A 72,089-nucleotide genomic window follows, 5' to 3' on the forward strand; every position below is an offset into this window, starting at 1 on the left:
TTATATTTAAAGATTATTAGACCCGGCCAGCTGCTAGCAAGAATATGACTGCCCCTTTTTATTCTGTTTATTTCCTTTGCCCCTTGCCCCCACCTCCCTTCTCCCCGTCTGCTACATTCCAACCTAACACAACGAGTGTTTATTTCCCTCCCCCCCACTTCCCTTATCCCTTCTCCCCGTCTGCAATATTCAAAACATACATAACGAGTAGCGGCATTCTTTGCGCAAGTCCCCAAACTCAGTCAGAAACTGCTAAATTCTTGCACATTCCCTTTAGGCCAGTCCCCAAAGTCTGAGACTCCTAAAAATTGAATATTCGATCCATTGTCCCCTCCCTTACTCCCTGGAGGGAGGGGATATTGGGCTGTTTATTACACTAGTCCCCAAAGTTTTTTTAAAAATGTTTTCTTGTTCGTTACCTTAACGACTCTGGGGACTTTTTTGGAATTTTGAGTGGTTAGTTGAATAAGTTTAGTGTCCAACCGTTTTTTAATTTACAGAAGGGGTAATAACTTAAATCATCATTGGTGATGTACATCAATTTATCGTCCATTGTCTTATCCCTTCAGATATCTGATAGCTAACCATCCTTAACAATCAGTACTTTTAAAACTGCATCTGGTTTTCTTTGACCAGATCATGCAATTTAAACATACAATTTCATCAGATTCAAGCTTTTTTTGAAGAGGATAAATTTTAAAATAGTGGTAAAACAAACAAAAAATAACTATACTTAAGAGATTAAAGTTATTATAATATTTTTAAAAATCCTTATTGATTTTTTTATTTCTTTTTAGACGAAAGAATTCAACAACCAGGGAGACATAATGATAAGTCTGAAGAAGAAAAAGATACACCCACACACACACTCACTCAGACTAAAAATGCTTATACAATTCAATTCCAGTATTTTTTTTTCAACAAGCGTTCACCAAATATAATTTGGAAAAAACCAAACTCATTCATTCTGAAAACTGAAAGACCTTTTTCTTGGCTGTTTTGTGCAGTGGAAATTTTTAGACTAAAAAAACTTGATAGTTATTTCTCGCATCGTATTATAAACAGCTTTCCGCGGATATAGAATGTACCGAGGTGCCGATAAAAGCTTACAAAAATACAACTTTTTAGTCTAAATATTTGCATTGTATATTATTTTTTTTCTTTAGTAATTTTTTAGTTGTAATAATTGTAAGATATCAAAATGTTCACTTATAAAAGACATCTTCCATGACATTTCCATTAGGGTTGGGCCGGATATCCGGCCATTTTCGATATCCGGCTTGATACTGGATATCCGGTAATTTGCTGGATATTAGGCCATTTTCAATATCTGGCTGGATTCCGGATTTCCGGCATAAAAAATCAGCCGGATTATCGGTATCTGGCCCAACCCTATTTACAATACTTCTTTTTAAACTGAGTACAATAAATTGATAATAATATAAGTTTATTCTGTAATGAAAATATTATTTATGCAGATATATTGATTCTAATTATAACTTATAGTATTAAAATATTATCTTATTGTAAAAATTCACATTTCATTTTAAAAATCAAAAAAATTAAATCTCAAAATCAATAATTTGTTACCATTAACCTTTCATTATAATGTTATTTTATAAGGGTAACAGTTATCTAACCTTTAAGCTAAATTTATACAAAAAAAATGTGAAAAATCCAGTAAAAAAAAGACCTCAACAAACTGTTTGCTACAAAAAATTATCCTTAAGTCACTATTCATAATCATCTCTGTATATTTTATGTATGTATATGCTGTAAAGTTCTTAATTATGTTGTTAAAATATTATTTACTGTGTATGTAGCTATTGTTCCTTGAAATAAATCATATAAATAACTTGTTTTTAAATTTAAAATAAAGAAAAAGAAAAAATGAAACATATCTGTATAGCCATAAATCAATAATGCATAATTATCTCGCAGTGCAGAGAAATGCGCGAAAAAGCCCGTTATTACGTGTTTTTTCTTCTGTGAAGCTTTCCCTGTGCATCATTGGATCTTGGCTATTCCTGATTATTTGTAGGCGGGTGTGGTGTGCGGGTATGATCTGTACGTTCAGCCGTTTGGCAGCTAGCAGCCTTTAAAATTCATAGATTTTTGGAAATATTCGTTACCAGGAATATTTTACCGTGAATTGCAGTTGATCCGATTTTTTTAGATTTAAATTACTGATAAATACCAAAAACTTCCAATTTTTAAAAAAAGTAGATTCTAATATCAAAAGCAATAACTAATAACTAAATGAAGCCTGGACTTTAAACACCCATTTACCTGGTACCTATAAACGGCAATAAAATCTACATTTTTGAATGAAAATTATTAAAATATGTTCTGGAAATATTCCTGTCGACATACCCACTACATATTTTTCCATATATTTGCCGCCGTAGACGTTGAAAAACCGATTTTTTTTATGTTGCAACTGAAAAGTAAGTTAATAATGGCTATAAAGCTGGTTAATGTCTTGATATCTCTTTTAGTTTCCGAGAGGAGGCATTTTACTCTCATCCCCATTTTATGGATCATTTTACATCTACTACTTACTAAAAGCACCGACTAGCTATTTTTTTTTAAATCTCAAAAGTTAGGACATGCTCTTTCTATTAAGACAACTATTAGTTATTTCTCGCATCGTATTATAAACAGCTTTCCGCGGATAAAGAATGTACACCTCGGGGCTAAAAAAAACTGGTTTTAATCTTATGATCGTACATTTTTTATTCGTAGAAATCTGGATATAATACGATGCTAGACATAGTTTTTTCGTATGGATGAGAACCAGTTCCTATCCACCGGATTCGAATGAATACGAGAGAAAATTTTCATCATAAAATCAGGGTAGGTAATAATTGGCTCAGAAATTACTAGAGTAGAAATTTATCAACCTCCGAACTCCTTTATGTAATGTGTATGAGTCCCGTAATTGAAGAAGAAAATACCCATCCTAATGGAAAATTCCAACCAACACTAGATTTTGGAACGCATGGCCCCTTAATTGTTAAACAGGTCGTCACATTGCATGGGTGTAGTGAAATGTAAAGTATTTTTTTATATTTAGGGGCTTTTTAGAAAACTAGCAGCTACACTTCTAGCATCCAGGGGCCCTGTTTTCGAAATGGTATTTTGTCTCTTGTAAAAAATGTACAATGTAGCTTCTCAAAGGTGATGGGAAGGTTTATAACTAATTTTGGGAGGGTACTTCAAACCCAGAAAAAAATTTACCCTCTCCCCCCAAAAAAATTTTTTACTTTTTATTTTAAAAACTAAAATAAAAATGGGGAGTGGGATCGAATTCAACCCTCACCACATCAAATTACCCTGGCGACATCTAGGGGCGATCCTATAAATATTAATAAATTGATTACTTATCCTATTATGCTTGTGTGCATATCAACACAAAAACAATAATAAGATTCTTGTTTTATATTTAAAATAACAAGTAAAATGTTTAGACTGTGGTAGCGTTGCATTGCTAAGTATGACGTATGGTTAAGTTACACACCATGTTGTGCTTTTAGACAAATAAACTTTGAGGTTCTTTTGTTCACAAAACTAAAACCAAAGTCTTGCAGATTTTCCGCATCGTATTATAAACAGCTTTCCGCGGATATAGAAGATTAAAACTAGTTTTTTAGCCCCAAAGTGCCGAAGGCACCGGCTAAAAAAACTGGTTTTAATCTCATATTTGTACATTTTTATATTCGTAGAAAGCTGGATATAATACGATGCTAGACATAGTTTTTTCGTATGGATGAGAACCGGTTCCTATCCACCGGATTCGAATGAATACGAGAAAAGATATTCTGCTCCTTTTTATCTAGTAACTTGAATGTATTTTTTTCATTTCATCAAGAAAGTATTTTCAGTAGTTTTTTTTCTAAGCAACTTTGCTTTTATCAAGCATTGTTAAAAGAGTTCAAACTATGAATTTAATTTTAGTTTTATTCATTTAAATACTTTGCTAATGGTTTTAGCGTTATAATTTATTAGAAATATGAGAAAAAAGATAAAAATTAAAGTAGAATAAACACAGCCGAGTCTCTACAAAAGGGCAGAAATCAATTTGCTAGCAGAAGATAAGAGTCTTCAACACTTGGGCCGGGTTGTTGTCTGGATTATACATCTAGTCTTATACATTTATTAAACAATAAATGTTTCCCAAAAATATTATGTAATATGCAAAGCTTAAAAGTGTCAACCAACTAAGATTTCATAAGAAGTAATCTTATGTAGGGTTTTTAGGGTGTACAAAAGTTCTTGAAAGTCAATATATGCTAACTTCGGCTTTGTTCATTGCTACGCAAAAATGTACGAATGGTATAAGAAGGCCTAGACAGAAAAAATTGCGCATTCGGCAATTAAAGATATTGAGCTTAGATAAGTATACTTACTTAACCAAACTCTTTAAAAAGGCAGCTAGGTACATAGACCATACTAAACAAATGAGGCATCCCAAATTAACAAAGTTAACTCTTATTTAAAAGTAGCAAGATGTCTGTCTTTTTTTAAAAGCTTTTCCATAATTAGGGTCGATAGCTTTTTTCGTTAATTTCGGCACGTTAGAGTTGTCCTATAGATTTTAAATTTTGCATAGTGATCCCTGTAGTAGTTGGGTACAATTTAGAATGCGTAACAACTCTATAGCGTTACCAGAATGTTTGTAAGTCTATTTTCAACAAGTTGATTTTTTCACTTTTTAACAACAAATTTTTATATGATCTAATTATCCGATTGATCTGATTTTTGGTATACTGAATCCTGGGACAACAAAATTTGATATTATAAGCTAAACAACTCTATAATCTAGTCCTAAAATGTAAGTATGTCCTTAATAATTATTCTGCATCAAGCAATTTTTCAACAAATTTACTTACAATTTTGCTTCGACCCTTATACATTTATATTCTGATTATTCAGTTCTGACACTATTCAAGTGTTAATGTCCGTTTGTCCTACAGTTTCAGAACTTCGCTTTTATGGATGTTGTCATCCTTGTTGTGTAGCGAACTATATTGCAGAATTATTTAGTTATATGCTTAAAGCTATGTAACTTGTTCAAGCTAGAATTAACAAAAGAGGATGTCCTGAATCTGATGCTAGCTTGAACAAAATTTGGTATTCCAACAACATCTCCATAACGACCAGGTAAATACTTTTTGAAGTCAAACGTTCTTTCTGTTATGCTGTATGGGGCCAAAACATGATTTCTAATCACAGCAGTGGTCTCCAAGCCAAAGACATATGTCAATAAATTTCCCAGAAGATCATTTTGCCAAACAAGATCACAAATGCTGAGCTTTTAAAGAGATGTCAGACATTAAACTGACAATACAACACAGTAAATGGAGATTGTTTGGGGCTTACAAAAAGGAATTGACATGATGATTTAAACAATCAAGCCTGACATGGAATTCCTAAGGAAATAGAAAACCAGGTAGACCAAAAACAAATTTGAGGAGAGAACTCCCATATATATAGACTACAAGATAAAGAAATCTTATCTCATCTTAGCGATGCATAAAGTCGTGCTAAATCTAAAGAAGATTGAAGAACCATTGTGCATGGCCTATCCTAATATATAAAGTAGTAAGCTTTTTTGTCTCGCTTAACGCTAAACCGATATAGTCCTCCTTTGCAGTGAAACTACTTATAGGTCTTGGGTTGGTTTTAGGCTATTTTATTTTTATAAAAAGTCCGGATAAGTATGGTTTTAGGCTATTTTTCTGCCCTTCCATATTCCTTCGATATAGAACCCCTAGATGCTAGGGGCGCAGCCGCTAGTGTTCTACAAAGAAGAAATAATTGGCTTTTATTTTGTCAATTAAGAAAAAGGTTAAATATTTTTTTCAAACGTTTTAACCAATAACTATGAAATAAAGATTAATTGAGATGATTAGAAATGTGGATATAGATTAGTCATCGCCTATTGTCTTATCACTTAAGATCCCTTTCGTTCATTTTAATTTAATTAGTATTAAGTAAAGTATCATATTCATGTAATTAAGCCTAATGTAAAAAATGGACAAATAATTAAATATTTATCAATTTTCAGCGTATATTTTATATTAATATTAACATAACATCATTAAGTTTGTCTGTCTAATCGGTCGGAGAGGGGGCATTAAACACTACCCCCTATTATATCAGCACTTAGGGATTAAATACAAAACTTTTTCAACAGGCGCAAATTAAATTAAATGGACGAAAATTTATTTCATAATAGCATTTTTTTAGTTTAACTGTATAATAATCCAAGATGTTGAAGAAAACAATTAGTTAATGCTTTTTAGTAGCGTAGCAACTCTATAAATCACTTTGTATGTTCGTCCGTCAGTGAGTTCGTAACGCTATAGGGGGGAAATATAGGGATTTACTCAGCTCCTATAAAAGATAGAATGCTGAAACTTTTTGACAACATTCCAATCATTAATTAGCACAATTAACTATAAAACATCAATGGCGGTCGGACTGCCTTTTTGCACGTTTTTGGCTGTTTTTATATTTTTCACATTTTCCCCCATATCTTTGGTGTTTATGGTCCGATTTAAAAAAAAAATTTCAGTTAAAGATATCAAAATTAAATTTCCTGTCGTTTGAAGAAAACAACAGTGACGGTCAGACTGCCTATTAGCAGGTTTTTGGCTATTTTTATATTTTTCTCATTTTTCCCCATATCTTTGGCTTTCGATTTTTAAATTTTTTTGCAATGACAGTATCAAAATATTTATTCCCATTTTTATGCGCATCTAGTATGTGTTTTTTGTGCTTCGCTACTTATGGATGTTGTCATCCTTGTTTTTAAATTTCTTATTAGATCATAGTTATTAATTAATTTTTATTTACCTTAATGTTAAATTAAACCAGAATAAAATTTTTCCTTGTCTTATGATATAGTTATATTTTCTTGTTTATACCGTATCATTACATGAATCTTTACACATGGTTTAGAGTCTGTAAAGTGGGAAATTTTTTATTATAGTGCCGACAATACTTATAATAAAGTAACAGGATGTCTGTTTGTCTGTATGTTTGTGTGTACCGAAGGATCTCGGTAACCGCTGAACCGATCGGGCTCTCCTTAACAGGGTAGCTTCTTATAGGTCCCGGGAAGGCTAATAACTATTTTGGGGGAGGGTATCACCACCCTCCCAAGAGAAATCAACCCTAGAAAAAAAATTACCCCCCCCCAAAACAATTTTTTTAATTTTTTAACTATAATTTAGAAAATCCCCCCCAAAAAACTTTTTCTTTTAAAATCTAAAATAAGAAATTGGGTTATCAAAGTACTCTCTCTCCTCAAGTGCCCCTCTAGAGGCCTCTAGGGGCGTAGCCGCTAGTAACATATTTAGTAATGATGAAATATTTCTTTAAAATACTAATAAATACTTTTAAATGAATGGCGTGCACAGCAATTCACCAGGGGTTTGTGAAAACATTATGGGTTGAAATAGGGGGAAGGAAGGCCTTCCCAATTTCAATTTTAAGGTGGGTGTTGACAGACACTGCCCCCCCCCCCTTCATTTTCTAATTTTATTTTTAAGAGCTTCTCGCTTATGGATCTTTGTATAGAAAACATTTACATAAAATAAATTGTAATTTTTCCTTCTCTATATATTTCTGCAGTGAGTTTAGTTATATAAGGAGCAACTTATTTTAAACCTAATATGACATAATAACTATACAAATATTGGTTTTAAGCTTAAAGGTATGGAATTATTATTACTTGAATGTTGCACCAGATTTGAATGTACTCTAATAAAGTGATATTCGCAACTGGCTAAAATAACGATATCCCCCGTTTACCCCCTTTACCCCATCGTCCCCTCCCTACTGTATGATCGAACTGACCAATAACTGAGATCAATATTAGCAACGTAAATTTACGACTTATTTTCCACTGTCAGCATATTCTATATCCATTGGATAAATCAATTATTTAAAATCACCAAACTCCGTCAGATCTAATCTTATTAGGTTAAAAATATATTTTTCTTAATTTAAGATATTATACAATGACAACATCCATAAAAGTGAAGCACTGAAACGGTATGACAGACGAACATTAACTCTTGTAGAGTGTCAGAACTGAATATACAAAATATAAATATGTAAGTTTTGACAAAATTATAACGTAAATTTAAAATGGACGTACGGACATTTTGGTAATGATTATAGAGTTGCTACGCTTTCTAAATCGTACCTAACTACTACAGGAATCACCATGCAAAGTTTGAAATCGCTAGGACAATTCTAACATGCCTAAATTAACGAAAAAAAAGCTATCCGTCACGGACGGCTGGACCGACCCTAATTATAGAAAAGCTTCGCTTTTAAAAATATAAAATCTAGAGTAGAATCACTTTTTTATATTTATAATTCTAGTTTGATTATGTAACTTAAACAGAGGAAATAATGAGGAAAATTGTAATAAGATTAATGGATTTTTGTAAAAACAAGACTAGTTAATAGAATGAAAAGATTTATTTACGAAAGATGCCAAAAAAAACACAATCATTAAAAATATATACGGACAATCTGGTGATGATTATAGAGTTGGTACGCTTCATAAATTTCACATCTTACAGGAATCATCATGCGAAGAATTCTTTTTCGTTAGTTGACGATATTGACAAAACCAAAATTGTGTTAAAATTAAGTCAAAAATAATCCATGTGACGTAATAGAAATGAGGGATTATCCATCTCTTTTTAAGGGGTGTTCTTTCCCACTTCTCCTCTCATCTCCCTCATTTTATTACGTCACATGGATCATTTTTAACACAATTTTAACACAATTTGGGCTTTGTCATGATGTTTGCATAATGAAATGATAACACATAAACGTTACACACAGACAAAAGGACTGATAAGGCAAATTGTAAAGTATCTTTGCAAATAAAAATTTGACATACTTTTATATTTTGTATGTGGAAAGTAAATCGTAACGTCCTATATTATTAAAATTTTGGCCCCAAGCCAAGATATGGTTGATTTATAATTAAAATTACTCATTCAAAATATTTTCAATTATAACGGCCCCGATTATTTTTGGTAAATTTCAGATTTATATCGACACACTAGAAATGAAATTTTGTAAAAATCTTTAAAATTGATATCACACAAAAGCTTTAAAAACAGGTCTTTTGCAGATTTTAAAAACTTTTCAGTGCTAGTGTGGTCGCAATTTTTTAATTACAGAAAAAAAATATTTTGCATAAATCAACCATTTTTTGGCTGGGGGCTAAAATTGTAACAAAATTTTACCAGGACGGGACGCTTTAGTGGAAAGTACTGATAACAACTATGATGCATGGTCTTTAGTAAGTTCTACGCTGTAAAAAAAAGATTGTTGGCCTTTCAAAACTTTTTTCCGGGGATCTAATGGGATAAGAAAATGGACCATAAATTGATGTACATTGTACATTCCCAATCATGATACACAAAACTTTCCTTTTTTTGTAGATTACAACAATTAGTTGAAACGTTTGGTCACTCAACTCAATGATAAACCAATCAAAATTCGATAAAAGACTTAAAAGTTCCTATGCCAACGAATAAGAAAACGTTTTTAAAAAACTGTTGGGACTAGTATATTAAACAGCCCAATGTCCCCTCCCTCACTGCATTTGATTAAGAGGAAAAACAAAAATAAATAAGTCTAACCAACTCACCAAGGGGTTCGTCAAGAGAAAAGACTTAGGCAAATGATTAAAATCTTATTTTTTACAGTGTATGTATATGCTTGGACTAATGGTTATAGGAAAAAGGTGGATATTATGACAGGGGGGAAATTATAGTCAATTTAGCTAGCTAATATGGACCTCATTTATTGGTCAGTTCGTTGATAAAGTAGGAGAGGAGGGGATGGAGGAAAGGGAGTGGATGGGTGGTATCGTGATTTTAGCTAGCCTCGAGCATCACTTTACATGAAAATCTGGTGTAACATCCAAGTAATAAAATATCCATTACATGCTAGGACTAGAGAAATGATATATTGCGTTAATCTAGTGGAAACTTTTAGATATCATTTCATAAAGTCACTGCAAATAGAATATTTACATCAGTGCGTCAGCCGCGACTTAGCCTCTATTTAAAACCCGCTATGCCTCCTAGAGGCCTTTAGGGGTCGTTGAGAAGGTGGGGAGGGAGGAGTCGATCCTCCACTTTTTTCTAGGGTAGATTTCTCTTGTGAGAGTGGTGCACAGAGCACAGACAGACAGTAAATGTTTTTTGAGGTTTAGCGAATATTATTTAAGGAAAAAATATATGTTTTGATTATTTGTTTTATTTATTTAGTTTCATAATAATATTAATATTATTTTTTTATTGTCTAAAGATTACATAAATTAACAATGTCTAATAATATACAAAAAGTTGGAGGCTAAGTAAATGTTTTTTTTTACATATAAAAGGTACTTATTGATATGATTATGTACATAGGTTAAAAGTGGTTTGTCCCACGAGGAGGTGGGGGGTTAACCACCCCCCCCCCCCCTTAAATATATTCATTCAAAAACATCTTCACTTAATGAATTGTTAAATTCCTATAAGCGTGGTTTTCACAAACAAACAAAGAAAATAGCCTAAAACCTTGGTATGGCCCAAATAGATATAGATCTTGAAAAGTAGATCCCGATCGGTCCAGTAGATTGTGAGACAGTCAGACATCGTTCTACTCATATCATATATACATGTAAAAATAAAATAATAATTATAAAATTTGACTATAATATTTTTTTTGCTGTATGTATTCTTTTTTTCATTTTCTTCATCTTTTTCAGTTTGCATTTATCTAAAATATAAATATAAATTGTAAATTCATAGATTATGACAAAATTGTATCTTTTTATATCTAACTATCGGCTGCGCTCCTAGCCTCTGGGGGCTTTGTATTTGAAAGGGTAGAGAAGAGCAGAAAAATAGTCTAAAACCATCCCAAAACATAAATCGAAAAAAAAATTGACTAAAACTAACCCGGACCTATGAGAAGCTTCTCTAAAACAGAGAAACCAACCGGTTTTGTGATTATTGAGATCCTAAACTTCAGACAAGAAACTCTTACTACTTTACATAGTAAGTTAAAGAACTAAAAGTTAAATATATCCTTTGCAAAAATTGTCTGGAAAAGATGTTTTTTACTTAACTAAGAATGATGAAAAAAAATAAATAATAGTTATTTCTCGCATCGTATTATAAACGGCTTTCCGCAGATATAGAATGTACAATTATAAGATTAAAACCAGTTTTTTAGACCCGAGGTGCCGAAGGCTTGGTCTAAAAAAACTGGTTTTAATCTTATGATTGTACATTTTTATATTCGTAGAAAGCTGGATGTAATACGATACTAGACATAGTCTTTTCGCATGGATGAGAACCGGTTCCTATCCACCGGATTCAAAGCAATACGATAAATTACAATACCTGCAATTCCTTTTCATATTCCGCCTTCATGACAAACTTTTGAATTTTTCCTTAGAAAAAAAAGATTAAAAATTCCAAATTCAAAGAAGTTTCACTTTTTACCATATCATCTCTTTAACTAAAAACTCTTACTCTTCAGTCGCGCAAAAAAATTCTGACGTCATATAAATGAGGGATGAGGAGAGGAGAAGTGAGAAAGAAAACCCCTAAAAAGAGATGGATAATCCAGGAATAGGTATTTATAACCAACAATATATATATACCCAGCTGGCTAAAGTAATGATACCAAGCATCCAACCCCTTTACCCAATCTCCTCAATAACCTGACCAATAAATGAGGTCCATATTAGGAATATTACCTGTCACAGTGGTGGGGAATTCATTAACAACCTTGACGTATCTGGGAATCTTGAAGTGGGATAACTAAAATATAATATGGACTATTATTTGTTCTAGAAGCTTTCCTATAACTTTATTGTGGGATAACTAAATATAATATGGACTATTATTTGTTCTAGGAGCTATGCTATAACTTTATTGTGGGATAACTAAAATATAATATGGACTATTATTTGTTCTAGAACCTTTACTATAACTTTGTTGTGGAATAACTAAATATAATATGGACTATTATTTGTTCTAGAAGCTTTACTATAACTTTATTGTGGGATTACTAAATATAATATGGACTATTATTTGTTCAAGAAGTTTTACTATAACTTTATTGTGGGATTACTAAAATATATTATGAACTATTATTTGTTCTAGAAGCTTTACTATAACTTTATTGTGGGATAACTAAAATATAATATAGACTATTATTTGTTTTAGAATCTTTACTATAACATTATTGTGAATTAACTAAAATATAATATGGACTATTATTTGTTTTAGAAGCTTTACTATAACTTTATTGTGGGATAACTAAAATATAATATGGACTATTATTTGTTCTAGAAGCTTTACTATAACTTTATTGTGAGATAACTAAAATATAATATGGGCTATTATTTGTTCAAGAAGCTTTACTTTAACTTTATTGTGGGATAACTAAAATATAATATGGACTATTATTTGTTCAATAGGCTTTACTATAACTTTATTGTGGGATAACTAAAATATAATATGGACTATTATTTGTTCAAGAAGCTTTCCTATAACTTTATTGTGGGATAACTAAAATATAATATGGACTATTATTTGTTCAAGAAGCTTTACTATAACTTTATTGTGGGATAACTAAAATATAATATGGACTATTATTTGTTCAATAGGCTTTACTATAACTTTATTGTGGGATAACTAAAATATAATATGGACTATTATTTGTTCAAGAAGCTTTACTATAACTTTATTGTGTGATAACTAAAATATAATATTGACTATTATTTGTTCTAGAAGCTTTACTATAACTTTATTGTGGGATAACTAAAATATAATATGGACTATTATTTGTTCCAGAAGCTTTACTATAACTTTATTGTGGGATAACTAAAATATAATATGGACTATTATTTGTTCAATAGGCTTTACTATAACTTTATTGTGGAATAACTAAAATATAATATGGACTATTATTTGTTCTAGAAGTTTTACTATAACTTTATTGTGGTATAACTAAAATATAATATGGACTATTATTTGTTCAAGAAGTTTTACTATAACTTTATTGTGGGATAACTAAAATTTAATATGGACTATTATTTGTTCAATAGGCTTTACTATAACTTTATTGTGGGATAACTAAAATATAATATGGACTATTATTTGTTCAAGAAGCTTTACTTTAACTTTATTGTGGGATAACTAAAATATAATATGGACTATTATTTGTTCAATAGGCTTTACTATAACTTTATTGTGGGATAACTAAAATATAATATGGACTATTATTTGTTCAAGAAGCTTTACTATAACTTTATTGTGTGATAACTAAAATATAATATTGACTATTATTTGTTCTAGAAGCTTTACTATAACTTTATTGTGGGATAACTAAAATATAATATGGACTATTATTTGTTCCAGAAGCTTTACTATAACTTTATTGTGGGATAACTAAAATATAATATGGACTATTATTTGTTCAATAGGCTTTACTATAACTTTATTGTGGAATAACTAAAATATAATATGGACTATTATTTGTTCTAGAAGTTTTACTATAACTTTATTGTGGTATAACTAAAATATAATATGGACTATTATTTGTTCAAGAAGTTTTACTATAACTTTATTGTGGGATAACTAAAATTTAATATGGACTATTATTTGTTCAATAGGCTTTACTATAACTTTATTGTGGGATAACTAAAATATAATATGGACTATTATTTGTTCAATAGGCTTTACTTTAACTTTATTGTGGGATAACTAAAATATAATATGGACTATTATTTGTTCAATAGGCTTTACTATAACTTTATTGTGGGATAACTAAAATATAATATGGACTATTATTTGTTCAAGAAGCTTTACTTTAACTTTATTGTGGGATAACTAAAATATAATATGGACTATTATTTGTTCAATAGGCTTTACTATAACTTTATTGTGGGATAACTAAAATATAATATGGACTATTATTTGTTCAATAGGCTTTACTATAACTTTATTGTGGGATAACTAAAATATAATATGGACTATTATTTGTTCAAGAAGTTTTACTATAACTATATTGTGGGATAACTAAAATATAATATGGACTATTATTTGTTCAAGAAGCTTTACTATAACTTTATTGTGGGATAACTAAAATATAATATGGACAATTACTTATGGTAATTACTTAAGACATTTTAAATTTCAAACCTTGATTATGATTTCTGTAACATTGATGTCCAATTTCGCCATAGGATGGCATCTTTAAGATTAACTTAGGAAAGGCCAGATGTTTAATTTAATCATATTAGATGATACTACCTACTTTACTTTGTAAAAGGCGATTCCTTCCTAACAAAAATCAGGTATAGTCCCTTTCGTGGCAACGCTCCTTAGGGGGCGATTCTTCGTTTTTTCACAGTAGCTTTTCTCCTATTTCTAGCCCCTGCGCGGGATTCTAACCCTGCGGGGCTAAATGCCTAACCCTGTAAGGCAATCACCTAATCCAATATAACCTAACCTAACCTAAAAGAACCTATCAACGGTCATTTTAAAAATACGACGAATTGCTCTATAAGGGGCGTTACCACGAAAGGGACTACTCCCCAAAAATCAAGTTATTTAGCCAAACTTTGTAGGCCAGTGTTTTAAACAGCCCAATGTCCACTCCCTCAATGATTTACAAAAGACTCAAAATAATAACCTGTCTCTTTGATACAACCCTAAGCTTGTTTGTTTTGATATGTTGATACTTCTTTTTATGAAAATTGTCATCCTTGTTTTGCTTTGACTATATTAAGGTTTACCTTTCCTTTGCAGAATAATTTGATACAATTATCTGTGAGACTAGAACCCTGGGTTAATTTAATCCAGGCAGCTAACTCTTCTCCCATTCGCTCATCAGATACTCCAAACGCCTAAAATAACTCCTGTTTTTGTTTAAAGGTGACTAATAAGAGAAGTCAACTGTTGATGGAGGTTAATGAAAAAAATCAACAACATAGCGCATTTAACCCCCTCCTTTAAATTTTAGCCTTTATGTAAAAAAAATCATTCCAACCCCCCACCCTCTTCCAGAGTTTTACTGCACTATTTTACTCCTCCTTAAAAAATTAAAAAGTTTCAAATTATTTCAAAATCTTTTTCAGATTTGACATTCTAATTTTTAGGTGTTTCGTTTGACCCTTAACGGTGGGGAATAGGGGCGTTTTATAATGTCATGAAAATCCGCCGCCGTTTTCCCACCGAACGCCTAATTTGGCAGCTGACAGCTGCCAAGCACAACTACCACCGCCGAAATTAATATTATGATAAATCTAATATAAAATTTAGATAAAATAAACCAAGTAATGAAAGGAAATTGTTTCTCGCTTCTGGCTAAAATAACGATACCCTCCATCCATCCTCTTTACTCCATCCCCTCCCCTCCTACTGGATGAACGAATTGACCATTAAATGAGGTCCAAATGAGGTCAATATATGTTCGTATATCCTATATCAAATACTAAACATAGGGGCATAATAGTTATTTCTCGCATCGTATTATAAACTGCTTTCCGCGGATATAGAATGTACAATTATAAGATTAAAACCAGTTTTTTTAGCCCCGAGGTGCCGAGGTGTAGAATGTTGGATATAATACGATGCTAGACATAGTTTTTTCGTATGGATGAGAACCGGTTCCTATCCACCGGATTCGAATGAATACGAGAAATGTTTCTACCTGGGCTTCTTGTATTTCAGGATGGGTGTGTAAAAATTCTTCTACTTCTCTAAAAAAAAGAACAATTAATCAAAATTTTAGAATTGTATAGAAAATTAGAGATAAACACAAGAGGGGGAAAGGGTTAAATAACTGTATTTCCCTATCGCAATGACACTCAATTGGGTCTTTGGAAAATCAACCAATGGTAACGGGAATATTGACAGAGCCAAGTAGAAGAAAACAATTTGCTAGCAGACGAAAAAGGTCATTGAAAAAAAGGGGGAAGTAGTTATTTGTATATACAATATACTATAGATCTGTTATAGAGACTTGGTGACTGTTGGACATGATGTCGACGTAGATCAGATGAAAGTTAAATAGCTGTCACTATAGCATGTCGAAAATGTTACTTATTGCCATGCGTCAGTACAGCTGTTCACGTCCAATTGGAAGCTTCTCTATAACTAAGATAAGCTTGATCGTAGGGATAGCATCTAAAGTTGATTTCATCATGTCAGACTTGTTCTATTGATTTAAAACTTTTAAATTCTAATAACTGTAATAGTCAGTATCAATATTTTTGTTAGCCCCGAGGATCCAAAGGCCCGGTCTAAAAAAACTGGTACTAATTTTATAATTTTTATTTTAATCTTCGTGGAAAATTATCTTAATATGATTTTTCAGTATGGCTGAGAAACTGTTCTAAACCAGCGGATATTGATCGGTTTCGAAGCCATTCTTCGATATTACTTATGAAAGCCCTTCTCAAGATATCAAAGAGTCAAATTTTGTTATTTAAGGTACCTACTGCATTGTTTATTGTAACATAAAATTATTAAAAGTACATGAAATTTATGTTATATTGACTCTTAAAGTCAGAGAGGGAGGAAACAATGTAGTTTAAATTATACTTATACCCAAAAAACTTGCTTTCATTCATCTTTATATACCTAATATTGATTGGCTAGTTCATCTTTTAACCAAATATTTAAATCTACAGAAGGGGTAATTTGGTTAACCATCATTGGGTATGTAGATAAATCTTTCGTGATTTTATCTTATCCCTTGAGATCCCTGTTTAAAGTGGACATAACATATTGAAGCAGCAAAATTTGTAAATTTTGTAAATCAAAGTTTTGAGTGGCTACTCCTCTATTCAAATAGATTCATAATAGACTTAACAGAATAGATAAAAGGCATTTAGTGCATTGTATTATAGACAGTGAAAAATTATTAAATTAAACTAGTTTGAGTGGCCCCATGGGAATGAAGCCACGGTCTAACAAAACTGCAACTTGAATTAATTTTTCTACTTTTATTTTAATGTTCGTGGAAAATTGTATGTACAACGATTTCTAAATGATTTTCAGTATGTTTGATAACTGGTTCTAATCCAGCGGATATTAATCTGTTTCGTAGCTATACTTGGATAGATAATATATCACTTCTAGAATACAGATATGTAACAATAGTTCTTATTTCTTGTGTAGGACAAAAGTATTGCTTAATATAACCAACTTGCCATTGACAGAAATTAATAATCTATATCTTAATTTCTTTATTCGGTTGGGGCAATTTGTATAAGAAATTTTTTTTGCGATTTTCAACAAATTATGCCTTAAAAACCGGTTTTTCTAAAGTTCCTATTTTTGGAAGATTTTTGTATCATGACAAATTTGAAGAGTGTGCAAAAAAAAACACACTGTAATATGTTTAGCGTGTTTATAGGTAAAGACATATTTTAAGTCTTTTAAAATGTAAATAAGTTCATATCAACCATCTTGTATTTAAGTAATTTTGGGGTCTCATAATTTTATTTAGATTTTTTACTAAGCAAATGTATCGATGACAGTCAATTCATAATGCACTTATACTTCCATGCTTTCAATTTTGAAAGTAATGTGTAGTAGATGTTCAAAATGGTCCTAAAAATAAAAAAATCTCTAATCCAAATCATCCATTACACATGAGTAAAGTCCATAACTTTGAAGTATACATTTATGTTTAGTTTAGTTTACATATATATATATTGTATTTCTATATCTCTAATAGAGATAAGTTTCCTAGAAGCTTGTATCTAACAAATATCAATAGTCTGCTATTGTTCATATTGATTGTATTAGTTATGGTTCGTCTGCTTGGAGCAAAACCTTTTCTCGGCATACCATGCACTAGTTTTTTTTTAATTTACCAAGAAAGTAAAGTTACATTGATTCTTTTTTCCAAAGTCCGAGACAACCAAAAGAATAAAATTTATTGTACAATCCCTATATTACTAGCTTTTTTTACAAAGGGGGGGGGGGGATAATGCAACCATCTCGTAATCAGTGAGCAAATGTCACTTAGAATTCGAATCTTGATCTGAAATTTTGCATGAGTAGTCCTTGGTAGGCCTATTTTCCCTAAATTTAACAAAAAGTTGGAAAAGTAACGGCAAACGGCTGGCGGCTCAGCCGTTTAGCCATTTTTAAAAACTATTTTTAAGGCAAATAATCACGAAACCTATCTCCACATAATACTCTTTGCTGTTCAAAAACGTTTTCAAACGGTTCTAGCCGCTAGTTGCTGGTACTAGAAATCTAAAAATGTTTTTTTTGTTTCATTTCACATGATTTAAAGCAAAAATATGTTTCAAAAAGTTGATTCCTACATAATTTATAGCATATTTGCCCTAAAAATAGCCAAAAAAAAACGGATAAACGGCTGAGCCGTTAGCTGTTACTTTTTCAACTTTTTGTTCAATTTAGGAAAAAATAGACCTACCAAGGATTACTCATGCAAAATTTCAGATCGAAATTCGAATTCTAAGTGCCATTTGCTCACTGATTACGAGATGGTTGCATTAAAACCCCTTATAATTTTTTTTCATATAGACCTATATGTTGGTCAACCGACCATCAACACCCCCCCCCCCCCCCCCCAATGTAAATTTAAATTTTTTAATCTTCCTTCCATATGTTATCAATATAGTTTGATTGATTAAACTATATTTGTATTTGATATCAAATAGTTTATAAATTGAAAGTGTCCTCCAATATTTGTATTCAATTTTATCATATGTTTCTTAAATCTAAATAGTTTTATGTATAAATAAATAGAATTATACTAGATTTTTGTCTTTCAATTTCCAGTTTCGAAGCCACTCTGTAATTACAATTATCTCGGACTCTATTTAGTGTAGGTTGTTGACTATGTCCATTTTTTGTGCTTTTCTACTTGGCTTGTGGCTGTATTTATTCTTGTTTTGATACTTTTCTTGAATTTTCCCCCATTTTATACTTCTTTTTTTTTTGCTGTGTGTATGTTGTGATGGCATTCTCCCCCAAAATTGTTATAAACCTTGCAAGAACCTAAACTACACTGTAAAGAAGAACCATATCGGTTTAGCGGTTATAGACACCCTTCGGTACAGACAGACACAAACAAATACAGATCCTGTTACTTTTATATAAGGTTTGTCACATATGCTAAAACACTTGCTTCAAAAAATTGGTTGTTTTGTATGAAGAAATTATATTTAATGCTTTAGATATTTTGTGGTATCCGCCTAGGATAAGTGGCAGACACCAGAGTTCGAAAAGACTACGGCAGTGTGACAGACGTGGACACCTTACTATAGAGAAGCTACGCTTCTCTAACAATCACTAAATAACAAACAGCATCTATTCAGTTGTTCCTTTATTGAAGGTCTAAGAGTTACTAAAGTTATATACAACAAACAATAGCTACACAGATAGGAATAAATAATCATAACATAAAAGCATTATAATACACATACAATAGTCAGTTTGGGCAATAATGATCCCCCATCCCTGGAAAGGGTGGGGGGAATTAACAATGCAGCTTAACCATAATAAAGCTTGTCAGATTCAATCATTAATTTTAGGCATAGGGAGGGGGTCGGCAGACCCCTTCCCCAGGACTCGGGGGAGGGCCTGTGGCCCTTCCCCGAACCCCGGTCAGGGGTGCCATAGGCATGGCTCACGGTTGCCGAATACCACAATTTGACCAAATTTTGTGAAAATAATATGAATGTTAATCTTATTTAGTATTTTAATTAAATAGTACTCTTTTCCTTAAGTGAAATATATTCAATTTTATTCGTAATTTTTTTAAGAAGCATAGTTTCTCTACAAGTAGTTATAAAACCTCTCATAGAACATACCTACCTCTTTACACCTTACATAATGTAATTATTAAATGTTTATAATTTTTTGTCAGAATGGCTTTGAAACCGCTTAATATCCGCTGGATTAGAACCGGTTCTAAGCCATACTGAAAATTATGTCCAGCATTATATTACAGACAATTTTTGGCGAGTATTAAAATATAACATTAATTCCAGCTTTGTTAGCCCGAGACGGCCTTCGGCATTTTGTCACTAACAAGACAGGCTTTAATCTTATATTTTTTATTTTAATATCCGCGGAAAGCTCCAGAACCTTATTAAAACTTTTTATAATTTTCCTCATACTCAGAAAATGCACAGCTATTAATCATAATTGTATATGTCTAACAAGGACAAATATGTCCGCAGCGGAAAATTATGCAGGAAAGAAACAATCCTTTTATAAAAGTAACAGGATGGCAGACTGTCTTTCTGTCTTTGTGTGTGTCTTTTAAACACAATTAATAGCGGGTATGGAATGACAGACGGAAGGACGGAGTAATAGATACACCTTAATCATAGAGTAACTACGTTACTTAGTTTATGCAAAATAATATCTCACAAATTAAGGCAAAATATATATAATTGTATATCTTTATAGCCAATTATCTTTAAATCAAGGACGACATCACCAATAAGAAATAAATAATATAATAATATAGCGAAGCTGTTTGAGCATATATGAAAGATATAGAGAAAAGGGGGACATAAAAAGAATTATAACATTACCCCTCTAAGCATTACTTCCTTTGCAATGCTCAGTTCTAACTTTACAGTGAGTTCATATACAGATAGATAGATAGATAAATACCTTGGGTATATATTTTCTCCACCTTTAATAATCATATCTTTCATTCTACCAACTATCTATCTATTGACAGACAGATAGATATATGGATAGATAGATAGATAGACAAATATATGGATAGATAGACAAACAGATAGACAGACAGATTGGTAGATAGCTAGAGAGACAGACAGATAGATAGATAGATAAATACCTTGGGTAAATATTTTCTCCACCTCTAATAATCATATCTTTCATTCTACCAACTATCTATCTATAGACAGACAGATAGATAGATAGATAAATACCTTGGGTAAATATTTTTTCCACATCTAACAATCATATTTTTCATTCTACAAACTATCTATCTATAGACAGACAGATAGATAGGTAGATAGATAGATAGACAAACAGATATTTAGTTAGATAAATACCTTGGGTAAATATTTTCTCCTCCTCTAATAATCATATCTTTCATTCTTGCAACTATCTATCTATAGACAGACAGATAGATAGATAGATAGATAGATAGACAGATATATGGATAGATAGACAAACAGATTGACAAACAGATAGACAGACAGATTGGTAGATAGCTAGAGAGACAGACAGATAGATAGATAGATAAATACCTTGGGTAAATATTTTCTCCACCTCTAATAATCATATCTTTCATTCTACCAACTATCTATCTATAGACAGACAGATAGATAGATAGATAAATACCTTGGGTAAATATTTTTTCCACATCTAACAATCATATTTTTCATTCTACAAACTATCTATCTATAGACAGACAGATAGATAGGTAGATAGATAGATAGACAAACAGATATTTAGTTAGATAAATACCTTGGGTAAATATTTTCTCCTCCTCTAATAATCATATCTTTCATTCTTGCAACTATCTATCTATAGACAGACAGATAGATAGATAGATAGATAGATAGACAGATATATGGATAGATAGACAAACAGATAGACAAACAGATAGACAGACAGATTGGTAGATAGCTAGAGAGACAGACAGATAGATAGATAGATAAATACCTTGGGTAAATATTTTCTCCACCTCTAATAATCATATCTTTCATTCTACCAACTATCTATCTATAGACAGACAGATAGATAGATAGATAAATACCTTGGGTAAATATTTTTTCCACATCTAACAATCATATTTTTCATTCTACAAACTATCTATCTATAGACAGACAGATAGATAGGTAGATAGATAGATAGATAGATAGACAAACAGATATTTAGTTAGATAAATACCTTGGGTAAATATTTTCTCCTCCTCTAATAATCATATCTTTCATTCTTGCAACTATCTATCTATAGGCAGACAGATAGATAGATAGATAGATAGATAGACAGATATATGGATAGATAGACAAACAGATAGACAAACAGATAGACAGACAGATAGATAGATAGATAGACAGACAGATAGATAGATAGACAAGTACCTTGGGTAAATATTTTCTCCACCTCTAATAATAATATCTTTCATTCTACCAACTATCTATCTATAGAAAGACAGATAGATATATAGATAGACAGACAGACAGAAAGGTAGATAGATAGACAAACAGACTGATAGATAGATAGATAAATACCTTGGGTAAATGTTTTTCCACCTCTAATAATCATATCTTTCATTCTACCAACTATCTATCTATAAACAGACAGATAGATAGATGGATAGATAGACAAACAGATAGATAGATTGATAAATACCTTGGGTAAATATTTTCTCCGCCTCTAATTATCATATCTTTCATTCTACCAACTATCTTACTATAAACAGACAGATAGGTAGATAGATAGACAAACTGACAGATAGATAGATATACAAACAGATAGATAGATAGACAAACAGATAGATAGATAGATAGATAGACAAACTGATAGATAGATAGATAGATAGATAGATAAATACCTTGGGTAAATGTTTTCTCCGCCTCTAATTATCATATCTTTCATTCTACTAACTATCTATCTATAGACAGACAGATGGGTAGATAGATAGACAAACAGATATTTAGATAGATGAATACGAGGAAATACAAACTGTCCCAATTTTGTATAACTTTTGCGGAACAAGTCCCAGTTACGTCATATTTTTCTTTCCCGAAAAAGAGAAGGGGGGAAGAAAATCTCTTCAAAAGAGATGGGGAAAACCCCCTTTTCTCCCATCTCTTTTTTATTCCCCCCTTCCCTTTTTTTTCTTTCCCCCTTCCCTTTTTCGGGAATGAAAAATATGACGTAATGGGAACATGTTCCGCAAAAGTTATACAAAATTGGGACAGTTTGTATTTCCTGGATAAATACCTGGGGTAAATATTTTCTCCACCTCTATTTATCATATCTTTCATTCTTCCAACTATCTATCTATAGACAGACAGATAGATAGACAAACAGATAGATAGACAAATAGATAGATAAATAGATAAATACCTTGGATAAATATTTTTTCCACCTCTAACAATCATATTTTTCATTCTACCAACTATCTATCTATCGACAGATAGATAGATAGATAGATAAACAGATAGATATACAGACAGACAAACGACAGACTGATAGATAGATAAATACCTGGGGTATATATTTTCTCCACCTCTGATAATCATATCTTTCATTCTTCCAACTATCTATCTATGGAAGACAGACAGATAGATAGAGATAGATAGACATACAAACAGATAGATAGATAGATAAATACCTTGGGTAATTAGTTTCTCCACCTCTAATTATCATATCTTTCATTCTACCAACTATCTATCTATAGACAGACAGATAGATAGATAGATAGACAGACAGGTAGATAGATAGATATATAAACATACAGATAGATAGATAGATAAATACCTTGGGTAAATATTTTCTCCACCCCTAATAATCATATCTTTCATTCTACCAACTATATATCTATAGACAGACAGATAGATAGATAGACATATAGATAACAGATAGATAGATAGATAGATAGACATACAGATAGATAGATAGATAAATACCTTGGGTAAATATTTTCTCCACCTCTGATAATCATATCCTTCATTCTACCGACTATTTGTCCGTACCCCTGTCTGTCGATGACTGCTACATCACTGAAATAAAACAAGGATGATTCTATCCAATAGAAATAGTAATTTTTTTTTGTAAAAAGTCAAGTTAAACAGAAAAAAATGTATAAAAGGCAAATTTGTTCAAATTTTTTCGGGAAGAAGGGGGATGTATTTGTTTCTTATTAAATTTTTGTGAAAGGTTTTATTATTTAAACTTAAAAGTAGAATAAAAGGTACTAAAATTTTTAAATTTCAAGAATTATCATATCATACACCAATTTTATTTTTCAGGTTTTTTTTGCTGATGTCGCCGTTTATAACGGTAAATGGCGTTGCTACAGCGGTATGGTTAATTTTAATATTCATGAATTTTTAATAAATAGCACGTACCGTGCTTTATACTACTAGTACCAACCCTTTGATTGTATGACCATTGTCTTAAAGTCATAACTGTACATGGTAATGAATGGCTTCTGTTTTGGGCCAAGGCTTTTCCTCTTAATCTAATTTGGGTCGCATGCTTGACATATCAGAAACAGAAACAACTTTGGTTATGACGCGGTGTGGGCCGAGATTCAAACCTATCGACAACGAGCGGATGCGCTGTATGTTGTACACAGTCGCGGGTTACCTATGATACTCAGGTAATGTCCAGGCTCAAACCCAACACCTCCCCGACCGACAACACTTACCCAGTATGGAACCACCTGGTTCCTTTGATAACCTCGTCTGTCTTCTCTGCATCTCCCCAGTAACCCAACATAGTGGAATAGCCTAGACAAATTATAGGTCAACTGAATTTGAATTGCCGATTGTCTACATAATTTCCACATGCTATCTCAATATTCACCACTTTAGCTAAAAAAGCTTCAAACTTTCAAAAAAATCAAATTTGAAAAATATTTTTTTTTTTTGGGAGGGGAAGTTTGCTAGTAGTAAATATTGAGATAGCACGAGGAAACTATGTACACAATCGGCAACTCAAATTCAGTTGACCAAATTATATCCATATACAAAAGAGATTATAAATTAGATATACAAGTATAATTGTATGAACCTGACAACTACCTGGCCCAAGTGGTTGAGACCCTTTTTGTTTATAGCAAATTGCTTTCTGTTCCTTTGAAGGGACTTCGCTGTGTTTTATATTTCCTCCTTTATGAGCTGATTCCAAAGGCCCAATAAATATAGGTATAGTGTTCCCGCCCTTTGGGCAGAGTTATATAAAACACATGCCACACGCCCCCTCTATTATTTATATGACTAGCAGCTACGCCCCCAGAGGCCTCTAGTGGTACTTTAAATGTTTTTTTAAATTAGTACGATACCTATCTATGTTGCTTTTAAGTCTCTACGATACCTTGCTTTGTTGCGTTCAAGTCTGTTTAGGTAAAAAAAAAAATGATTTTTTTTGTAATTTCTATTGGGAGGGTGGTAGAGCCCAATCGGTTCAGTAGTTATTGAGATCTTTATCCTCAGACAAAAACCTTTACTACTATAGGATAATATATTCATCTATCTATCCTCCAAACCTCTGGTGCATAATTCTCCAGGAACCCCTGCGGGAACTATTTCTCCATTCTCATTCATAACTGCAACCTAAAATATTAAGCACATTATTTTTATTTAATTTCTGCTTTCTTTGGAATAATCAAAATAAAATTACTATTTTTATAAGTCAAAATGGGTTATGGAAAGAAAACGAAGTTGCGTGTTTTATCATATATTCACAGCTTTTGAATTGTCATTTTAGATTAAATGATGTCAATGGTCAATGTCAATGGTTGACCCGCTGGGTTAGAAAGTATACCCCGCAGGGGCTAGAAACAGGAGAAAAGCTATTGTGAATATACGACGAAATCCGCAACATCGTTTTCTTTCCATGATCCGTCATAAGTATTGATAGAAAAGTTTGGACAATATTAATTTGGAACCAACCAATAATTTCAATGAAAGCTTGTGAGCCAAAGAATAAGATGACTTGGTTTATACAATTTTGGGTACAAGTGTAATTTACAATCCCCACCCGCAATCCCTGAATCTACAACAGTTTATTCAACATTTAAAAAGCTATTTATTTTTTGATTCAGCTTAGGTTTTTAGGTTTATTACCTCCGAGGGAGAAAGGGGACATTGTGCTGTTTATTACACTAGTCCCACAATTTTTATACTAAGTTGTTTAATTAAGTTGAGAGTCCAGACATTTCAACCACTAATTGTAATCTACAGAAGGGATAATTTTAAATGTCATCTTTTGGGATGTACATCAATTTATCGTCCTTTGTCTTATCCCTTTAAATCCTTGATTACCTCAACGTGATTTGCCGGATAGCCAATAGTTCCAGTTTTCAAGTCCATGTCATCCGCACAAAACCCCTGAATTTAAAATTAGGGTTGGGCCGGATGTCCGGCCATTTTAATATCCGGCTTGATACCGGATATTGAAACTATCCGGATATCGGATAACCGGCTGATTTCTTATACCGGATATCTGGTTATCCGGCCCAACCCTATCTAAAATATTATTCGGAATAAATTGGAAAAATATTTGATAATATCTACTTATCCACCGCGTAAGATATCTATCAAACTGCCAAGTGGTGGGAAACTCTTCTGTCTGCAAGCAAATCGTTTCTGTTCTTTTATAGGAACTCTCCTGTGTTTATATTGTCGTAGCAAGTAGCTGATTTCAAATACCCATTACAAAATCAAGACAGGTGCTCCGCCCCATGGACAGAGTTATATATAGCTCATAATCCCTCTATTCTTTCTAACTATTTAACTATCTAACTACTCACCTGAAAAGTAACAGGACTAGTTTCAGTCATTCCATAGCAAACAGAAAAATCCTTCATGTTCATCTCAGCAACCACATTCTAAGAATAGAGTTAATTCAGTTTATATTTGCTTTATTTGATTTTTGTAGACAACTAAGTTCCTTTTACTGGGATTAATTCTTTTGCCAAACAATCTACATAAGGTTAATCGTAAATTTGGATCAGTCGGTCAACTGGTTTGAGATATAATTTCTCAAACGAATACACAGGGTGACACGTTAAACCAGTGTTTCGGAGCTGGAGCCGGGAGCCGTGGAGCCGCCATATTTTGCTGGAGCCAGAGCCGGAGCAGTAATTTTTGTTTAAAAATGGCTCCGGCTCCGGACTAGATAAATAGAGAGATTTTTTTTATAAATTTTGATTTGGTAACTCTGTTTTGTCATGTGCAAATGACCTTTTTAAGTTTTTCAAGTCCATTTTATCAAAAAATTAACTTTTAAAACCTTCAAAAGTCAAAAATAAAAAGTGTTTTTTTTTATGGGGAAAAAAATATGTCGAGTTTTTCTTGACTTTAGGTCAGAGCCGGAGACGCCATCAAAATCAAACGGCTCCGAAACGCTGCGTTAAACAATCATAATAAGACTTGAGTTGAAGCTGGAGGAAAAATTGTTTTTCTTGAGATAAAAAGTTCCATTGCATATGTATTGGTACAATGCATGGTAATATAAACCTTAAATTTTTAGATACACTGCATACCATTTTACCTTGCCTGATCTAAAGATCTTTACCCCTTTTACATATTTTTTGCATAGTTTCTCAACAGTCATTACCTCTGTTGCATATTTTTTTTCATAATTCAATACACTTTACCTTGCATAGTGCTTTAGGGCAAGGGGCACCAGCCATAAGACCTGTCTCTACACAACTAGGAAAGGATAAATTTCAATAAGAAAAAAATAAAGATTATTTACCTTACAAAGTTCCTTGGGGCATGGGGCACCCGCCATTATTCCAGTTTCTACATGACTAAAACAATAATGCTTATTTATTGTCGTATTATATCCAGCTTTCCGCGGCTACTAAAATATTATTAAGATTTTTTATTCCCGAGTGGCCGAAGGCATGGTCTAACAAAACTAGTGGAATTTTAGGATTTTTATTTTATTTTTGTGAAGTAATTGTTTGCAATAAGATGCTATACTTTTTTTAAGTAAGGCTGAGAAATGCTTCTAATCCAGCAGACATTAATCGGTTTGGAAGCCATGCCGGAAAATATATTAGGGCTAGGCAGCACAAAAGCCCAAAGTCCAAAAACAGACAACTACCTTTTTCATTTTTCAAAGACCTCTTTCGTCTGCTTCTAAATTATTTTCTGCTACTTGGCTTTGATAATATTAGTAGGGTTGGGCCGGATATTTTTTTGGCCGGATACCGGTTATCCGGCTGATTTAAAATGCCGGATATCCGGTATCCGGCCGGATAACCGGCCAACGCCGGATATTCGGCAAATATCCGGTTATCCGGCCAAATTGCCGGATAACCGGCCAAATTACTACATATTAAAGTATCAAAAAAGGATATAGTCCCTTTCGTGGCAACGCCCCTTAAGGGGCGATTCATTGTATTTTTAATATTGCTTTTAATAGGTTATTTTAGGTTATATTTGGTTAGGTGATTGCCCCGCAGGGTTAGGCAATTGGCCCCGCAAGGTTAGAGTCCCCTGCGAGGGGCTAGAAATAGGAGGAAAGCTACTGTGAAAATACGAATAATCGCTCCTTAAGGGGCGTTAACACGAAAGGGACTATCCAGAAAAATAACTTAAAACCTTACAACGACTTTTTTATAAAAATTAAACAGCCTAAAACCACTCTAGTACCTATAAGAAGCTTTACTCTAAAGGAGAACCATATCGGTTCAGCGGTTAGCAAGATCCTTCGCTACAGACAAAAAAGCTTACTTCTTTATATAATAGGATAAAATTAAGGTTAAACCTAGCAAAGAAATCTAATTAACTATTACTACCCTCAATCTGTAATATCAACCCCTAATCGTTGGAGGATGGGCGGGGAGGTGGCGTTGAATGCCTGCCCCCCCCCCCCTCCCCCTCTGTTTTTTTCTATCCCATTTTCTGTGTATAAAAGGTAAAGGGCTATAACTGAGTGACTTTTGAAATATGGGTATGACACATAACTGAGAGTTGAAATTTTTTTAATACCTCCTTCCTGGCGGGCACAGGATGCCAGCAAATCTGGTAAGGTCATTCAGGTAAAAAGTAAAAATATTTTTTTACTTAAACAAAGCATTTCATGTTATCTAATACTAAAATTATCCTATAGTCGTACATCCTCATATGTAATGTAGGTGTTCAAGTCGATTTCAGGTTCCAGGTATAATCCTGCAAGTTCTGAACCTCCAGGTCTCCAGAAATCTTTAAACGGTTCCTGTGACCGCAAATTTTTACTTGAAGATTTCAAATTTTTTTATATATCTTCATGACATATTACAATTTCATAAAATCCGTTGCCGTTTACCTGCCAACCGTCGGTTTGCGGCTGGCAGCTGCCAAGTACTGCTGCCACCGCCAAAACTTATGTTTTGAGATTTCTAATATAAAACTTACATAAAGATAAACATATTCAGAAAAAATCGTTCTTCTAGCTTCAATAATAAGAAAATTACAGCCATTTAAGATTAAAAAAAACAGAGATTTTTGTTGTAAAATATAAAAGATTATATTGCCGGATATCCGGCCGGATAGTTTCAATATCCGGTATCCGGCCGGTTATTGAAAATAGCCGGATATCCGGCCCAACCCTAAATATTAGTAACACCATTAGTTTATTTTCAATGACCCAATAGGAAGGTTGCATAAGACGGTGAATTTCACATATTCATTCAGACATTACATATTGTTTGAGCATGCTTACTCATTTCAGATGTCAATGTTATTAAAAATATAGTTATTACTCTATGCTTTTTTTTGTTAAGTATGCCATTTAACAATATAATTAAAACTAGGCCACCTTATTATAAATATTCAAATAAGAAAGAAACTACTCTACAAATATAGTTATAAAATAACCTGTAATCAGGCTTGAGTTGTCTATAGCTAGCCAACATATCAACAAACATGGTAGGGGTTCCATAGATACTTGTACATTTCTCTGTTTCTATAGCCTGTAATATTAATTTGTTATGAGAAACAAACATGGTGGGGGTTCCATAGATACTTGTACATTTCTCTGTTGCTATAGCCTGTAATATTAATTTGTTATGAGAAACAAACATGGTGGGGGTTCCATAGATACTTGTACATTTCTCTGTTGCTATAGCCTGTAATATTAATTTGTTATGAGAAACAAACATGGTGGGGGTTCCATAGATACTTGTACATTTCTCTGTTGCTATAGCCTGTAATATTCATTTGTTATGAGAAACAAACATGGTGGGGGTTCCATAGATACTTGTACATTTCTCTGTTGCTATAGCCTGTAATATTCATTAGTTATGAGAAACAATCATGGTGGGGGTTCCATAGATACTTGTACATTTCTCTGTTGCTATAGCCTGTAATATTCATTTGTTATGGTGGGAGTTCCATAGATACTTGTACATTTCTCTGCTGCTATAGCCTATAATATTCATTAGTTATGAGAAACAAACATGGTGGGGGTTCCATAGATACTTGTACATTTCTCTGTTGCTATAGCCTATAATATTCATTAGTTATGGTGGGGGTTCCATAGATACTTGTACATTTCTCTGTTGCTATAGCCTATAATATTAATTTGTTATGGTGGGGGTTCCATAGATACTTGTACATTTCTCTGTTGCTATAGCCTATAATATTTATTAGTTATGAGAAACAAACATGGTGGGGGTTCCATAGATACTTGTACATTTCTCTGTTTCTATAGCCTGTAATATTCATTAGTTATGGTGGGGGTTCCATAGATACTTGTACATTTCTCTGTTGCTATAGCCTATAATATTCATTAGTTATAAGAAACAATCATGGTGGGGGTTCCATAGATACTTGTACATTTCTCTGTTGCTATAGCCTGTAATATTCATTAGTTATGGTGGGAGTTCCATAGATACTTGTACATTTCTCTGTTGCTATAGCCTGTAATATTCATTAGTTATGGTGGGGGTTACATAGATACTTGTACATTTCTCTGTTGCTATAGCCTGTAATATTCATTAGTTATGAGAAACAAACATGGTGGGGGTTCCATAGATACTTGTACATTTCTCTGTTGCTATAGCCTATAATATTCATTAGTTATGGGGGGGGTTCCATAGATACTTGTACATTTCTCTGTTGCTATAGCCTGTAATATTCATTAGTTATGGTGGGAGTTCCATAGATACTTGTACATTTCTCTGTTGCTATAGCCTGTAATATTCATTAGTTATGGTGGGGGTTACATAGATACTTGTACATTTCTCTGTTGCTATAGCCTATAATATTCATTAGTTATGGTGGGGGTTCCATAGATACTTGTACATTTCTCTGTTGCTATAGCCTGTAATATTCATTAGTTATGAGAAACAATCATGGTGGGGGTTCCATAGATACTTGTACATTTCTCTGTTGCTATAGCCTATAATATTCATTAGTTATGGTGGGAGTTCCATAGATACTTGTACATTTCTCTGTTGCTATAGCCTGTAATATTCATTAGTTATGAGAAACAATCATGGTGGGGGTTCCATAGATACTTGTACATTTCTCTGTTGCTATAGCCTGTAATATTCATTAGTTATGGTGGGGGTTCCATAGATACTTGTACATTTCTCTGTTGCTATAGCCTGTAATATTCATTAGTTATGAGAAACAATCATGGTGGGGGTTCCATAGATACTTGTACATTTCTCTGTTGCTATAGCCTATAATATTCATTAGTTATGGTGGGAGTTCCATAGATACTTGTACATTTCTCTGTTGCTATAGCCTGTAATATTCATTAGTTATGAGAAACAAACATGGTGGGGGTTCCATAGATACTTGTACATTTCTCTGTTGCTATAGCCTATAATATTAATTTGTTATGAGAAACAAACATGGTGGGGGTTCCATAGATACTTGTACATTTCTCTGCTGCTATGGCCTGTAATATTTATTTGTTATGGTGGGGGTTCCATAGATACTTGTACATTTCTCTGTTGCTATAGCCTATAATATTAATTTGTTATGAGAAACAAACATGGTGGGGGTTCCATAGATACTTGTACATTTCTCTGTTGCTATAGCCTATAATATTAATTAGTTATGGTGGGGGTTCCATAGATACTTGTACATTTCTCTGCTGCTATAGCCTATAATATTAATTTGTTATGAGAAACAAACATGGTGGGGGTTCCATAGATACTTGTACATTTCTCTGTTGCTATAGCCTGTAATATTCATTAGTTATGAGAAACAAACATGGTGGGGGTTCCATAGATACTTGTACATTTCTCTGTTGCTATAGCCTATAATATTCATTAGTTATGAGAAACAATCATGGTGGGGGTTCCATAGATACTTGTACATTTCTCTGTTGCTATAGCCTATAATATTCATTAGTTATGGTGGGGGTTCCATACATACTTGTACATTTCTCTGTTGCTATAGCCTGTAATATTCATTTGTTATGAGAAACAAACATGGTGGGGGTTCCATAGATACTTGTACATTTCTCTGTTGCTATAGCCTATAATATTAATTTGTTATGAGAAACAAACATGGTGGGGGTTCCATAGATACTTGTACATTTCTCTGTTGCTATAGCCTATAATATTCATTTGTTATGAGAAACAAACATGGTGGGGGTTCCATAGATACTTGTACATTTCTCTGTTGCTATAGCCTATAATATTAATTAGTTATGGTGGGGGTTCCATAGATACTTGTACATTTCTCTGCTGCTATAGCCTATAATATTAATTTGTTATGAGAAACAAACATGGTGGGGGTTCCATAGATACTTGTACATTTCTCTGTTGCTATAGCCTGTAATATTCATTAGTTATGAGAAACAAACATGGTGGGGGTTCCATAGATACTTGTACATTTCTCTGTTGCTATAGCCTATAATATTCATTAGTTATGAGAAACAATCATGGTGGGGGTTCCATAGATACTTGTACATTTCTCTGTTGCTATAGCCTATAATATTCATTAGTTATGAGAAACAAACATGGTGGGGGTTCCATAGATACTTGTACATTTCTCTGTTGCTATAGCCTATAATATTCATTTGTTATGAGAAACAAACATGGCGGGGGTTCCATAGATACTTGTACATTTCTCTGTTGCTATAGCCTATAATATTCATTAGTTATGAGAAACAAACATGGGGGGGGGTTCCATAGATACTTGTACATTTCTCTGTTGCTATAGCCTATAATATTCATTAGTTATGAGAAACAAACATGGTGGGGGTTCCATAGATACTTGTACATTTCTCTGTTGCTATAGCCTGTAATATTCATTAGTTATGAGAAACAAACATGGCGGGGGTTCCATAGATACTTGTACATTTCTCTGTTGCTATAGCCTGTAATATTCATTAGTTATTAGAAACAAACATGGCGGGGGTTCCATAGATACTTGTACATTTCTCTGTTGCTATAGCCTGTAATATTTATTTGTTATGGTGGGGGTTCCATAGATACTTGTACATTTCTCTGTTGCTATAGCCTATAATATTAATTTGTTATGAGAAACCAACATGGTGGGGGTTCCATAGATACTTGTACATTTCTCTGCTGCTATGGCCTGTAATATTTTTATGTTAGTATAAAAAGCAGATTGTTTGAGAATCGATATACAATTACTTGGATGTTGCACCAGAGTGTCATTTACTCTAATAAAGTGATACTTGCAGCCGGCTAAAATAACGATACCTATTACCCACCCCCAATCACCAATCTCCATGACCTTTATCTCTTATTGAATGAACGAACTGACCAATAAATGAGGTTCATAATAGCAATTTGCCCCTGTCAATTTATCCACGTATTCTATATTCATTCTTTTGAGAGATAAGTCGAAAGACATTATTGTTTTGTTGACTATAGTGATCTTATGGATAGGAGGAGAAGTATTTTATAATTAAGCACCCCCACCCTATTTTAAAAAAATTATTGAAAATAAAGGAAAGTGACCGAGTCTTCGGGGCATATACCTGCGATGCCCTAACCCTGCCGGGCTACCCTTTACCCTATGTATCCTAACCTAACTTAAACTAAAAAACCGATAAACTAACCCTTCCATATTCCCTTTTTCATAAAAAAACGTTGAGAGTTTCCGAGCTCGACTAGGCACTTTGAGGAAACCACCAACTTATGTAATTTTCGACGCCCCCTTGAAGCCTCTTGGGGCACTTGTGGTAAGGAGGTGGGGGAGGAAAAAGACCATCCACATTCAATTTTAGATTTAAAACAAAAAGTTAAAAACAGCTCTTTTTTTGAGTAAAGAAGGCCAATTTTTTAGGGGTTATTTATCTTGGGAGTGTCAAACCCTCCCCAAAACCACTGAAAAGCTACACTGTAAAGAAGATCCATATCGGTTCAGCAGTTAGCGAGATCCTTTGGTATAGACGGATAGAGATTATGTTAACCAACCTGAGCACATGCCAAACCATTGAAACTAGGGGCAGGGTAAACATTGGTTGCTCCATGAAGGATTCCACTAAAAACATAGATTTTAGGATTGAGCTAAATTTAAGTGAAAATATGGTTTTGCTATAGATAATCTTTAAAGAATATTATTGGAAGATTTTTTTATATATTTTTTAATAGAGAAGCTACCCTATAAGTTACTATCCCGTCTGTGTGGCGCTATGGAGAAAATATGCTGATATTGGCTGCTACTTAATATATGTAGATTAAGATATATAAGTTTTCCGGAATTTTAATGTTAGGGGGAGATTTGAAATCTGCATCAAATTTTAAGGATTTTTTATAAAATTCGTTTTTTGTATAATTCTTTATTTAAAAGCGGAAATGCATTTTAAGTTAATTAATTTTGACCAATAGGATAGGTGGATTTTAAACTACCTGCGCTCTAATTGGTTGAATGATTTACGCCATCCAATCAGAGCGCAGATTTTTTAAATCCACCAATCACAGATGCCAAAATTAATTAACTTAAATTGCATTTCTCTCCCTAACTTTAAAATTCCGGAAAACTTATATATCTTAATGTAGATGGCTAATTTTGTATGAAGATCCCTTTTTTTAAAAGAGCATCTAGTATACAATTTATATGGTCTGTCGGTCACTCTGTCATGCAAAAAGATATGAATGGATATAAAGGTTGTGTGATTATTTTTTTCATATCCTTCTTTCTCTGTCTGTTTATGAACACGGAAAATCTGCTCTATAACATAACTTTACACATTTGTTCCTATTTTTTAGGGGGGGGGGGGGGGGTCGTTACTTATAAACTGTTGTCATCATTGTTATACTAAAGATAGATAATAAAGTTATAAGTAGTATAAGTTACCATAAAGTGCCAGCAACATTACCAAAGCAGTGGTACAGCGGTACTGATACACAGATCCTGTGGGGCTAAAATAGATAGGATAGGTTAAATCAGGGCTTGGCAGCCGCTCGTCAGCCACCAGAAGGCCTTAGGCAAATCCACTTATTCTGATTACAAAAGTCTAAACCTGACCCAAATATGGCAATCTCTCTTTTAATTTTTTTCTCAAAACATCTAATTAGGTTTAAATTTGAGGTCTAGTCGCGTCTGACGCGTGGCTTTCGAGCTTTGGGTTTAGTAGTTGTTAAATCGAAACCAATAGATTTAAAAATGAAAAAAAATAGAAATAAAAAATGCGATACAAAAGCAATGTTGTTTAGATTTTTGTGTAAAAGATTTGTGAATGCTGTTTGGAGGAGGAGGGGGGGGGGTAGTTTTAACACTGTAAAAGAATGATAAAGGGAAGAAAGTAAAAAAGAACAGTAAATTAACAGAAGTAAATGAAGTAAAGGGAATAAGAGGGCTATAAGAAAACATAACAAAGCATGTTTTAAGCATTACCATAGACAGGCAGACTTGAATGATTAATAGAATAACCTTGCTTTTGAAATGTTATTCGGAATGTGATTTTGTTTGGGGTTGGGCCGGATATCTGGCCAACGTTCGATATCCGGCAAATTACCGGATATCCAGCGTCAAAAATCAGCCGGATATCCTGTAACCGGATAGTTTTAATATCCAGTATTCGGCCGGATATTGAAAATAGCCGGATAACCGGCCAAACCGGATATCTGGCCCAACTCTGATTTTGTTGTTACCTTTGTATTATACCCAATCCTGTAGCCAATATTGAAGGCATTGTTCACCAAATATATTTTTTATTAGGTTTTGGCCGAATATTGAAAATAGGCCGATATCCGGCAAATTACCAGTTATCCGGCTGGATATCCGGCCAAACCCTATTTTTTTACCTTTGTATTATACCCAATCCTGTAGCCAATATTGAAGGCATTATTCACCAGGTTGTGATGGGATAGGGTCACTCCTTTAGGGTTTCCTAAAATAATATTTATGGTAGCTGTATTCTTTGTTACATACTAGCGGCTACGCCCCTAGAGGCCTCTAGTGGTACTGTAAATGTCTGTTTTTATTATTTCAAATTTGTCTATATTGCGTGTAAGTCTCTATGTAAAAGAGAGAATATTTAAAATTTTTCGATTTTTTTTGTGTTTTCTCCTGGGAAGATGATGGTACCCTCCCCTAAAATAGTTAAAAACCTTTCCGGGACCTATGGGAAACTACCTTGCAGAGGAGAAGCCGATCGGTTCAGCAATTAGCGAGATCCTTCGGTACAGACAAACAAACAAACAGACATCCTGTTGCTTTATTATAAAGATTAATGTAGCTGTCTATAGTTTCCTAGCAAAATAGGGATAGATGTCACCGCTTTTGGCCTACCTAATCTATTAACGTCATTGTAGAGGGAAAGAGAAAGGGAAGGGGGGACGAAACCCCCTAGAAAGAAGATGGGGTATAGGGCATTTCCTGAGTTTAAGAGAATAGGTAGGCCCAAAAGCAGTGACATCTATCCCCATTTTGCTAGGGCACTATAGACAGCTACATTAATATGTAACAAAGATGATAACGTCAAATAGTAACGAGGCTTTTTGAAATATAAGCAAAATAAACAGTCAAACATTCAGTGTATACTTTAAGTATAAGTCAGTTTAGAAGGTTTCAGTGAAGGGTTAGTGAAGGGAGGGAGAAGAAAAGAAACTAAAAGTGAAGGGTATTTGATGGGAAGGGTAGAAAAAGGTATGGGTTACGTTTTGGGGGAGTATTAGAATTATCTGACTTCTAAAAGTAAATAATCAGCATCCTATCAACATTAATAGCGGCCAGACAGATGTGATCACATACAGAGTAGCTTTGCTACTAAAAATTGTCATTTATAAGACATCTAACTTTCTATGTATTCTTAATTTCTTTATTTTATTATCTGCAAGGAACTGTATATGCAAAGAAATGGCATTGACAATGAATCTTTCTGCATTCAACAACATTTTATGCTTTTTATACAACAGCTTATAAAGTTTTGAAAAGTAGCAAATAAACTATGAGTTCTTTATTGTAATGTAAATGTGTGAAAAATCTTTTATTATTTCTAAATTTATAGATGATCTTTGATTTAAGAAAAAATCTTGAGATATATGTGACAAATAAACCCAATGAGCTATTAGAGTAATTTTGAACTTAGCAAAGCATTTGAGTACTTTACAATGTTCTGATTTTTTAAGCTAAAACAATTTTTTTTCTGAAAATGTTTATCTATATGTAAATTTATATTTGCAGCTGCTGCTGGGAAAACAGCGGCGAATTTAAATTAAATTGCGGTCACAGGAGCCTTTTAAAGATTTCTGGAGACCTGGAGAATCAGGACCTGAAGGATTATACCTGGAACCTATAATTGACTTGAAAACCTATATTTCATATGAAGATTTACTGCTATAGGATATTTTAGTATTTTGGTAATATAAAATGCTTTGTTTAAGTCAAAATAATATTTTGGATGTTTACATGGATAACCCTGCCAGGTTTGCTGGCATCCTGTGCCCGCCAGGATGAAGAAATTCAAAAAAAAAATTAACTCTCAGTTATGTCTCATACCCATATTTAAAAGATCATTCACAAAAAAAAGAGCTAAAAAAAACGGAGGGGAGCTATTCCAACCATAAAGGGTTAAGAATTGGGGGGAGTGTTAACCCATTAACGTACGTGAATTAATTACATCATTAAACACTTTTAAAAACATCACAATATTTACGTTTGTGTTATGTTTGAAAAAAGGTTTTAAAAATTGTTACTTGGCTAATTATGGATATAACTATCATTGCTGTTTTGAGAAAACACTACTCTAGTATCTGCGACTTTGATACTATTTACTTCTTTATAAAGACCTTATATGTTGTATACATAGAAACAAGGATGACAACATCCATAAAAGCAAAGCACTGAAATGGTATGACAAACGGTCATTAACACTTGTATAGGGTCAGAACTGAATAATCAGAATATAAATGTATAAGAGTCGAACCAAAATTGTAAGTAAATTTGTTGAAAAACTGCTTGATATAGAATGATGTTTATGGACATACTTACATTTTTAGGACTTTATTATAGAATTGCTTTGCTTATAATATTGTACTTTGTTTTCCCAGGAATCAATATACTAAAAATCAGATCAATCGGATAATTAGATCACATAAAAATTTGTTATGAAAAAAATATAAATTCAACATGTTTAAAAATTGACGTACGGACATTCTAGTAATGATTATAGAGTTGCTGCGCTTACTAAATTGTAACTAACTACTACAGGAATCACCATGCAAAGTTTAGAATCGATAGGACAATTCTAACATGCCTAAATTAACGGAAAAAGCTATCCGGACGGACGGACCGACCCTAATTATAGAAAAGCTTCGCTTTTAAAAATGCAGCAGAGAGAGAGGAATCACAATTTAAACCTTTCTATATACTCTTGTAAGGGCATTAAATAGGCAGGCATTCTTAATCTTAACAGTAGAAGATGTAATGGAATTATATTAGAGTCCTCAATTCCAAGTTTTTCTCTTTAACTTGAAATTACAATGGTTTTTAAATGATCACATTCGTTAGCTTAAAAAATGTGGGCTCTTTTATTCAATATTAATTAGTTGATATACATAAACAATCAAAGTTCAAACTATTCGACTAACTACAAGTTTAACTAAATTAAATCTACAAAAGGTTTTTTTTGTTCAACATAATTGGATGTACATCAAATGGTTACGGTCATGATCTAAGTATGTATGGTTAGGTTTAAGCTAAGTATACATACACAATTTTATCTTTTAATTTAAGTAAGAAATATTATTACAATGAAAAAGATTTGTGATAGCTCTAACGCATTTTTTACTCCTATCTCTTAGAATCTATAAGAAATTCAAGGTGAGAAAATTAGGGAAATGTTATTTTCTCGGCTGCTATCACTGATAAACGTATAAAAATATTGGGTCGAGAATCTAGATACTCTTCTAAAAAAATTCTATTATATGATAATTCTTGTGAAAGTTTAAAAATAATGAACATTAAAGAAATTCAGAGAAAACGTATAAATTGGCTATTTGACAGTTGTTCATGTTTTGAGTGTTCACATACAGGAATCTAAAGGGATAAGACAATGGCCGAGAAATTGAGGTACATCCCCAAAGATGATACAAAAAATTACCCCTACTTTAGATTACAATTATCTATAATACAAAGTAGAACGATGTCTGTCTGTCCGTCTGTCCGTCTGTCTGTCCGTCTGAAGCTTAAGATCTCAGTAACCGCTGAACCGATTGGGCTCTACTTTTCAGGGATTATACCTACTGGTCCTGTGATGGTTTTAAGCTATTTTCTTGGGGTGGGGACACCCCCAACCCCCTAAAAAACAAAAAAAAACACCCCCAATTTTTTTTTTTTTTTTGCAGGAGATTTCCTTTGTCCTTCTTATTTTTCTTTTTACGAATTTCACCTTAACTTTTTTTATTATCTCTTGGGGCAAAGCCCCTAGAGGCTAGGGGCGAAGCCGCTAGTTTGTAATAAAACAACTAATCAAATTCAACACAGGTCCCAAAATTTGTTAAGCTAACTAATAAAAAACGGAATTATAAAACTTTTGGGGACTAGTGTAATAAACAGTCCGATGTCCCCTCCCTCCCTGGTTCAAATTTCATTGTGATGTTACTCATAGATATTTTTAAACTTTTTTTTAATGAAAGTATAAAAGGACAGTCTTACAGATAAATACCTGTTGTTCCAGAAGTAAACTGGATATTGGCAGGACTGTCCATTTGAATTTTGCTGCTCAGTGACTCCATCTAAACAAAAACCTACTTTCCACATACATCAAAATTAATTTACTTTTACTAGATAACTTTGAATTTGGAGCGAAGCTACTGTATATTTCACTTTGTCTGTCCGTCCGTCAGTCAGTCTTCAACGCGATGAGCTGAAATTTTCAGTGAAAATTCATATGCATATAGTACATTAATTGTTTTTTTGTTTGTCTGTTCAAAACACATAAGCCTTTTTTCTAAATAAGATTTCATTATTTTCTTATAGTTTAACATATTCTTTCTTTTTCTTTTTTATGTTAGAAACCTAACATAAATCACATTGCTCGATTGCCCATCCCATGATTTTGTTTTGCTTCGCTGTTGTCATCCTTGTTTTTATTGTACCTGGGCAAAATCTGTGGAGCAACTAGCTGTTGACACGTATTGAAAACTCTTGTTTTTTTTAGTTTACCTGGGCAAAATCTAAGGAGCCACCAGCTGTTAACACATTTGGAAAACTTTAGTTTTGTTTTAGTTTACCTGGGCATAATCTGTGGAGCCAACAGCTGTTGACACAACTTGAAAACTCTTGTTTTTGTAGTTTACCTGGGCAAAATCTGTGGAGCCACCAGCTGTTTACACAACTTGAAAACTCTTGTTTTTTTAGTTTACCTAGGCAAAATCTTAGGAGCCACCAGCTGTCAACACATTTCTCTTGTCTTTTAGTTTACCTGGGTTGCATATGTGAATCCAGCAGCTGTTAACACATCTTGATAACTCCTGTTTCTTTAGTTTAGCTGACCAAAAATACTTGTGGAGCAAGCATCTGTTAACACATCTTAAAAAATCTTTTTTTTAGTTTACCTGGTTTAAATCTGTGGATCCAGCAGCTGTTAACACATCTTTAAAACTCCTGTTTTTTTAGTTTACCTATGCAAAATCTGTAGAGCCACCAGCTGTTAACACATCTTGTTTTTTTTAGTTTACCTGGGCAAAATCTTTGGAGCCACCAGCTGTCAACACATCTTGAAAACGATAGGATCCACTATAATCAAAACATTAATTAGGGGAAAATTTGCATAACGTTTTTGAATTTTAATAATATAATTCAAATCTATTTTTTTATTATTTATTAAGTAAATTATTTTTTACCTTTTATGATTTTCTGACATTATTATAACATGTTCTAGACTGGGCACCTAGAAAAATAAATGAATTTCTAGGTCTACTCTTTTATGAAATTGATAGTAATATTTATTATCATTTATTTTAACATCCCCTGGCAGCTTGAATCAAGAATCTTCCTTTTTTATTGTTAACCATTTAACAATAAATTATATATTTATTGTGTATCTATCTTATCCATTTTTTTATTAATCTATTCATCTATTCACCTCTTTACTCTTAAGTTGTCCATGTTTGCAGGTGTTCAATTCTGGAGCTTCATAGCTGTTTATCTGTCCAAATTATCTATTTGTTCAAATATCTATCAATCTATCTATTCATCCATCTATTAAATTCTTTACTTTTAAGTTGACCAGGTTTGCAGGTGTCCAATTCTGGAGCTTCATAGATGTTTATCTGTCCAAATTATCTATTTGTTCAAATATCTATCTATCTATCTATCTATCTATTCACCTCTTTACTTCTAAGTTGTCCAGGTTTGCAGGTGTCTAATTCTGGAGCTTAATAGCTGTTTATCTGTCCAAATTATCTATTTGTTCAAATATCTATCAATCTATCTATTCATCCATCTATTAAATTCTTTACTCTTAAGTTGACCAGGTTTGCAGGTGTCCAATTCTGGAGCTTCATAGATGTTTATCTGTCCAAATTATCTATTTGTTTAAATATCTATAAATCTATCTATCTATCTATTCACCTCTTTACTCCTAAGTTGTCCATCCAGGTTTGCAGGTGTCTAATTCTGGAGCTTCATAGCTGTTTATCTGTACAAATTATCTATTTGTTCAAATATCTATCAATCTATCTATCTATTCACCTCTTTACTCTTAAGTTGTCCAGGTTTGCAGGTGTTCAATTCTGGAGCTTCATAGCTGTTTATGTGTCCATATTATCTATTTGTTCAAATATCTATCAATCTATCTATCTATTCATCTATTTACTCTTAAGTTGGCCAGGTTTGCAGGTTTCCAATTATGGAGCTTCATAGATGCTTATCTGTCCAAATTATCTATTTGTTCAAATATCTATCAATCTATCTATCTATTCACCTCTTTACTCTTAAGTTGTCCAGGTTTGCAGGTGTCTAATTCTGGAGCGATGGACAACAAGATTTCATGGTAGTCCTAAAAAATTAAAACTTTTGTAACTCTTTTTATCTTTTTGCAAGACACATATTTTTGAGGAGATGATATCTTTTATTGGAGGATATACCCTCCCCCAAAATAGTTAAAAACCTTTACTGGACCTATGAGAAGCTAATCTGTAAAGGATACTGTATTTGTTCAGCGGTTTAAGAGATCCTTCGCTACAGACAAAACAAGCTCACTACTTTATGAAATACTAGCGGCTTCGTCCCTAGCATCTAGGGGCTTTGCCCCAAGAGGTAGTTTTAAAAAAATAAGTATTTCTGGTGCTGCCATTTTTTGTGAAGTAATTGCCTCAAAACCATTTTTTAAAGGGGGTTGGTTAATTTTTTTTGGGGGGGGGGGTGTCCCAACCTTCCAAAAAATAGCTTAAAACCACGACAGGACCAGTAGGAATACTCCCTGAAGAGTAGAGCCCATTCGGTTTAGCGGTTGCCGAGATCTTAAGCTTCAGATAGACGGGCCGACATCAAGCTACTTTGTATTATAGATGACAAATAATGAAAATTACGAGAAAAAAAAAAATATTTTGTACTTTTTATATTTCTAAAATTTTGACATGTTTGTATAAAGTTTTACCTGGGTTTTAAATTGTTCATCACATACAATTCCTTTTACTCCAACCTTCAAAATAAAGTAAAATAATCATAAGAAAAAAATCTAAAATCTAAGTAAACAAATAAAGATAACAATTAAAGAAAAATAGCTGATTGAAGAAAAATGGATTTTTAAAAACACAGATGAATATATTTATTAGGATTCAAATACATCGAGATGCTTCGCATCCCCTCTAGAGATAACAGCCAAGCTACAAAATGTTTTTATTTTATTATTTGTGGACAATTGTTACATTACTATACTAGTATTTTCTGCGTGTTTATAACAAGCAAAAATTTATCCAATGAACATTCCTGATTATGAATAACAAAACTATCTCTTCTGTAGATTAAAATCATAGGTGGAAAAGTTTTGACACTTCTTTTTTGTACACCACAATCAAGATTTAATAAAAGTCTCTCTCGTATTTATTCGAAACCGGTGGATTAGAACCGGTTCTCATCCATACGAAAAAAAACTATGTCTAGCATCGTATTATATCTAGTTTTCTACGAATAAAAGAATGTACAATCATAAGATTAAAATCAGTTTTTTAGCCTGTGCCTTCGGCATCTCGGGGCTAAAAAAAATTGTTTTAATCTTATAATTGTACATTCTGTATCCGCGGAAAGCTGTTTATAATACGATGCGAGAAATAACTCAATATCCGGCAAATTATCGGATAACCGGATATCCGGCATTAAAAATCAGCCGGATATCCGGTTTCCAGATAGTTTCTTTATCCGGTATCCGGCCTGATATTGAACATGGCCAAATATCCGTCCGGATATCCAGCCCAACTCTAGTTTACACTTTGGGGACAAGTATAAGGTACATTCCAATGTCCTCTCCCTCCATGTTGATTACCTTATTCAAGGCGTATTTGAGTTCATTTGGTCTGTAGGCAGGATTTATATTAACCAGGACCAGACCTGCCTTCGCAGCGGCAAACTAAAAATATAAATAATTATAATTTAATCATGACAATTTGGTTAAAATTTAGTTTTAAAAGTCTTTTGATAGTTATTTATCACATTGTAATATAGACATCTTTTTTTGGCATACAAAACTAGAATTAATCTTGTAAGTTTTATTTTATTATTCGTTGAAAATTGTGTCTAATAAGATGCGAAACATGATTTTTCAGTATGGCCCAGACTGTGTCTAATCCCATTGATAATAGCCGGATTCGGAGCCACAATGAAATAATATTCTGTTTCTTCTCACTCTTTGGATAATGTTTCCTGTAAAAGGTTAGGTACAATACTTTAAGCGAAGCATCTCTAAAATACATCCTAAAATGTAAGTTATCATGTTCGTTTGTTCTACCTTTAGATCTTTGCTTTTATGGATGTTGTCATCCTTAAATGGAAGCTTATAAAAATGCATTTAGCCACATTTTAGACCAACTGCAGTTCACGGTAAAATATTGCTGGTAAGCAATATTTCCAAAAATCTATGAATTTTAAAGACTGCTAGTTACCAAACGGCTGATCGTACAGATCATACCCGCACACCATTTCAAGCGGCATAAGAAAGCCTACAAATAATCTGGAATAGCCAAGATCCAATTATACACAGGAAAAGCTTCACTGAAGAAAAAACGCTTAAAATAGGTCTTTTTCGCGCATTTTTCTGCACTGCGAGATAATTATGCATTATTGATTTATGGCCATTCCAGATTATTTGTAGGCCTTCTTATGCCGCTTATAACAGTGCCCGGGCATGATCTGTACCTTCAGCCGTTTGGCAGCTAGCAGCCTTTAAAATTCATAGATTTTTGGAAATATTGCTTACCAGCAATATTTTACCGTGAACTGCAGTAATCCCACATTTCAGTAATGGATATAATTTTAAATATTAAACAAAAATTTTAAGGCTTTATTTGAAATGCGTAAATAAATATTAAAATATTGTAATATATTGTTATGTATTTTGTGTCTTTTTGTTATTTAACTGAATTCTTATATATTTGGATTTAGGTTAAAATTTATTAAAAGCGAAGCTTTCCTATAATTAGGGTCGGTCCATCCGTACGTCCGTCAGAGACGGATAGCTTTTTCATTTATTTAGGCATGTTAAAAATGTCCTATCGATTTCAAACTTTGCACGGTGATTGCTGTAGTAGTTAGGTACGATTTAGAAAGCGTAGCAACTTTATAATCATTACCAGAATGTCCGAACATCAATTTTAAACATGTTGATTTAATACTTTTTAACAAATGTGATCTAATTATCCGATTGTTCTGATTTTGGTATACTGATTCCTGGGACAACAAAGTACAATATTATAAGCAAAACAACTCTTTAATCAAGTCTTAAAAATGTAAGTAAGTCCATAAACATTATCCTGTATCAAGATTTTCAACAAATTTACTTACAATTTTGCTTTGACTCTTGTTCATTTATATTCTGATTATTCCGCTTGTCCTATCGTTCCAGAGCTTCGCTTTTATGGATGTTGTCATCCTTGTAAAAAAGTTATTCGTTGGACTCTCTTTGGGTAAAGGTATCTGAAGGGATGAGACAATGGACGATAAATTGATATAACATGACAAGGCAATTTATTCCTTCGATAGATTAAAATTATTGATTATTTTAAAGGATACGATAAAAGTCGATAAATTGATGATTTTACTAGGGTTGGGCCGGATATCCGGCCATTTTCAATATTTTTGGCCGGATACCGGATATTGAAACTATCATGATAGCGGATATCCGGCTAATTTTTAATGCTGAATATCCGGTAATTTGCCGGATATCGAACGTTAGTCATATATCCGGCCAGAACCGGATATCCGGCATTAGAAATCTGCCGGATATCCGGTATCCGGCCCAACCCTAGATTTTACAAACTATCTTAACTAACCTGAGTTAGAAACCATTCCGAACTGTTGGTCCCCCAAATCTATGCATCTGTTTATCTATCTATCAATCTATTCATATACCTTTTTATCTATCTATCTATTTATCTAAACTAACCTGTGTAAGAAACCATTCTAAAGTGTTGGTCCCCCAAATGCCTATTCTGTCCCCTGGATTCAAACCAATCTACAAAAAAATATTATGTCACGCAACCTCCAACTGATATCTAAACGAAAAATAATATGATTAACAACAGTTTTGTTAGCCCCGAGGGGCCAAAGGCCTGGTCTTACACAACTGGTATTAGTTTTTTTTAATTTTTATTGGAAAATTATCTGTAATACGATGCTATACATTATTTTTTTTTGGCTCAAAACCGGTTCTATACCAGTGGATATTAATCGGTTTAGATGCCATACTGGAAATAATTTTGAAATATGAGATATTTTAGGTTATGTTTAATTGGATTAAACAGCCCCGCAGGATTGGGTTATAACCGCAAAGACGCAAAAGTCGTATTCTTCAATAAAGTCCATTTGCGTTAGGAGCGATGATACAAAACAACTAAATCAGAAATAAGACATAGCCATCAAGCGAAATAATCTAAAACAATATTTGGGGGGCAGATAAAAAGGTCGTCAATTCTATTATATGTTACCCCCAATGACAGTTGAAAATAACCTATAGGTTTCGTGATGTTTTGAAATTAATTTAATTGTTGGTATACGCTGCAACTGAATAAAAAAACCTGAATAAATCCTGCGGCCAAGCTGTTGATTTCATCACGCAACTGTCCAAACGTTCTTCTTTTATTCTAAAAAAATGTGTTTTCTCGTATTCATTCGAATCCGATGGATAGGAACCGGTTTTCATCCATACGAAAAAACTATGTCTAGCATCGTATTATATCCAGCTTTCTACGAATATAAAAATGTACAATCTCGAGGTGCCGAAGGCACGGGCTAAAAAACTGGTTTTAATCTTATAATTGTACATTCTATATCCGCGGAAAGCCGTTTATAATACGATGCGAGAAATAACTTTTATTATTATTATACGAGTCTTCGAATATATTAAAATCTTAATATATAAACCTAGCCAAAAACTATTTTATTGCCTTCTACTTTCTTGCGTTTGACAAAGCAGTAGCTTGGTTTGACCAGTTTATAGAAATATTTCAATAAAAGTATATGTCGGGTTGATTCTCTCTTCCAACCTCAGTGTGTATCTGAATCCTAATACCCGCGACCGTGGCTCAACATGTAGCGCATCCACTCGTCGTCGGGAAGGTGATAGGTTCGAATCTCGGTCCGACACCGCGTCATAACTAAAGACGTTAAAAATGGTTCCCACTGCTACTATGTCAGATGCGCGATGTAAATAGTTAGAGTGGGGGGAATGACTTGGCCCAAAACAGGCGCAACTCGTTACCATACACAGTTAGAACTTCTCAGACAAAGGTAGTGCATCTCAGAGAGTTGGTTGTCTGATGGGTTAATGGACTGCAATCATAAGCGGAGTATGTTTCAAGGTGCGTGGAGAAGAGGTCTAGTACCCGAAGCGACACCTAGCCCCCTATAGTCTTATCTTATCTGAATCCTATCTTCAGAGAATCAGGGCTACATACGAACATACATACATGTCGGGTTGAGTATTTGTCCCCCACACCTCTCCACGCTTAGACTTTGGGGGAGAGGACTAATTTACCTCCACCCCTTAGCTGATGAATGATAATAATACCTGGGTAACATCCACTAACCCCTCTCTGTCACCATACAGATCAACAGACCTAAACAATAATGGATGTAGAATACGTGGATATATTGACAGAAGAAAATTTGTCGTCAATTTATGTTGCTAATATGGACATATTTTTTTGGTCAGATAGTTCATCCATTAGGAGGGGAGTGGATATGGAAAAGAGGGTATCCTTTTTTTAGTCAGCTGGGATTTCACATGGAAATCTGGTTCAATGTATAAGTTGTAATTATGTATCGAATAAAAAAATTCACAATAGTAGAAATAATTTAATAATTAAGAAAATGTATAAAACCTAGTTTAAGCTCATAAAACTTATTAAGTTTTAATTGACGAAGCTATTTAAGTAATCGTGTCTGTATGTCTTTTTTCCCGTATCATATTTTCTTATATTTTTGTTCTTTTATATTGTTTACTGGATCTGGTTGGTTTACACTTAGTAGTTATTCCTGAATAAAGGCTTGAGTAACACGACATTTATTGAACATTTTTTTTATCCCAATAATTGTTTTTGAGTAATGCTTATGCAGCTACACTATACAATTAGAGTAAAAATTATGAATATACCAGGAAATTACCTAACATAGTACGTCTTAGCAAAGAAATATCTTAAAATGTGCAGGTTTATTTATAGTAGTCTTTAGACTTTACCTACAAGTACAAACAGACAAACAATCACCACTTGGATCGTTACTTTGCGGATAGAGGTTGTATAGTCTACCTATAGACAGACAAACCATCAGAGATGCTTCGCTATCAAATGATAACTATACCTGTCAACAGCCTGACCAATAGTAAGTCCAAGTAGGGGTATATCTCCAGGTCCACAGCCATAACTAATAAAAGTTGTATAGTCTACCTACCTGTCAACAGCCTGACCAATAGTGAGTCCAAGTAGGGGTATATCTCCAGGTCCACAGGCATAACTAATGAAAGTTGTATAGTCTACCTACAGACATACAGACAAATCAACAGAGTTGCTCCGCTATCAAATGATAACTATACCTGTCAAAAGCCTGGCCAATAGTGAGTCCAAGTAGGGGTATATCTCCAAGACCACGGGCATAACTGATTGAAGTTGTATAGTCTACAGACATACAGACCAACAGAGTTGCTTGCTATGGAAATAGTAACTATACCTGTCAACAGCCTGACCAATAGTGAGTCCAAGTAGGGGTATATCTCCAGGTCCACAGGCATAACTAATGAAAGTTGTATAGTCTACCTACAGACAGACAGACAAACAAACAGAGTTTCTTTGCTATTAAAATGATAACTATACCTGTCAACTGCCTGACCAACAGTGAGTCCAAGTAGTTACATATCTCAAGGACCACAGGCATAACTGATTGAAGTTGTATAGTCTACCTATAGACAGACAGACTAACAGAGTTGCTTTGCTATTGAAATGATAACTATACCTGTCAACAGCCTGTCCAATAGTGAGTCCAAGTAGGGGTATATCACCAGGACAACAGGCATAACTGATTGAAGTTGTATAGTCTACCTACAGACATACAAACAAACCAACAGAGTTGCTTTGCTATTGAAATGATAACTAAACCTGTCAACAGCTTGACCAATAGTGAGTCCAAGTAGGGGTATATCTACAGGTCCACAGGCATAACTGATTGAAGTTGTATAGTCTACAGACATACAGACCAACAGAGTTGCTTTGCTATTGAAATAGTAACTATACCTATCAACAGCCTGACCAATAGTGAGTCCAAGTAGGGGTATATCTCCAGGACCACAGGCATAACTGATGGAGGTTGTATAGTCTACCTACAGACAAACAAACAAACAGAGTTGCTTTGCTATTGAAATTATAACTATACCTGTCAACAGCCTGGCCAATAGTAAGTCCAAGTAGGGGTATATCTCCAGGACTACAGGCATAACTGATGAAAGTTGTATAGTCTACCTACAGACAAACATACCAACAGAGTTGCTTTGCTATTGAAATGATAACTATACCTGTCAACAGCTTGACCAATAGTAAGTCCAAGTAGGGGTATATCTCCAGGTCCACAGGCATAACTAATTGAGGTTGTAAAGTCTACCTACAGACATACAGACCAACAGAGTTGCTCCGCTATCAAATGATAACTATACCTGTCAACAGCCTGGCCAATAGTGAGTCCAAGTAGGGGTATATCATCAGGTCCACAGGCATAACTGATAGACGTTGTATGTATAGTCTACCTACAGTCATATAGAGAAATCAACAGAGTTGCTTTGCTATTGAAATAGTAACTATACCTGTCAACAGCCTGACCAATAGTGAGTCCAAGTAGGGGTATATCTCCAGGACCACAAGCATAACTGATGGAGGTTGTATAGTCTACCTACAGACATACAGACAAACCAACAGAGTTGCTTTGCTATTGAAATAGTAACTATACCTGTCAACAGCCTGGCCAATAGTAAGTCCAAGTAGGGGTTATCATCAGGCATAACTAATTAAGGTTGTATAGTCTACCTACATACAAACAGACAAACCAACAGAGTTGCTTTGCTATTGAAATAGTAACTATACCTGTCCAATAGTGAGTCTAAGTAGAGGTATATCTCTAGGTCCGCAAGCATAATTGGTGGAGGTTGTATAGTCTACCTACAGACATACAGACAAACCAACAGAGTTGCTTTGCTATTGAAATAGTAACTATACCTGTCAACAGCCTGACCAATAGTGAGTCCAAGTAGTGGTATATCACCAGGACCACAGGCATAACTGATGGAGGTTGTAGAGTCTACCTACAGACAGACAAACAAACAGAGTTGCTTTGCTATTGAAATAGTAACTATACCTATCAACAGCCTGACCAATAGTGAGTCCAAGTAGGGGTATATCTCCAGGACCACAGGCATAACTGATTGAGGTGTTGAATTTCACCTGAGCCTGCTTATTTGTAACACTTGTCGTTGATATCAACCTAAAATATTTTTGACTTAAAAAAAACTTTTTAGGAACTTAGGAAGCGGGAAAAGTTTATCATAAAAATACAAAATATTAAAATATAATTAAAGAAAGAATTGATTTTTTTACTTTCTAAAATCAGAGAGGCAATTATGTATATTGTAGAGGTCTTAATTAAAAACATTGTGATTTTAAATGACAAAATTATTAATTAAATAATACATAAGCTAAAATCATAATAAAATATAACCCAGTTTCCTCATAGGTGTAATTATCTCTTTAGATAAGTAATATGTATACCTAACTATCATTTGATTCAACCTAATATTAAAATTTAAATAAAATAAAAATGTAAAAGAGTCAAACCTGATTTTATTATATCTTGAATGATGTTTACATAAATTTTGAACCAAAGCTTTCGTAACTACAGGCATTTTTATATTTTTTGCACTTTGAAATAAAATATACAAAAACAATATGAATAAAATTTTTTAAATCAAATTAACTAAACACGGGCAGTAAAAAACTGGATAATGCATGGTTTTCTAGGAAAGGAACATTAAAAACATTTAAAAAATAGAATATACGTGAATATATTGACGAGGGGAAATTTATCATCAATTTAGGATGCTAACATGGACCTCGTTTATTTGTCATTTCGTTCATCCAGTAAGAGGGGGGCGGGGTAGATATACCACACTTTTCTGGGATCTTGCCAGATCAAGTATCAACTGTGGGGAATACCAAAAGATGACTCCATGCAAAATTTGAGCCGGATCCGGCCAAAACCGGCCGGGATTTTTATAAAAAAAACGTTTTTTTCCGGTTTTTAGGGGGTATCTGTAAATCAAGCCCCCTCCTGGGTACGCCCCAATGATGATTTTTGCTTTAAGGTCTGATCTGAATTCCTCAACACTGGATATGACCCCTAGAGTTGAAAAAATGGTTAAAATCCGGTCTTTTGACCGGTTTCTGGCCATTTCCGGCCCCAAATTTTTTTTTTTAAATCAAAATTTCATCTAAAATTTAAAAAAAATGCTTTAAATTACATTTTTCATTAATAATTTTTCAAAAACCAAAAACCTTAGGTAATGAAGATAATTTTAGCAACTTAAAATGTGAAAAAAGGTTGAAAATTGACAAACTTGTGTCAATTTGAAAAATGTTGGTAAATCTTAAAAATTTGACGGATTTATACATACATTAGAATTTAGGTTGACTATGGTCTTTAAGACACACCATATCCAATAAAATTGCAATGAGAAGGTCTAAATGTTTTTCTGAACCAAAATTCTTCATACTCTGGCGGTTTTAGGGATATATCATTAAGGCCGTACGGCTGGCCAGAAAGCTTTTAACAGGTGGCCGACTAAAAGCCGGATTTGATAGTTATCAACCGTAAAAACTCTGAAATACTTTTCATTTGCAAATTAAATTGGCTACACTTCATGTGAAGTAAATTTTTTTGTGCGTCCAACCGTTTTTGTTCAACTTGAAATTTAAAAATTATTACTTTTTAATTATAATTATTTTTTTCTTAGCTGGATCTTTAAATCGTTTTTTATGGTGGCTGAATCGGGGCGATGCAGAGGTGAACCGTAGGTGCGCTGGTGGTGAGCCACAGCGCACCTATAAAACATTGATTTTTAAAAGATTTTCGGTGCGGTGTACAACTTTATTACTTAAGGTAAGGTATTTTATATAAAATGCCGTGTCAGTATGGTATTTTACATAAAACATTAATATATTATTTATTTTAAAAATAACTATAAAAATGTTTTCTCAATAGTTTTGCAATAAAATATTAAAGTAATTAAAAAAATATCCATTTATTACATATGATTCACCCCGATTTGAACCGGCAATGCCACTCGGTGAGTGGCATTGGCGCGCCGGTACCGCGCCACTGCCCGATCCAAATCGCCCATGCAAAGGGGGGGGGCGAAAGTGACACTTTTTGAAACCAAAACTAAGAGTCAACAAAGGAACTGAACTAAAAAAAAGGGTTACAGGTATGAGATTTTGCATGGCAGTTGCTTTATAGGGGTACAATATGGAACTGTGAAGAAACGGCGGCGCAACCGCCGAAAACCGCCGTTTCCCGCCGTAATTTTTGTTGCCTTTTCTCGGCGGTTTTCGGCGGTTGCGCCGCCGTTTTTTCACAGTTCCATATTGTACCCCTATAAAGCAACTGCCATGCAAAATGTCAGACCTGTAACACTTTTTTTAGTTGAGTTCCTTTGACTTTTAGTTTTGGTTTCAAAAAGTGTCACTTTCGCCCCCCCCCCTTTGATTTAAAGATTGGTATTTAATAATTTGATGGTGCGCTGAATGAATCGCCCCGGTTTAAATCACCTATAAACGATTTAAAGATCAAGCTCTTGTAATTTTAAAGCTAATTAAACACTAAGTGTTAGTACATCATAATTTTGATAATTAATTGCACATTTCAATCACTGATATTTACTACTTGGTAATTTTTAATTTATCTTTTAATTATCTGATTAATCTCTAATGATTATTACTTTGTAAATCTGAATACTTATTATTCATCTCTAGCAATTATTTATAAACTAAAAAGTAATAAAAATTACTATAATATATGTATTAGGTTAGGTAGTTCAATTGATAATCAAATAAAGTAATTTAGAAATGGTGATAGTTACTACATTATTAAAAAAAATTATAACAATATGAATAAGTATTGATCAATTAGTAACAGGATATTTTATATGATTAATAATGATAAAATCATAAATAATAAGTAATAAAAAGATAATGATAATTAATATGAGTTATTATTGATAGATTTAAAATAGGTTATGTAATATAATTTATTGATTGATTTGTAATAGATTATATTATATGATAATTAATACTTGTAATACTATAACTGAATAATAATAATAAGATAATCATAATTATTATGCATAGATATGGTAAGATAATATAATTCATAATTATAGTGTTATAATCAATAATAAGATAATTTGGAGCCTGCGTCTTAAAAAATTATTTCACCCAAACTTATTTCTTGTGGGGGGGAAATACATTTCATGGGGTTGGTGTAATTAGTAATTGTTTTCCTTTTTTTTAAATTTCAACTGGAACAAAAACGGTTGGACGCACAAAAAAATTTACTTCACATGAAATGTAGCCAATTTAATTTGCAAATGAAAAGTATTTCAGAGCTATCTTGATTGGATGACTCCTTCCCCTCAAAAATGGTCGTTAAAACCTCGTAAACGGCAAAATCGCCGAAAATTGTGATTTCGGCGACGAATAACGGCCAAACGGTCCGCCAGAGGTAAATGATACATAAGTAAAGAAATGTCCGCCTCAAAAAGTTGAACATTAATGAAGAAGTGTCCTAAGTTGCTAAATCGGCTCCGTCATCCCCTAAAGGGGCAAAAAAACAAGATTTTTTGAAAAATCGTCAAAAATTGTGCCTTTGGCTGCACGTATCGTCCAAACGGTTCACCCGTGGCAGATAATGCGTATGTAAAAAAAAGTCTGCCCCAAAAAGTTGTACAAACTTGCTTTAGTGTGTCAATCCCAAAAAACAACTCCCTGCATGAGTTTTGGCCAAAAAAACGAAAATCGCTACTTTTTACGGTTGATAACTATCAAATCCGGCTTTTAGTCAGCCACCTGTTAAAAGCTTTCTGGCCAGCCTTACGGCCTTAATGATATATCTCTGGAACTGCCAGGGTATGTAGAATTTTGGTTCAGAAAAACATTTAGACCGTCTCATTGCAATTTTATTGGATATGGTGTGTCTTAAAGACCATAGTCAACCTAAATTCTAATGTATGTATAAATCCGTCAAATTTTTAAGATTTACCAACATTTTTCAAATTGACACAAGTTTGTCAATTTTCAACCTTTTTTCACATTTTAAGTTGCTAAAATTATCTTCATTACCTAAGGTTTTTGGTTTTTGAAAAATTATTAATGAAAAATGTAATTTAAAGCATTTTTTTTAAATTTTAGATGAAATTTTGATTTAAAAAAAAAAAAATTTGGGGCCGGAAATGGCCAGAAACCGGTCAAAAGACCGGATTTTAACCATTTTTTCAACTCTAGGGGTCATATCCAGTGTTGAGGAATTCAGATCAGAAATTAAAGCAAAAATCATCATTGGGGCGTACCCAGGAGGGGGCTTGATTTACAGATACCCCCTAAAAACCGGAAAAAAACGGTTTTTTATAAAAATCCCGGCCGGTTTTGGCCGGATCCGGCTCAAATTTTGCATGGAGTCATCCTTTGGTATTCCCCACAGTTGATACTTGATCTGGCAAGATCCCAGAAAAGTGTGGTATATCTAGGGCGGGGGTACACTGGTACAGGTGGTAGATGTTAAATTGCGATTGTAGCCAGCTGCGACAAACACTTTATTACAGTACATGATTATCTGGTGTAAGATCCACGTAATTATAAATTCATTTATTTGTATCCTTTTCTATGGGGGGTAAGCAGGGGCGTCCAAGCTTTTTTTTTTGGGGGGGGTAAAAAATTTTAGGGGGGGGGGGTAATTCGTGTTTGGGGGGGGTAAAATGGCGCGCGAAGCGCGCCGAAATTTTTTTTTACCCCCCCCAAAATTTTTACCCCGGGGGTAAAATTTGATTGGGGGGGGTAATTACCCCCCCTAAAGTCTGTTGGGGGGGGTAAATACTCCCCCCAAATCTGTTGGGGGGGGGTAATTACCCCCCCCAAACTAATTTACCCCGGGGGTAAAATTTTTAGGGGGGGTAATTTAATTATGTAAAAAAAGCACCTACCTAATCTATTAAGTTAATAAGTACTATCCTATAACATAAAGTAGTAAGTAAGGTTTATTTGACTATAGCTTCAGATTTCATTACTTTTAATACTGAGTTCTCCTTTTTAGGAAAGCTTCACATAGATCCCATGATGGTTCCACACTATTATAGGTCAATCCTTTGAGTGGTTTTAGGCTATTTTTCTCCTCCCTTTTTTACACTTTAGAAAACACGAGTTCTTAGATGCTAAGGGCGCCACTACTATTCAAATATATAGTAGTATCTCATTCTTTAGAACATAAAAATACAATAATTAACTCACTAACCAATGAACCAATATGATTATACTTTAAAGTGAAGCGTCTTATAGGTCCTGGTAAGTTTTATAACTAGTTTTGAGACACCCTGACATCCTCCCAAAAGAAATCGCCTATAGAAATTCTTTTTCATTATTTAATGAAATATTTAATTTAGTTAGGTATCTATTTTATGGAATCTTCAGTGCTTTACAATTACATATAGATCCCCCCCCCAAAAAAAAATTTTCAGTAAAATTTTTTTTTAAGAACATTCAATTTGGGGGGGTAAATACCCCCCGCAAAAAAATTTTTTTTAAAGAACATTTATTTTGGGGGGGGTAATTACCCCCCCCAAAATGGTTTGGGGGAGGTAAATACCCCCCCAAAATCGTTGGGGGTGCCTACGGCACCCCCAAGGTAGGGGTAATTTTTTTTGGGGGGGGGGTATTGTTCAAAAAATTTTGGGGGTGCCTACGGCACCCCAAAAATCGTTTGGGGGTGCCAAATGGCCCATTACCCCCCCCCCTTGGACGCCTATGGGGGTAAGTATGTTTAATATTACGCGCCTGACATAGGATATTACAGAATCGAAATGGTTTTCAGGGCCAAAAATATGGAAACTGAAGAGATAAGATAATGTATGATAAATTGATGTACACGCCCAATGAAAAACAAAATTACCCTTTTTGAACTTGTCTCTCTGCTAGCTTTACAGTATGGCTTCGAAACGGATTAATATCCGCTGGAGTATAACTGGTTCTTAGCAATACTGAAAAATCATGTACAGCATCGTATTACAGATAATTTTCTAAGAAAATTAAAATAAAAACCCAGTTTTGTTGATCCGGGCCATCGGTCCTTCATAGCTCACAAGCTTATAATCTCATAATTTTCATTTTAATATCCACTGAAAGCTGTCTATAATACGATGCGATAAATAACGATTATAATACAGTTCTCTGTTCGTTGTAAAGGTTTAATTTTCCAAGAAACCTAAATTTCTTAGAATTTACTACTTTCTTCAAATTTTCAAATCAAACAAGTTTTGTAGGTTAAAAACAGAAATGATGCACACGAAAGTAAAACTATCTTACCGCAAACTTTATGAAAATTTATATCGATTTATCGCATCGTATTAGAGACAGTTCTCCGTGGATATTAAAATGAAAAATCATGGCCAAAATAAATATGTTTCTAACCTTCTGGATAGTAATAGGTTTCGAAGCCATACTGCAAAGAAGTTATTAATATTACTGTTTTAACATATACTAACAAACAAGGATAACAACATCCATAAAAGCGAAGCTTTGTAACGGTAGGACAAACGGATATTAACGCTTGTTTAGTGTCAGAACTGAATAATCAGAATATAAATATATAAAGTCGAAGCAAAATTGTAAGTAAATTTGTTGAAATTTGTTAGATTACATAAAAATTTGTTGTTAAAAAAGTTACAATACAACATGTTAAAAATGGACATAATGATTATAGAGTTGCTATGATTTCTAAATCTTACCTAACTACTTCAGGAATCACCATGAAAAGTTTGAAATCGTTAGGACAATTCTATCATGTCTAAATTAACGAAAAAAAGATATCCGTTACGGACGGACGGACCGACCCTTATTATAGAAAAGTCTTGCCTTTACAAATAAAAGGAAGACACTCAAAAAAAGTTTCACCATTGTTTATTTAAAACCATATTGGTTTGGAAATAATAAACAATTATCACCAATAACCTATAAAGCACTAACCTATTTACATACTATTTACATGTAATAAGTTTATCAAAATAAGAAAAGAGTGTGTATACAAAACATACTAAAAAATTACGATTAAAATTATTTTCCGTCATTTTTCTAAAAATAAATTTCAAAGGTAAATAAATGAATAAGATGTCTGCATTGCATTGTAACTGTAAAAAATTTGACTATTTCTAAATTTAATTTCTACACATTTTTAAAATCAAAATCCGCCTTGTTGAATGTTTTGGGGCTACGCACCCCCCAATTTCAATTTTAGTATTAACAATAAAAATAAAAGAAAACAAGAATGACAACATCCATAACAGCGAAGCTCTGAAACGCTAGGACAAACGAACATTAATACTTGTACGAGTTGTAGAGTGTCAGAACTGAATATAAACTTATAAAAGTTGTTAAAAAAAACTGCTTGAATACAAGTTAATGTTAAAGGACGTACTTATATCTTGATTACTTGATTATAGAGATGCTTCGCTTATAACAATGTACTTTGTTGTCATAGGAATCAATATTAAAAAATCAGATCAATCGGACAATTATATCACATATGAAATTGTTATTAAAAAAAGTTAAAATTAACATGTTTAAAATAGAAGGTACGGACATTCTGGTAACGATTATAGAAGTGCTACGCTTCCTAAGTTTTAACTAACTACTACACGATCTACAGGACTACATTATCATGGAGAGTTTGAAATCGATAGAACATTTCTAACATGCCTAAATTAACGAAAAAAGCGATTCATAACGGACGAACGTTCGGACGTACGGAACGACCCTAATAATAGAAAAGCTTCGCTTTTAATAATTAGGTTTGGTCATTTTTTTCTTTGGACGATTTCTCTTTTGAGGGTGGGGGTACACTCCCTTAAAATAGTTATAAACTCTCCGAGAACTTAAGAGATGCTAATTATGCATAATTTATTTGTGGTTTTAATTGATAACTTGGGTTTAGAGATAAGGAATAATTATAAATCATAATAAATAATGTGATAAGATTATAAAATTAATAATAAAATTTAAGATGATAATTTTAAACCATTTATAAAGGTGAATATTTTCTAAAATTAGAGACTGTTCGTTAAGTCCGTCCGTGCGTAATTGGTATCTCGTATCGTTTATTCAAGCATGTTAGAATTGATATATCAATTCAAATTCATATTATGTTAGGACACTTTACAATTACTTCAATATTTATGTTCTTTATAGATGTTGTCATCCTTGTTAACTGTAGATTCACTCAGACCTGTAAGAGCCGGCAATAAGAAGAATTGAACCTAAATTGCTATTTTCGTATCCACAGACAACGCTTATAAACCGTAATGAATATAACGTTAAAAATGTTATTACAAATGATAAAAAACATTTAGTAGCTTTAAGCTATGCTGCAAAATCCATACTTTTGACAAATCAGATGATTTCAAACATCATCTAGGGGCCTAGGGCCGCAAGGGGCCTTAAATGATGAAGCCGCTAGTCCTTATGATAGAGAGGTTTCAAAAGATCTTCCTGTTACCACTGAACCGATATGGCTCTCCTTTTCAATGATACTTCTGTAGATCCTGGGAAGGGTTTTAAATATTTTGGATTACTTTATTTCATAAATATTATTTTGTTAATAAGTTAAAATCAACATGTTTAAAATGGACGTACGAACATTCTGGGAACGATTATAGAGTTGCTTCGCTTTCTAAATCGTACCAAACTACTACAGCAATCAACATGCAAAGTCGATAAAATCGATAGGATAATTCTAACATGCCTAAATAAACGAAAAAAGCTGTCTGTTCCAGACGGACGGACGTACGGACCAACCCTAATTATAGAAAAGCTTCGCTTTAAAAAATCACAATGAAATTGTTGCTATCCACTAACAGTTATTGACACAACTCTGCCTAAAAAGTCGCATGATGGTTGAAGTTCATTTGAAAACAAGAAAACCAAATATTAAAATCACATGATGATATTTGCTTGTACATGTAGTTTATGGATATGTTATTACTTGGATGTTTTTCATGTTCTCTAACAAAGTGAAACACACAGCGTGCTAAAGTAACGATACCCCCAATCCCATCCTTTTTAACCAATTCCATCCATTCCTACTAGATGAACGAACTGACCAATTACCAAGTTACAATCTAAATTGACGACAACTTTTCCCCGTGTCATAATATCCACGTATATTATACATCCATTATGCAGTGAAACTGTTTTTTTTTATGGCAGCAAAGATATTCAATATTAGAGTTTGTAAGTTCTGGCAAGTTTAAATCATGTAGTAATTATTGTATAGCAAGATGATAAAATTGTTCTATCTTTTTCAAACTTTATAGTACCAATAGCTTAGTCATAGAAATTTTACTTACTTTTCTTTATTGAACTTCATATTTCTTTAGCGAATCTCCTTTAATATTATTTTTCCGGCAGCTTATTACTTGCCTTTCTAAAAGCTAACTCTTCAAAAACTACTTTGTCGTCAATATTTTTACAATCTTCTAGGGATATATGAATTCGATCATCCTAGTTGTATTTATACTTTCAAAGAATTATTAATTAGATGTATGAAAGAAAAGTACGTTCAATCCTTCCTTTTATTATATAAAGTAGTAAGCGCTTTTTGTCTGTCCCGAAGAATCTCGCTAACCGCTAAACCGATATTGTTCTCCTTTACAGTGAAGCTTCTTATAGGTCCTGGGGAGGTTTTAAACTTTTTTGGGGAGGGTGTCTTCACCCCTCTCCCCCCCCCCAAAAAAAAAATAATTTTTATTCTTTTGAAACTCAAATTTAATATTGAATGAGGTCGACTTTTCCATCCTGCTAACTTAAGTACCACTAGAGGCTTCTAGAGGCGTAGCCGCTAGTAAGTTATATAAATTGAAATTGCTTTACTCTTGTCATATTCTCAAAATGTCAAAATGTTGTTTGGTTAATCATAGTAAGGTTTTAGGATATAGTTGGATAAATATTAGGACAGAGGAAAAAATGTCGTCAATTTAGCTTGTAACCATTGAACTCATTTATTGGTCAGTTCGTTCATTCAGTAGGTAGGATGGGAGGGGATAAGGTAAAGGAGGTTAATGGAGGGGGGGGGGGGTCTCGTTATTTTAGCTAGCTGCGAGTACAAGTACATTGAAAGTACATGTCGACACAATGTCAGCATCTTTGACAGGGTTGAACGAACTTTTGTGTTGTGATTATTTTAATATTTTCTTTTTGCAGAGCGGGAGAGGACAATAGTCAATAAATTTATCTACACTCCAGCTTTCAACCGCCTCTATGATTAATAATAACGAGCACGTCCCTAGAGGCCTCTACGAAGGATTAAAAAATTTAAATCACATTTACAAGTGGGTAAGATAAATGTCCGTCCGTTCGTTGTCCAATTCCTTTTATTTTTTGTATTTTCTAAACATTTTGTGTGGACAACGACATTTTTATCTTCTGCTGTATTTAAAACTAGTTATAGTTGCTTTAATAAATTTATCATTACTTGTATGATACACAGGATTTTCCTTTTCTCTAATAAAGTGAAACTCGCAGCAGGCCAAAATAACGATACCCCCCATCCAACTCTTTTACCCCATCCCCTACCATCCTACTGGATGAGCGAACTGACCAATAAATGAGTTCCATGTTAGCAACCTAAATTGACGAAAATTTTTCTCCTGTCAATCCACTTACAATCTAAATACATTGTCGTTTTGCCCCTACTCTCTAAGGAAGGGCGGAGAAGGCTAAGAAAATAGCCAAAAACCTTTCTGATACATTGATAAAGCTTCCCTTAAAAGTTCAGACCAACATTCTAGAGATCTTGAGCTTCAGGCCACAACAAAAATATATTATCATTCTATATTAAGAAAAAACTTGCTTTTCCCCAAGCCATAAAAATTTAAAGAAAATGGCCTAAAACCGCCGAAAGACATACAACTTTACATTATAATGGTTCCAAAAGTTTTATGGAAGGTTTAAGTGACCCAACTACCTCCTTATTTAAATTTGTTGTAATTTAAATTCTGGAGGGGAGAGCTTTCCTAGATCTCTTTAGGGAGAGGTGGGGGGGGGGGGGGAGGGGGCTGCATGACTAGAACATCATTCCTCGACTAAATATCATAAACCCTACCGGACTACTCTGAAAATTAAATACCATTAATTATGTAAAGCAGTTTATGAGATTTTACAGGACAAAGATACAAATATACAATATACATCTATGCAAATCATAAGAAATGGAATACACACACAAAGCACATAATTCTACACACACACACACACACAGAAACAGTGCACACATACACAAGTATTATTGCACACAGAAAATGTGAAAAATAATTATTTGATGAAATTGTGTTATATAGAGAGGTAAATAGAGAGAGGCAGCATAGAAAGTTCCTTCAAAAAAGTCAAAATAATCTACAATACACAGTAGTACGATGCCTGTCTGTCTGTCTGTACGTCTGTGTGTCTGAAGCTTAAGATCTCAGTAACCACTGAACCGATTGGGCTCTACTCTTTAGGGAATATACCTACTGGTCTTGTGATGGTTTTAAGCTATTTTCTTGGGTGTGGTACACCCCCAACCCTCCCAAAAAATGAAAAATAACCCCCCCCCCCAAAAAAAAAATATTTTTTTTCTTTTTAAAACAATTTTTTTTTTTGATTTTTCTTTTTAAATTTAGATAAAACAAAAATATGTTGATCAGACCTCTTGGGGCAAAGCCCCTAGAGGCTAGGGGCGAAGCTGATAGTAAAATTATAATATACAAAAAGCCGAATGTGCGCGTCCATTCAGATAACAGATCTATAGTATAGATGTAAATACAGATAACTACCTCTTTTCCTTTTTCAATGGCCATATTTGTCTGCTACCAATTTGTTTTCTGCTACTTGGCTGTGTTAATATCCACACCACACCATTGGTTGATTTTCAATGACCTAATCGAGAGTCGGCACAATGACAGTGCAGATACAGTTATTTAACCCTTGTTTGTAGGGTGTAAACTCCCATTAAGAGTGAATGTTTAGGGTTAAATTAGGAGATTTCAGTTATTTTATTTGGTGTCCAATAATTGATATCAAACTATGTCTAATACAAAAACAATTCAATAAAGTAATTTTCAAGAATTTAGCTAAATCTTGCTTATTTAGCGACATTATGTGGACATCTCAGCGGAGGTGTGCACAAGATAATTTGACAATGACAATCTCTGATTGGGGGTGTGTCAGTCTGTCAGTCACGCCCTCTCATGTGCACACACAGCCTCCATTACACTTCCTTCTCTTTTAATTATGGACAATACTGTAACAAATTATTTAGAGAAGTGCTCTAATCCTCAAAACATTATACAATATTGTTGTACATATTCCATAAAAACTGTAGAAACAGTTAAAATTGTCTTTGAGTAAATATTTATATAGAACAGAAATGAATAAATCTGAATTATTTTATTTGACATTCTATAAAGTTTTTGAGCATTAAAAATACACATTATAAAAAATGTAATGTTCAATATTATATGGGAAAACCAAGTTTTGATAAATGATAGTTTTGTCTATGTTTATGCTTGAAAAAAGTGTGTACAAGTGTTGTGGTTGTAGAGTGCTGCATATCAAGGAATATCAAGGTTGAAAGGAATAGAGAGAGCAGCCATTTTTATATGCTTAATCCTTTTAACACAATTTTGCATGTGCAGCCAGAATTTTTATTCTGGTGGGGCACACAATATTCAAATAAAATTTCAAAGTCTTTTTTTAAGCTTCAGGTAATCAGATCATAATTGCTTTGTACATGAACTTTGCTTTCAAACAAGCCAAAGTAATGTAAATCTAAGATGTATTGACTTGAGCAAACTGAAATTTTGACCTTTTCTAACCAATGGTAACCTAGCAGGAGCATAGAATATAATGATAGTATACAGAAATCAAATCTCATGATGTCACAGAAATTCTACACAAAAATTGCTAAAATTTTATCCTGAACCTCTCCCAACCCCACAAAAAAAATTTTTATGAGTGTTAGAAATTCTCTATTTTTTTGTAGAGGGCATATTATATTTTGGGTATAAAATGTAAAAAAATTACCTTATCCTTTTTAACTATGACCCAAGTTGTCAAATTCTTTTAGGGGGGAATTTCAAAAGATTTTTTGACAGGTGTTTAGCATAACACCAAAACTTTTAGTGGTGCCTGTGGCAATAGTTATTAGTGTGTGGGGTAATATTCGTTTTGGGGGGCATGTTTGATTACCCCTTTCAAAACCCTCTTTGGACATCCCTGCCTCTATTAAAGCACTAGCGGCTTTGCCCCTTGCCTCTAGGGGCTTTGCCATAATAGGTTTGATCAAACTAATTTTTCATATTTTAGATTTAAAAGAAAACTTTTTTTTAAACAAAATTTGGGGGGGAGGATTATTCTTGGGGGGTGGGACGGTGGTGTAGTCGACCCCACTATTTTAATTTTAGTTTTATAAAGAATTTTTTTTTTTGGGGGGGGGATTTTTCATTTTTTGGGGGTGTCCAGCCCCTCAAGAAAATAGTTATAAACCTTCCAGGGACCTATGAGAAGCTACCCTGTAAAGGAGAACCAGATTGGTTCAGTGGTTAGCAAGATCCTTTGCTACAAACAATTAGACAAACAGACAAACAAACAGACAGGCATCGCTCTACTTTGTATTATAGATTGCAGAGAGATATTGAGTCATTTGCTCAACATTCAGAGTGTTATTTTCACCAATTCTGGGGTAGGTCCCAATTCCTTAATTGTAAGACCAATAGTACGCTTCTTAGTTGGAAATACTAATGTTAAATGAGGCTGTGCCAGCATCCCCAATCCCATCTCCAAAATAAATAGAAAATTATCCCCCCCCCCCAAAAAAAAAATTTGGGATATAGGCAACTCTAAAAGCAGTCCTTGCCTATATGATATAAAAATTCACCCCCCCCCCCTCAAATGAATTTTTAGTTTTGCATTTTTGTCCCCCCCCCCTTACCTAAATTAAAAATCTTGGAAATCCACTCCCAAAGGGATTAGGTTAAGTTAGATAATATTAGGTAAAAGTAATCCTGCATAGTAAGGGTAAAACAGTTTAGACCCAGTAGAATTAGTTGGTTAGGCAAATGAAAAAAATGACCCCCACCTCCTTTTGGGATTAGCCTCACTACTCAACTTTAAAGTTTCCAACTGTCTAAAATCTATAATAAATTATAATTAGCCTAATTAATTTAATTTTATTTGATATTTTCTAATTTCTGTAATCAGTATGTTCTTTTTCTAATTACTTTTACTTATAAACATAGAATACTAAAAATGTCTGCACTATATCTTCCCCATATATGTTATCACATCCCTCTTTGATACGCCAATTCACAAGCAACATAGAATGTCCGCAGTGTCTAAACTCGAGGATAAAGACTAGTCCCAACTATAATATATTGCTCCACCGCATTGCGGAGTAATATCTACATACCGTGCTTAGATGAAGCGCTAGTTATTGAGTGCTCTTGCAGAGGTTCACACTGTGCATTCAATACTTATAATAACACATACACACACATAGCTCAACATGGTAATATATTTAATATTTATACATATTTTAAGTTATAATTCATTTTTTATGTTCTTTAAGTTATTTATTTATGTTTTTAGAGTCAAGATAGTGAGGTATTATTTTAAAATAGCGAGAAAATAAGTATAAATCGTGTGTTTAATGATATTTTTTTTATGAAAATCATTACTTCGACGAATGATTTTTTTTTGTTATTAATGGTTTTTAGTCGATAACATTAATCTATTTTATACATGTAAGTAATGACAATAGAAATATGATTAATTTTAGCCTAAAAATGCAGTTTTTATTAACTTTATTAGCAGACTAAAATTTCCTAATCTTGTATTAAAAATTTAGCAGACTGAAAGGTTGCAGGTTTTAAGCTAGTATAATTTGACGCAAAATTGTTGCAAAACCGGTAGATTATATTTTTTTATTAAATATTAGCGACAAACTTATAATTAGAAAGCTGTTATGCATTTTTACCCTTTTTATTTTTTTCCAACAATTAACTAACAATTTTTATTCTATACTAACATATTTTTTTGTTTTTATAATTAATGGCGTGCACAGTGAATTATGGGGGCGTTGACAACCCCCTTCTGCAGGTCAATGTGCCTCAAAAAGCTGTTTTATGTCTTTATTTTGTTTAATTAACAAACTAACCTTTCTATTTCATTTTAAATTTGTTACTAATTTCAATTCTTTTTTTTGTTTAGGCTGACCAATTAACCGAGGAACAGATCGCTGAATTCAAGGAGGCATTTTCCTTATTCGACAAGGATGGAGACGGCACCATCACCACCAAGGTTAACAGGATAGTTGGATGTCTTGGAAGCTAGGATAGTTAGTTGGATGTCTTGGTAGGGAGGATAGATAGTTGGCTGTCTTGGTAGCTAGGATAGTTAGTTGGATATCTTGGTAGATTGTGAATAAATAATTGGATATCTTGGTAGATTGTAGGATAGATAGTTGGATGTCTTGGTAGTGAGGATAGATAGTTGGATGTCTTGGTAGACTGTAGGATAGATAGTTGGATGTCTTGGTGGATTTTAGGATAGATAGTTGGGTGTCTTTGTAGATTGTTGTATAGACACAGTTGGATGTCTTGGTAGATTGTAGGATAGTTAGTTGGATGTCTTTGTAGATTGTAGTATAGACACAGTTGGATGTCTTTTTAGATTGTAGTATAGACACAGTTGGATGTCTTGGTAGACTGGAGGATAGATAGTTGGATGTCGTTGCATATTTGCTATCTACTTCAATTGAAATAGATATAGATAAATTACCATCAATAGAAAATAGGCTAAATAAAGCCATGTTTTTATATGAAAAGCAAAATCCTGTGTAGGCTGTCATCACTGCAGTTACTTAGATCTTTGGCTACAGACGGACAGACAAACAGATCTTTACTTAGCAATCAATTTAATAAGCATTAAATTACTAAGATTCTTATGATTTCAATTGTTTATAGGAATTGGGCACAGTTATGAGATCTCTAGGCCAAAACCCCACAGAAGCTGAGCTACAAGACATGATCAACGAGGTGAGACCTCAATTTTTTATATAACAATTATGTTATCGAAACCGCTTAATATCCGCTGGATTAGATCTGGTTCTGATCCATACTGAAATCATGTAATTTATCTTGTCATGAGTATTTTTTCAACGAATAATAAAAATCAGAAGGTCAATTCTAGGTTTGATTGTCCGGGCCTTTGGCACTTACGGGTTAACAAAACTGGATATGATCATATAATTTTTTTAACAAAAATATAAATGTTCTAATTTCTTGAATAAAATGAGTAATTTAAATTAATTTACGTCTTATCTTTCTATGTAACAATTCTTTAAATAAAAAAAGATAAAAAACTTAAAATTTATTTTATTTCTAGTTCTACAGCTCTTACGTCAATTTTAAATAAGTGTTTTTTATGAAAAGTAAAAATACATTTTGAACCTTTTTCATAAGTTTATAAAAATAAATTGTATCCGGAAAGGAATTGTAACTGAAGATTATTTAGCTGGCATTTCATATTTGGGGAAAGTCTTATTTCTATAAGGGAGGGTGGGGGGACATTGGGTTGATTATTTCACTATTTCCTTAACTTTTATAATAACGTTTTCTTATTCAGTAGCTTAACAACTTTGGGGACTTGTATTAAATTTTGTTTGGTTGGTTCATAATCTTGATTGTATAACGTTTTAACCACCACAGAAGGGGTAACTTAATGAATCATCATTGGGAATGTACAACAATGTATTGGCTATGGTCTTATTGTTGAAAATTAATCTATGGGCCGTTGTCCTTTCCTCGAATGCCTGGCACGAGCTCCCAATTGAAATCAATTAACATATAAAAGACTCACAGATACATTTCATTCCATTATATTATATAATCACTTTAAATAACATGTTTTTTTAATTTTTTTTTTATAAAACTGCCTATATCTAGTTTTAAGTAAATGACACGTCAATTGAAAAAATATGGATGTAGTCATCCTTGTTCTATAAAAATATCATGCTTTTCGTGCCTCAAAACTTGCAATACTATAATTATTATAAACTTATTAATGTTTTTTAATTGATTTTAGAATGGGAAATGTTTTTTTTATTATCAAAAGCGCAGCAATTCTATGAGTGTATTTTTGTTAAAATTTTTCTATTGCTACTTAATGACATTATTAATCCTTGTTATTCTTTCTAAAGAGTATTAAACAATGTAATATTGATTAAAAGAAAGCTGTATCTCCCCTATATGTACACGTGACTGAACCATTATAGATCTTGTGCTCTAAGATGGTGGGGGAATTTTATAGGAGACTTAGCAATTTAGACTCCTGTATAAACACGATAGAAAATGGCCTAAAACCATCTTAAAACTATAATCACAAAAAAAAGAAAAATCTTGATCATTCTAGAACCTTTAATTTTCTTGCCTATAATTGAGAACTGTTCAAGGGTTGCTCATGATACTCTAATATTTGTCTATTATATTGTATTTATGGTTTACTATAGAATTAAGCTTTCCTTATATATAGTTACTATTCTACAACTAGACATTATTGATTTTTAAAGCCCTACTACTCCCCCCCCCCCCTTCCTACATTTGCAGACTTTCCCTATCCATTTGCATTTTATGTATATTTGTGTTATTTACGTAATATTATAAAAGAATGGATTTTTCTCGTATTCATTCGAATCCGGTGGATAGGAGCCGGTTCTCATCCATACAAAAAATCTAGCATCGTATTATATCCAGCTTTCTACGAATATAAAAATGTACAATTATAAGATTAAAACCAGTTTTTTTAGCTGGTGCCTTCGGCACCTCTGCTAAAAAACTGGTTTTAATCTTATAATTGTACATTCTATATCCGCGGAAAGCCGTTTATAATACGATGCGAGAAATAAAATTATCGTATTATATAATAGATTTATGCCCATGATATAAAAATTAGGTTATATAGGATTGATTTGGTTGTTTTATTAATTACTAGCGGCTACGCTCCTAGAGGCCTCTAGTGGCACTTTTAATGTTTTTGTTTGTTAAAGTTAATTTTTTATGTACGATACCACCTTAATTGACGCTGAAGTCTCCCAGATTTTAAGAAAATTTTCAATTTTTTTGTCATTTCTTTTGGGAGGGTGGTAGTACCCTCTCCCAAAATAGTTAAAAACCTTCCCAGGACATATGAGAATCTACCCAGTTAAGGAAAACCCGATCGGTTTAGCGGTTAGCGAGATCCTTCGGTACACACAGACAGACACACAGACAAACATCCTGTTACTTTAGTATAAGGATATTTGGTTTTATTGGGTTAATAGCCCCTTTTTTAAAAATAAACTAAGTTTAACAAATGACTGAATATTAAGTTTGAAGCTTTTATCTCTTGTTAAAGACATTCTTGTTTTTTTTATTTTGTTGGCCTATTTTTCAACATGGAAATGTGCCCTATTGTTAAAATAAACAGTTTTAAGGCCCTTGTCAATTGGGCTTCTTAGACTGCAGTAAATTAAAGGCCTCTTTTCAAAGGAAGTTTAGGAGTTTCATTCGATATTATTTTTTAAAGTAAATCAATATTCTAATGTATCTTCGCTATTAAAAATGTTAAATACCATTAATTAAAAAGCCAGCTTTGTTACAACAGAACTGCATCCTTTGTATGTAACCAACTTATTTTTAATGTTTTTGTGTAGTCGACCGTTTACTTAAGGCTCGATAATTGGTTTAATTTTATATTCTACACGCTTTTTTATTTAATTTGAACCAGCCGTCTCATTTATTTAACTGTAATTTATTAGTTTTCAATAAGTTTTTTATAATTGAATAAATGTTAAATAAAAGGCTTTATACAGAATGGTCATATACTACTAAAAAAAATTAAAGATGTACGCATTTTTGCACACCCTTTAAATTATGTTTAATAAATATTTTATGAAGGGCACTTAGCAAAAACCGGTTTTTAAGGCATAATGTGTTGAAAGAAATTAATTCTATTACAAATGTTTAGCTATATGTTGTATGAAAAATCTAAAAGATTTTATATTTACTCCCTTTTTTTATCTATCTTGCGCATTTGCTTTTTTCAGTAATATGATCATTTTATATTAGGGGGGGGGGGGTGAAAGCTGGATTAAATGATCTAAAACTTCGTCATTCTTCGTTGTACCTTATGAGCTTTAAGTTAAGTGGTTAAAATAAATGAAATAATAATTAAAAATAAGGAAAAGTGAAGGATTTAATTAAGTCAGAAATGCACTTAAGGTTTTTATTTTTACTCTACCCTTGCTCAATTTATACCATACCTTCTTTATTGGGTGTGGTCGCAAAACTACGGAAAATATTGTTTAGTGAACAAACGTTTGATAGAAACATTAGAGTAAAACACCAGAGGGAGAAAGGGTTAAATAACTGTATGTTCCCATCGCAACCGCCTTGTGCAACTTTTCTATTGGGTCATTGGAAATCAATCAGTGGTGTCGCTTATATTAACACAGCCAAGTAGCCGAAAATAATTTAGAAGTAGACGAAAGAGGTCTTTGAAAAAGGAAGGGAGGTAGTTGTCTGTATATACATCTATACTATAGATCTGTTATAGAAACACTGAAAATTAAGGAAAAGCTATATCTAACTTGCCCTAATGAGCCATAGTTCAATAAGAAATAATTTCTTTATTTCTGCTTTGTATACTGCATGGTAGAAACACTTTCTTGATAATAATGTAAATGCAGCCAGCAATGTGCAGCAGCTTTAATTACCTAATAAAACACCCCTTTTGCACTTCTATATATATTTTTATAGAAAATATATCTATATAGAATTTATTGATGCAAGGTTTTATTTATGGCTTTTAATATTTTGCTTTGTTTAATACTAGCGGCTGATCATTTAGCATCTGGGGGCTCTATATTCAAATGGGCTTAAACCATCTCTGAAATAAAATAGCTTAACCCATAACGGTATCTATGTGAAGTTTAACTAAAATGGTGAACTCTATCAGTTAATTAGTTGAGATCTTAAGCTTCGGACAAAAAAACCTTCTTTTTATTTTTTAGAATAAACTAAAGGTACACTACTATCCATTTTCTCAAGTTTTGAAAGTATGCAAGCTGTTTTGAAGACTATTGCTAATGTTTAACATCTTTAGGTTGATGCTGATGGTAATGGTACAATTGATTTCCCCGAGTTTTTGACGATGATGGCCAGAAAGATGAAAGACACAGACAGGTAAATATGTAGTAGGTTTCCTCATACTATTTCCCAAAGTTTTATAAAGTTTATATTCAATGGCTTAACAACTTTTGGGACTTCAATTGAAGTTTGATTGGTTGGTTTAATAAGTTGATTGTGTCCAAACATACACACCACCGATTGTAATCTACAGGGGGTAATTTTGTGGAATCATCATTGGGGATGTTCCATCAGATTATTGAGCATTGTCTTATCCCTTTAGATTCTAGAGTTTTACCATGGTAAAAAGATTTTGACAAATAATCTCATTTTTTAACCTAAACATTTAATTCTTTTCATAATCTAGCATTAATGAAATAGCGTCAAGATTAATATGTCTGTGTTAAAACTCAAATAAAATATCAAATTACTTGTTCACACTTCAAGTTAACAACTTAAAAATAAAATAAAAATAAATTGTTAACTTTCACGGAATGTTATTGTTATGAAATAAAACCATTCTTTTGCCAATAGCAACAGAAAGGTGCTACATCCTTCGGTAAGGTTCTAGGCCATTTAATTGACAGATTTTCCTCCTTTTCAGTGAAGAGGAAATCCGCGAAGCTTTCCGTGTGTTCGACAAGGACGGTAACGGTTTCATCAGCGCGGCTGAGCTCAGGCACGTCATGACCAATCTCGGAGAGAAGTTGACAGACGAGGAGGTAAAAAGTTTTTTTCTTTTTGTTGCGAGGTGGGAGAAGGGCTGTACCTTTCATAATTAAGAATTTGATACAGTTTAACTACTACTCTGATTTAAGAATTTTTAATTTACCCCTCCCCTTTACATTATATAGTTTGCTAAATTTAAGTATTAGTGAATGAATAGAAACTTAATGGTCTAAAACCATCCCGCTATCTAGATGATGCTTTTATAATACTCAATAATCTATATCTTTTTACTTTAATGTTGCACCAGATTTTAAGTACTGCAATAAAATGATGCCCGCAGCTATCTAAACTAACTTTATTATCCCATACCCTTCCCTCCTATTGGATGAACGAACTGACCAATAAATGAGTTCCATGTTAGCAATCTATATTTGTTCTAGGTTGATGAGATGATCAGGGAGGCAGATATCGATGGCGACGGCCAAGTCAATTATGAAGGTAAGGATAGGCAAGGAACACAGGGATGGGACAATGATTGATAAATTAATCTTGTAATTTCCATTCTGAGGTGAATTCTTAAAACTTTTGCCTCGTTAAAATCAGTGTAAATCGGTAAAAATTTAGATGGGATAATTTTGCCTCACTACAATTTTAGTGAGGCAAACTGATTTTAGTGGGGCAACAGTTTTTTTTAAAGAATTCACTTCTGTTCGGGTGTTACACTGGCATTGAGGGGTCATTTGAAGATTGTTTTATTAATTCTTGTCCTCTCCCTTTCGTAATATCTAGAATTAAAATTTGTTTAATAGGTTTATAGTTCTTCTTGTATTCATTCGAAACCGGCGGATTAAAACCGGTTCTTATCAATACGAAAAAAGCTATGTCTAGCATCGTATTGTATCAAGTTTTCTACGAATATATTTTATATCCGCGAAGAGCTGTTTATAGTACAATGCGATATAGACTTAGTTTTACTGAGAAATATAAAATTACAAAAAAAGTGTAAAAAAAAGGTTA

At 33.2% G+C, this 72,089-nt stretch overlaps 3 protein-coding genes across 15 annotated transcripts in view; 2 read left to right on the forward strand and 1 right to left on the reverse strand.

The window, feature by feature from the left end:
- LOC145328013 (tyrosine aminotransferase-like) overlaps positions 1-1,855 on the forward strand; it is a 10,569-nt gene extending 8,714 nt beyond the window's left edge. The window contains exon 9 of the mRNA XM_080171546.1: positions 798-1,855. Coding sequence (XP_080027672.1) covers positions 798-828 — 31 coding nt within the window. The 3' untranslated portion in view covers positions 829-1,855. The remainder of the gene's footprint in view (positions 1-797) is intronic.
- Positions 1,856-10,286: 8,431 nt separating this feature from the next.
- Positions 10,287-50,809, reverse strand: LOC145328014 (medium-chain acyl-CoA ligase ACSF2, mitochondrial-like). Of its 4 annotated transcripts, none has more exons than XM_080171550.1 (27): positions 50,728-50,809; positions 50,252-50,377; positions 47,424-47,472; positions 46,432-46,497; positions 45,801-45,869; positions 43,686-43,769; positions 42,801-42,845; positions 42,126-42,200; positions 41,044-41,090; positions 40,879-40,936; positions 39,864-39,933; positions 36,001-36,086; positions 35,051-35,115; positions 34,168-34,234; positions 29,636-29,730; positions 27,424-27,478; positions 26,575-26,652; positions 26,087-26,152; positions 25,309-25,375; positions 24,469-24,550; positions 23,748-23,818; positions 20,724-20,745; positions 15,763-15,811; positions 14,846-14,956; positions 11,798-11,861; positions 11,439-11,488; positions 10,287-10,809 (listed from the first exon to the last, which is right to left on the reverse strand). In XM_080171550.1, the coding sequence occupies exons 1-27, from the start codon at positions 50,793-50,795 to the stop codon at positions 10,795-10,797; spliced, it is 1,800 nt and encodes a 599-aa protein (XP_080027676.1). In that variant the 5' UTR covers positions 50,796-50,809; the 3' UTR covers positions 10,287-10,794. The 4 variants fall into 4 exon arrangements, with proteins under 4 accessions (XP_080027676.1, XP_080027675.1, XP_080027673.1 ...); XM_080171549.1 differs by lacking the exon at positions 20,724-20,745 and adding an exon at positions 21,552-21,573; XM_080171547.1 differs by lacking the exon at positions 20,724-20,745 and having other exon boundaries at positions 23,726-23,818.
- Positions 50,810-64,537: 13,728 nt separating this feature from the next.
- Cam (Calmodulin) overlaps positions 64,538-72,089 on the forward strand; it is an 11,458-nt gene continuing 3,906 nt past the window's right edge. For 5 of the 10 annotated variants that reach the window (XM_080171554.1, XM_080171555.1, XM_080171556.1 and 2 more), the window contains exons 1-7: positions 64,668-64,747; positions 64,828-64,842; positions 65,449-65,538; positions 66,204-66,275; positions 70,381-70,460; positions 71,008-71,125; positions 71,513-71,570. In XM_080171554.1, coding sequence (XP_080027680.1) covers positions 64,745-64,747; positions 64,828-64,842; positions 65,449-65,538; positions 66,204-66,275; positions 70,381-70,460; positions 71,008-71,125; positions 71,513-71,570 — 436 coding nt within the window. In that variant the 5' untranslated portion in view covers positions 64,668-64,744. Of the gene's footprint in view, positions 64,748-64,827; positions 64,843-65,448; positions 65,539-66,203; positions 66,276-70,380; positions 70,461-71,007; positions 71,126-71,512; positions 71,571-72,089 lie in introns of all 10 variants that reach the window. The other 5 variants (XM_080171561.1, XM_080171562.1, XM_080171563.1 and 2 more) reach the window with 3 other exon arrangements.

This window comes from Acartia tonsa, chromosome 9 (genome assembly GCF_053477335.1).
Source record: "Acartia tonsa isolate MP-2025a chromosome 9, ASM5347733v1, whole genome shotgun sequence".
NCBI lineage: Eukaryota > Metazoa > Arthropoda > Copepoda > Calanoida > Acartiidae > Acartia > Acartia tonsa.

Coding starts and splice junctions, on each gene's coding strand:
- LOC145328014 (XM_080171550.1), bottom strand. CDS start 50,795: ATGCCTGTAGTTACGAAAGCTTTGGTTCAAAATTTATGTAAACATCAT. Junction 40,937..41,043: donor ATGTCAGAAAATCATAAAAG/GTAAAAAATAAT, acceptor TTTTGATTATAG/TGGATCCTATCGTTTTCAAG. Junction 23,819..24,468: donor ACCAGGTGGTTCCATACTGG/GTAAGTGTTGTC, acceptor GTTTTATTTCAG/TGATGTAGCAGTCATCGACA.